At 29.8% G+C, this 62,016-nt stretch overlaps 4 protein-coding genes across 5 annotated transcripts; 2 read left to right on the plus strand and 2 right to left on the minus strand.

Moving 5' to 3' along the window:
- The first annotated feature begins 2,599 nt into the window (after positions 1-2,599).
- Positions 2,600-27,250, plus strand: LOC113555919. The gene is made up of 3 exons (XM_026960543.1): positions 2,600-2,905; positions 23,961-24,417; positions 26,287-27,250. Exons 2-3 carry the CDS (start codon positions 23,964-23,966, stop codon positions 26,487-26,489), a joined length of 657 nt encoding a protein of 218 aa, XP_026816344.1. The 5' UTR covers positions 2,600-2,905; positions 23,961-23,963; the 3' UTR covers positions 26,490-27,250.
- A 158-nt stretch (positions 27,251-27,408) lies between these two features.
- On the minus strand, positions 27,409-35,663 carry LOC113555918 (ATP-binding cassette sub-family D member 3-like). 2 transcript variants are annotated; one of them, XM_026960542.2, is made up of 13 exons: positions 35,511-35,663; positions 34,905-35,062; positions 34,775-34,814; positions 31,842-32,108; positions 31,731-31,757; positions 31,594-31,664; positions 31,357-31,537; positions 31,081-31,293; positions 30,085-30,154; positions 29,917-30,011; positions 29,155-29,663; positions 28,714-29,029; positions 27,409-27,699 (listed from the first exon to the last, which is right to left on the minus strand). In XM_026960542.2, the coding sequence occupies exons 2-13, from the start codon at positions 35,030-35,032 to the stop codon at positions 27,622-27,624; spliced, it is 1,995 nt and encodes a 664-aa protein (XP_026816343.1). In that variant the 5' UTR covers positions 35,033-35,062; positions 35,511-35,663; the 3' UTR covers positions 27,409-27,621. The 2 variants fall into 2 exon arrangements, with proteins under 2 accessions (XP_026816343.1, XP_026816342.1); XM_026960541.2 differs by lacking the exon at positions 35,511-35,663 and adding an exon at positions 35,213-35,445.
- Positions 35,664-39,181: 3,518 nt separating this feature from the next.
- On the plus strand, positions 39,182-41,020 carry LOC113558199. The gene is made up of 2 exons (XM_028188690.1): positions 39,182-39,891; positions 40,225-41,020. Exons 1-2 carry the CDS (start codon positions 39,182-39,184, stop codon positions 41,018-41,020), a joined length of 1,506 nt encoding a protein of 501 aa, XP_028044491.1.
- Positions 41,021-50,461: 9,441 nt separating this feature from the next.
- Positions 50,462-57,492, minus strand: LOC113558587 (GTP-binding protein Di-Ras1-like). Its single transcript, XM_026964083.1, has 5 exons — positions 57,264-57,492; position 55,958; positions 52,483-52,658; positions 52,210-52,404; positions 50,462-50,865 (listed from the first exon to the last, which is right to left on the minus strand). Exons 1-5 carry the CDS (start codon positions 57,489-57,491, stop codon positions 50,740-50,742), a joined length of 726 nt encoding a protein of 241 aa, XP_026819884.1. The 5' UTR covers position 57,492; the 3' UTR covers positions 50,462-50,739.
- Positions 57,493-62,016: the final 4,524 nt, after the last annotated feature.

The following is a 62,016-nucleotide window of genomic DNA, read 5'->3' on the forward strand; positions in this document are numbered from 1 at the left end:
ATAAATATTGATAAGCTGACGAAAAATGAACATACTTCTTGATTCCAAATTAATTTACTAAATATCTCAAAATCAACATGTACTTTATAAGACTAATGAGAAAAAACGAAAAAAAATTTAAAATTCATATAAATAACATAACAGTTTTAAGTAATTTTAAAATTTCATTATTATGTATATAAAATAGATTAGATTAAGTGGAAAATTTCACCTGATTTTAAGTTTCTACGATTAATATTTTATACTATAACAAATATCATTATTAGAATATCCCAATATCGTCAAAATTTTAACTTCGATCATTCATAAAAAATAAGTGTGATTTTTTGGGTTTGTTCTATTTCTAGAACAAAATTGTATGAGAAATCCTGTTTTAAATTGTTGAGCCTCAAGTATTAAAATTTAAAGTGTTATGCAATTTAATTACAAAATAATTCATATGTTTTCATTTTTTTTTTTTGACAAATTTCGTAAAAATTTGAACTTTTAACAACTATAAACATTTATAGTTAACTATGTGCTGTTGATATTTTAATATTGTGTTAAAAAAAAACCTAAGTTATAACTTATAAAGAATCTTATTAAAATTACATGCTTTTTTTACTCGTAAACATAAGGGTAAAGGTCATACCTATTATCGTTTTAAATACCTAAAATATTATAAATTACAGTAAAAAAATAATAAAATTTATTTTTGTATTCGACCCACGAGCATTTAACAGGATACAACGTAATTATAAGTGCAGTTCGGTACCTAGCCCTGACCTGTTTTCCTGTTTATTCATTTCAAATCTTTTAATATTGAAAATTAACAAAATTACTTATATTAATTGTACATATCATAAAAACTAATTGATTTTGAGTAGTTAGTAAAATTATAATTATTATAATAATAAGCATTTTAGATTATAATCTTATTTCATGCACACTCATTTATATAATTATCAAACCAATTCATAGGTTAAGACGTATATTTTTATAAATACATTTCATAATTGTGCAGTAATAATTAGTATCGATGTATTATTAATATATTCGTAATTCATACAAAATACATTAATACGTTTAAAAAAAGGAGAACTCACTTCACTGTAAAGTAAATTTCGGATGTACCTTGTCATTGAGTAGTAATTAACATGATAATAAACGTGTTTAATTAGTACATTAATTTGAACTCAATGATGATTATTGAAGAACATAAGAAAACAATTCATATATAAAAAACCATCATAGTTTTTGTATTAGTTTAGTATTAAACAACTATCAACTATAAGTAATAAACATAATTTGATTTACCTATAATTAATATAGTACTCGTTTATGAAAATATAGATAATACAGGATTTTTATTTATATATGACATTGAGTAAAGCAATTTTTTTTTTTTTGGTTGACTTTAATTTTTTTTTTAATAATATATACATATTGGCATATTGCAAATATAATTAATTAATTATTATACTGAAATAAATATATAATTAAGTTAGATAATATTATTTAATCCTTTTATAAATGACTAGTAACACGTTGTTATTAGGTATATAAATAAATAAAACATTGAACAGATTATGAAAAAAATGAATATTATGGTAATTTTTTAATGAACAGTATACAGTTCGCATACATAATTGAGATAAAAATAAATACTAACTTTTCAGGTATAATATTTAAAACAGGAGTCTTCGATCATCCAATACATTTTAAACATACATTTTTTTTAAATACATTTTTAAAAATTTAATAAATGTTTTTATTATCGGCCAGTGGGATTTAAAAAAAAATAATAATTTGTCGCCAACCGTCCAAAAAAGTTGGAAAACCCTAATCTAAAATATTTAATGAAATATTTAAATTAAAATGAACACATCAATATTAGGAATAATATTAATAAACCTCAATATACTTATATAAGTTAAATCATTAGTGGTAACTGATTATGCTTAAACAAGTCGCACAACATTTAACAAAAACTTCTTTGTACCTATAATATATCCAAAACATACCCACTACCCAGACCACTTTTTCAATAGTCCTACTCGAGACTTGTCTTGCATTAAAATATGGTTGTATCAAAGTACCAACTACTCGTACGATTTCTGATTTTAATAAAATATTATATGCTGAATAATTTAAAGTTAATAATAATTAATAAACGGCTATTTCTATTTGAAAAAAATAACTTGTATCGCTAGACGCTAGAGGATATTTCTTCAATAGCTAAATGGTGTAAAAAATCACAAATATCTCAGGTATTTAAAAATATGGCCTAACCTAACCTTTACATAAATATTTAAAAATTCAAAAATCTGATTTTTGAATAACTACATTACTATAAAGAAAAAACGGGGGTGTGAGCACGTTTGATGAATCATCGTGTATACGATAACCACTCATTTAATAGTCCGTGTTATTTTTTCATTAAAAAGATAACAAAGATGAAATGAGAAGAACTTTTTAACGCCTCGAGAGCAAGATGACGCTATTGTGCATCAAACCACACGAATAGACCCGCTACAGCGGCCAATTATTCCCACTCCGGCTTTCTCCTACCAGTTGCTGCAGTTCAAACCCATTCACTCGTAGTACCTACCTACCCATAGTCCCATACACACTCGGTTTATTCAGTCTACTCACCAACAGTATACCTTTCATTAGTCCTCGCGGAGGACCGTGTCGCTGCCGTATATTTATTGGTTACCAATATCATTTTATTTATGCATTTAGCTTTTTGCACGTAAAACCCGGTATTGATGCATGATACTCGACTCGCAAAATGTACCGGAATATTAACAATCAACTAACGAATCTCACGTGATAACTGATCAAATTGTGTACCTGTACGACAGTAATCTATACATACATATAGAGGGAGAGAAAAAGACAAGAAAAGACTTACAAATCAGTGGTGAGTACCTACGTATTATACTACGAATAAAAATATACACGACGAAATGTTAGTTTATAACATTATGCTTTTTTCCGTGATCGGACAAGAACAAAACGGGGGGGTGGTGTATGAATGTATATGAACTTTGACGGTTTCTAGTACCTCCGCGGCGCAGAGGTACTCACGGTAACACACATATAATACGAGTAATAGGTATATATATATATATTAAATGGTTAATCTATGATACGCGCGTTAACTGTTAACCGTACGTTTGTCTAGTAATAATAATACTTAATAAATAATAATAATAATAAAAATAATGGATGAAAAAAAACCAGTCGCTTGTCTCTGGGAACCGGTTGTGTCGTGATTCAGCCGCGACCCCCTCGAGCTCTGCTCCTATATCCAACCTCTGTGTAAGCGCGCGCGTATACGTCTAACTACTCTAACAAAGACATGGATGAAAACTATATACACGGGGGAGATAGTTTGGCAATAATAATAATAATAATAGACCTAAATCCCATTCGCTGTCAATGATTGTGACATTGAATGTATCTAATATATTCATGTAAAATACATAATACCGAACAGCTATACACCGGTAGACCGGTAGACTTTAACGATACGCCAGGCAGAATACGAATCTATATTTTTCTGTATAGGAAAAATGTTTGGACAGGAATCGTACAGCGTTAGAGTTAATTCGTGTACGTATTTACCATATTATTAAATTAAATGACTAATGAATAATGAGTAATTTTATAAAAATAAATTGTTATACTGCATATATATTATAATATCGAACTATTCAAACCATTTGAAAGTTATTGAAGAATGACGATATATAGGTACTATCGAAACATAAAGTCTATTGGTTAAAGCACAATTAACATTTTGATATAAGTAACCTTTTTGTATTTATATTATACCTATTGTTGTTTAATTGATTACAATTTTTGGTACAATACACTACTACAACCAGTACAACTATTGCAAAAACCAATATCTAATACGTCCATATAATAAATGGTAAAATAATGCATGAGACAGAGTTACATAAAATGGTTGACATTGCGTGATTTGTGTGTGCATATGTCTGTATAGATACGGCACTACGGCAGTATTAGTGGTATTAAACATAATACCATTTACTTTACACATACCCACCTATTTACTCGTCGTAAGTCGTAGCATTTCATTTATTGACCTGTTTAAATTTCCTTTAGTCAGATCAAATTATTAGTTATATTTGTTGGATAATATTGAATCGATACAATTAATATTTAATGAGATAGATGATCTTCATAATCCTGTGTTTTATCGACTATTTACATCATGCTACTTATAATTTAAAATGGATCGAGCAATTATAATTAACAGCAGATATCGACCATTTGATACACTCTTGTTTGCATTGTCTTCACAATTGATTGGATCAATTTGTACCTGCATTGATTCGTGTTTATCGATGAATGATAATTAATAGACTATTAGGATTAATATATACAATGATTATCGTATATATTATATTGGTTTTTGGTAAAACTAATGATCGTATTACTTTTGCATATATTTTATTTAATTTTTATTTTTTAGGTATAGTTTTTAAATTATTATTATAAACAACAAAAATCTTATTTTACTTAATTATTTTTCATTAATTAATAAAGATTATAAACATGTTAATATATCTATATATCTATTCGTCTAAATATTATTATTTATGTAACGAAAACTCAACTTAAGATAATCACGACCTTTGATTATAGAAAAGACTATTAGAACGTTGAATCTCAATAATAGATTAATTATTAAGTATAAAATATGATTATATACCTATTAGATTTAACTATTTGAACATGTTAATACATATTATTTTCAATATTTACATAAGTAAGGACGTGAGATGCCTACCATTTGGTGATTACTAGTTATTATCAAAAAAACATATAATATAATATTTTCAAAATACCCCAAGTCACTAACGTGAGGCACTCAGACTAAGTGATTTTACGCAAGGGTCGTTACGAGCATAACAAGAACTAATAAATTAGAATACTGTAAAATCAAGAATTAAAATACAAATCTAATTACCTATGAATGAAAGATAAGGTAAGTAAGCTACTCTAGCGGGTAGCGATGAAAATGTACAAATGGTGTGTACATATGCAGTCATGCAGATACGTAAGTGCACGCAATAATCGTGATTCGCTTTCACCACTTACCACTTATGAAGATTATTTATGATTTTCCCGATATTGGTAAACGCCGAAATCATTATATTGTTGGGTAACATACATTGAACTACATCCGCCGTAATGTCGAATAAATTAGCCGTGAAACCAAATTTGTTTTATTTTTGCTACAACATACATCATAGTCTAAAAATTTGGCAATGTAGATTGCGTACCCATGGGGTGTAATAACAATATAATGATAATATCATAATAGTGTAGGTGATATAGGTACTATGCATAGTCCCGATGATGCACTTTGCACACATTATGTTTACATACGGGTATATATATATATATATTTAATGTTTATAAAGTTATACGTTTTATGATTGACGATTTTATTCTCTATGAATAGTACCTATAAATAAATTATAGTAATAATGCAGATAATAATAATAACAATGTTTGGCAAACATACATGGCGTTATTATTATAATGCGAGCAAAAAGTACAATAATGTTAAAGAATTTTCAAAACAAAAAAATAAAAGATAAACAAACCTTCGATCGCAGACAGTTATTCTTTTAACATAATTTTCTATGACAATACATCAACAATGGTCAACGAATAAAGAAATTACTATACTGTAGATACAAAGACTGAGATAATACGAGCTAAGGAGTAAGGACATTACCCTCGATGTGTTAGTTTTATATATTAATACAATTTTAAAGAAAAGTTTGGTGAGATTGTTTTTACTTTTTGTAATATATTATGTATAGTTATTACGGTAGGGTTGGATATGACCAAGGTAATAAAAATTATTTAATAATCTTAGCTTAATTGGAAATGTCTACGGTTCAAAATTAGACCCCTGACGATCATTTCACCCCCAAATTACCAATTCACTAAATACTTTTTGTTTTAATTTAAAATTGTTATTTGAAAGTTATGTAAAACATATCATCCATAATGTTATTAAGATTTTTATTTAGATACATAAAACATTATTCTAAAATGTTGTACCAATATTAATTATGAATATAAATATTTAAGTAAGTCATATAATATATATATTTATATACTAGCATTGACACTAATAGGTAACATTTTAAGTGGGAAGGGGTGGCAAAATGAATAAATTTTCAAATCTGAAATATTAATCATTTTACATAGTAAGTACCTACACGCATCATTAATACAATAACAATAATTTCAATCGTGTTTACCTATCTTTTTATATATTGTATATTTTTATACTTATTTCGTATCCTAATGTAGTTAAAAAATGATTTTACGATTTCTAAGTCATTAAATAATAATACCATGATAATATTTATTTAATTATTTTTCCAGAGGGTGTGAACTGTGAAGTGCCCGGTCTAGTCCTCTCTTAATAGGCGCCCGTCTATGCTAGAAACTAGGAAGTATGAAACCTTATTATCCTGAGCTCACTTCGTTCAATAAACCATACTTCAGTTTTTAACTATCATTTATTTCAGACTAATTTATTTTCATTTGTACCATAGAAATAGTATATTCATAAAACATCAAAACTGAAATATAAATATTTTAATACTTTTCATATACTAGAGAGATAAATATGTTTAAATACTATATATATATATTTATTACACTAATATCTAATATAACTAGGGTTTAAGTGTGGGAATCAATCACCATTTTTTAATTTGGATTCTGAATTCTTCAAGAAACGTCCTCTTTAAAACATTTAAATGTTCTTCTAAAGATATAATATTCTTAAATATTATATGCTCAAGCCTAAAATTTGAATCAAAAAATATCCTCCGTTAATAATTACTAATAATTTGATAAAATTATTGTATTAAATATTGTTTAATTTGATAACAAAATTATTTTACAGCACTAGGTATATTATACAATATATGTATAAGCAAGTGGATATCCACCTTGGGTATAAGTATATCGTAGGCACTTATTATATAGTTTAATTTATTTTATCAATACACTATTCCGTGTCTTTGACTATTATACTAGTGTTTTATTCTATGTTTTGGTATATAATACGTTTATAATATACTATACATAATACATTACATATATTTTCTTTTGTTTCAATTAATTTATGCAAGTGTTATGAAAACTAATTAAGTAGGTACCTATGCAGTTTAAATCTGAAAGAAAAATGATACCAATAAATGTTTCTATACTAGATACAATTTTATTTTAAATCATACTATATTTCTTAAAATAAAATACTTTTTTTGTACTTAAACGACTAAAAAATTTTACAATTTAAGCCCCAATGCAGTAGAGTTATTAAATAGGAATCAATAAACAAAATGAGTCATTTACAAGTAAATATTGTAATTGTAAATTAAATTAATGAATGATATAGGGATGCAGAACTTATTTAAATATTGGAAAGAGGTACTAATGAACACAATAAGATCTTCCCACCCATAATTGATTGCAACATATGGTAATGAAACCAAACATTTTAGTTTTTTAGTAATAAGAATTATTTACGTTTATGCTCAAAGTAGAATAGGTATCATATAGAATGTACCACTTTGCAATTTTGAGCCACTTTAAGCTCTAAACATAACCTAATACGATCGTTTGACGGTGGATATTTCACGCTATTCATATTATGCCACGCGGAGTAACAAAAAATGTATAAGGCTGAGAACGATAACAATAATACTATTTGAGGAATAACAGTGACAGTATGTATTGAGTACTATTATAACACCTCAACTCATTTCCGTCGATAAGAAGCAGCTCACACCGTCATACAGTATACACACACGTCGCTGATACTCGTGCGTTAATTTAATATAATATTATACTGGGTACCTACCTATATGGATTATATGCACTATATGCAGTTAATGCTATTGTATATATTTATATGGACAGAAGACATAGCGCATTTTCAGTGCGGCTAACGAGGATAACTGAGGCCTACGATGTATACTCGTACTTATGTAACTGTACGGTTGTAAAGAAGGAGATAAAGGTAATAAATAATAACAGTCGAGTTACTGCTGTCACGTTCATTGTAAATGCTTATAGCGAGCAGCTCATTAAACGTACGTCGTATACCTACCAGAACAAAATGAGTGAAAAATTATTTTGGTCGATTCTTTTTATTTTTCATATTGTTATAAAGGTTATATACACGATGACTCATGACGATGGTTCCTTTTATGCTCTTTACTCTTTATTAGTATACGGTCCATATACACGTAACATGGGAGACGGGTGTACGTATATTATTATACATATACATCACATATACCTGTATAATAATGTATAGTATATATAATATATACTAGATTATATTATGTTTATATGTTCGTTGTATAATGGAAGCCTTCGATCACCTTGGGCAGTTCGTTCAAATAGTTTTTCATTTTATAAATATCGTTTGAGCGCTTTATAGAATTTGTATATATGTATAAAAGCCAAAACCCCTCAAGGGCAATACCCATCTATTCAAAAAATATACAACAGAATATAACGGATGTTTAATAATAATTATGAATTATAATATACCACTTGCTATTGCATGTAGGGAATACCTATAAGGTAATCTATATCTATATTATTATTTAGCCACCCAAACTTACGGCGAATGGATTAAACACATTATTATATATTTTAATAACTAAGTAAATATGGTAAATAACTAAAAATGTGTAATGCTCAGATGAACTTTTAATCATTATTAAGCTGCTCCGGAATCAGTGAATCAAACAGTTTTCTCTTGAGAACGGTTCTCTCAGTAATAATAATAATAATAAACAACTTGAAACAGGCGCAAATATTAAATACTAAATTGTATAAAATAATTTAAAAATCTATAAAATATATGTTTCTTTAGTATCAACTATTTGTTTTTTTTTGTGGTTTAGGTATTACTGCTATAAATAAATTATTGTATCTTTATAACATAATAAATTCGTTCACTACCACCGTCGCAACGATGACTTCATAGCTGATGTACTATAAATTGTAGTGGGGGACAAAAGACGATTCTAGAAAAAATATGTATGGTCACTCGTCCCCGTCACCATTATGAAAGATCATAGGTGCCCCCCTCCATCACTCGTAATGACAAGTGGGGGCGGACTACGAGGTACCCGCAAGTCACAACCGACGATCGTGGCATGTCCGCCGTGGCTTTGTTATTGTACATTATTATGGTCTAACATATGAAAACTGAAGGGACTCAAAAAACAAAACTACTAATTTAATAATTTTTTTTAACTTTTTGAATTCTTTCAAATTTCTTTCTTCATGTATTTTTTTTTTTTTTTTTTGAAATAATCATGGAAATGGAATCAGTGGAAATCCATAGATAGAAACGTGAATAGAAATGAATAATAATTGGTACATTTCTAATTTCTATCTCAAAAGTCAAAGTTCATAAATATTGAGAAATGTTCCCATCGATCAGAGACACAAATCTGATGTTTTAAAATACAATAAAGCAGTGACGTGCATAAACCTTTTTCTATGTGGGATAAAGTTGATTATCTTATACTACCCACTCTTATCTTTCAAATGATAAAGGTACATATTTATCAAGGGGCACAAAACTTATAAAAAAAAAAGAATTGTAATTCTGATTCTACTTAAAAAATTAGTAGCTATTAATTAATATAAAATATTAATAATAATTAGGTTAACTTCTAATTCAAGTTGTATATATAATATATGTATATTAATCTTTATTATATAAAACATATAGCTATATTAAATATTTGGTTAATTATTAAAATTAATTGAAATAATTTAATAACTTTATAGAATAACAAATTTTCCATTTTATTTATTTAAACATCAGAGTATTTTTGAAAACTATAGATGGTAATCCAAACGTTATAACAACTTCATTATGATTAATTTTTATCTTTCTCACAACTAAGTAACATAATTAAACTTATCATATTTTTTTGTATCAATAATGTAATATCTTAACTTCATTTTAAAATAATAAATAAACACAAGTTAATTAGTAAATATAAAGAATTTTTTTTTAAAAACCAAGTAATATATTTCAAAAAATGTATGATCTAATGAAGTTGTAATGGTAGGTATAGTTCCAAGCGCTCTATAAGCTAAATATAAGTTTAAGAGAGCTGGCATCAAATTATAATAAATTAGATAGTGCATGCAGAATTGTATTAACTGTAATTTCGGCTTCCTGATTTACTATACCTATTTAGTCCTCGTTGTCTGTATTAGTATGCCATTTGAAGCCGTATCATATTATTTTTTTATCACCTGGCCTGTGTACAAATAACAATAACGGTAGGTATCTCAAATCCAGAATCAAACTCTCAAACTATAACTAAACCGTAAGTATTCACGTTTCAATTGATTTTCGTTAATATTCTTTATCCGATTTGATCGATTATGAAAACTGTCTTCAGGAATAGGCTTATTATCCTTTTTCATACTCATCAATCACTCAGGAGATAAAAGAAACAAATCTTTACCTAAACATTTAACGGGCCCCTTTAAATCCAGAATTGTATTAAATTAAGTAATATATAATTAGTTTTTCTATACAGCTATAGAATTGTAGAATATGTTTAGTAAAATAGTGTCTATAGTAAACTGTGTACCTGAATAATAGAGGTGATAATAATTGAAAACAAAATATATTGTGAAATTATGGTTTTTTTTTTTTAAATATTAAACTATTATATAATGTAATATAACTCAAAAACTGTAATTTATTAAAGTAGTACTTACTCTGGTTGTATTCAAATTATAAATATGGATGATAAATCATACTTGTAACATCTTGCAGGTAGGTTGATTAATTATTCATTGCACCTTTCTGATTTCTGTAAGACATAATTATATTACTGTCAAATAAGTAATAACTATTAACCATCCTATACATTTTTTGTCATTATAGAAGATGAACGAGTGGTGTTTCTCGTCAACTGAGACATGTGTCCTAGACCCTAATAGTTTCGATTCATCATGATATAAATTAAAAATATATAAGATAAATCTTAAGACAAAAGTATCTATTATTTGTACACCATACGTACGGTACACATTCACATATATCAAAATGGTAAAACCATGAAATAATATGGTATAATGATAAAATAATAATAGCAATAAGCAATTACAGTAATAATTGATGATGAGGCGAAGTTAGAATAAATAATAAGTATTAAAAATTAACTGCTAAACCCAAAAACTAATTATTGATGAGGTTTAAGGTAATCATATTTTAGTAAAATTACTTAATTATTTTATATTTTCTAAAGTAAAATGAAAAATCGTTTGCGAGTTACTTATCATCGATATTGGACCTATATTAGATATATCAGATCATGAAATGGAGTGTTTTCTTACGTATGTGAGTAAAAATAACAATCATACTCGTAATATTTAGTCGTCACTTGTTATAAATATTAAACAAGTGTCTGAGCTGATCATAATATTATTATTATTAATGTATAATAATGTTGCATTTTATTATAATAATATGTTTATCATACTTAATAATGTCTTATAATATGTCTGTACAAATTATTATCTGATGGCATTGTAGAAATGGATCATTTTTCTCGACGCTCTATGTCTGTATATTATATAAAAACACTTTTAAATACATCCTTTTAGTAGTGACATTAATGTATCATCTGTACAACGCTGTAGGTTGCATACCTACTATTATAATTGGTAAAAAAATAATATTATAACAATATGTAAAATATATAATATTATGTACTTATGATGTACCTATGTATAATCTATGTATATAATATATATAATAAGAGAATAACAATATGCGAGAGAAACACGCGAGACGCACAAGAACGAAGTGTCAATTAGGTTAAACGGGTACGAACTTAATCGTCACTTCATCGACCTAGAAACAATACCGTTTCATATCCGTGTAGTACATTTATAATATATATATATAGGTATATTGTATGTATACTTGCTTCATCCATCTAACCCCCGGCCGCGATCAAAGCGGTACTTATGGGCAAATGCGTTTTTCGTAGAAATTTATAGAGTAGTATTGTATATTACATATTAATAGTATATATATAGGTAATAGAACTATGCGTGTATGCCTACAGAGTTCTTTACCGGTAAACATATAGGTACACAGGTACAGTGTCTAGTAATAGTGTATATAATATAGTACGCACACATACATATTTATAACGACTGTCTTGGTGCGACACACACATACACACACACACACAGTCGATATAAATTGTAGAAATTGTAGGTCGGACTGTCGAGAGCTAATACGCGCGGTGTACACTATATAATATCTATGTATTATTAACTGCAGCAGCAGCAGCACTCAGCTACTACAACAGCGGTGCGTGCGACGTGAGCCCATAATAATACGATCGTTATTATTATTGAGGTGACTAATATATTATATTATGTGCTATACTCGGCGTCTCGGGGAGCAGGTGAAATGAAACCGACGAATAAATAAATAAAATAAATTATTATCCTCAATCCTCGTCAATCGCATAGTCCTGCGATGCAACAAAGACGGCTGTCCCGATCGAAACTGTAGCAGTTACTGGTGAACAATTCCACGCGCGTTTATTTTTCCTTTTTTTTCGGTTTTGGAAAACATGTCGGAAAGTCTGCAGATAAACAGACGATGATCGGGTTACTCTGCTGTGTTTGTGGGTGTGTAAATTCATATACTCACAATGAATGAATTATTATAAACGGTATATACGCGGATACTATATTTTACTATACGCGTTATGCACAAAAACACTGTGGTCTGTGGTGGTGTATTATATATATATATATATATACACGTATACTATATATATACTTAATATGTACACTATAAATAGTTTTTATGTGGAGTGAAAGCACGCGACGGGAGGGATGGGAGGTAATAAGGAAAAAAATGATTAAAAAGTATATTTTTATTACTTACGATCATTCATCGGTATGTGTTCCATAGCTGGTATACGAAATATATGTAAAGCGTGCGCGCTCGGTGGGCAACAACCTGTACCTATATCTCCTGGACTATAAAATTTAAAAAATATACCGTCTGGGACCTGATTGCCCGACGCCTGCTTAAGTTTAATGTATAATATTATATATTATATATATATATATATATATAGGTACTTATTCTTCGAGCCCACGTCCTCATTATTGTTATCCATAAATGATCTATTAATGTAATACGTATTATAGGTATTCCATTATGAGATGCAGACAACGATCACTGAATCCGTTAACACAGTTTTGTATCATTTTTAAAAATACGAATACGAAATACTTATAATAATATAGTCATAACTCATAATATATAATAATATATTATGCAATTCGATAGAAAATATCGTAAAATAAATTATTTTATGACATTTTTTAGTCTCTGTAATATTTTATAATAGCTATGAGCACCTACCTATTATTAAACCTAGTTGAATGTTTCATATTTTTGAAATCGAAATCTACGGACTGATGAAATTCAAAATTGTATTCATATTTGAATAAACAATATTATTTGTTATATTTAAATAGGTATTTATATAAATTCATTCGATGTAATGTTTAATAATAATTATTATCTATTGTTTTACACTGCTCGCAAAAGAACTCAAGCAACACAATAGTATTTACTATTTATATTATTTACAATTGTATAAAAGTGAAATTTCTTTCATTTATTTTTTAATAGATTTATTCTTCATCAAACAATTAATTTATTCACAAACAACTAATTCAAAGCATACCGATTTTATGTAGCTCTGAAGCGGTTAGGCTAGGTTTTTTAATGCTTCTGAGAATTGAGACGTGAAACATATATTTTATTGGAACTGGGGGACTATATAATATTATGTCAAGTTCTATATTTTACGTGTGGATACTCAATAAAAACCTCAAAATACATTAAGAAAAAAAAATATTATTTTTATAGGTCGTAAAAGAGGAAGAAGAAAAGTTTGCTGTTTAAATTTATAGAAATGTTATTTTTTCACTTATCAAACACGATCGTAAAAAATGGTGCTATTAATGTTTGTGGTTTTTCAAGACAAAAGTATTTTGTGTTTTGTTAACTAGTTCAGATGCTCATCGATTTAGTGAAAAATAATTTCTAATGGCCTAATTTGAATTCAAAAATTAAATAAATAATTCATAGAAATCGTGAAACAAATAGTCTTAGAACAAATAATAGTTCCCACTATAATCATTTATTATCAATGGACATAATATAATACAAATAAGAATCATTACTTTCTCGGAAACGAAATGTTCAAGTATGAATTGTTGTTGTTACAAGTGTTTAATAAGATTTCATTATTAATGCTTATTCCATCTATATATTTTATAATAAAGACACGTCAACACTGCTGATTTGATTTTAATAGTTGTCCACGGATAGTTGGTTACTGTTGAGAGTTTCTGACTAACGGTCGTATACTCGTGTTGTACTTACCTACCTATCTACTATCTAGTCTTAAACTATTGTGTATTACCTATAGTGTAAAAAACATCTTCATATTATAATTATTTTTTTAACGTCAAAACTTGTTTTAATTTATTTACCTTGGTGTATATAATATTGTTTAAATTATCTCGGTGATGATGCAAATATTTTAATTTTATTTAAAATAATTCAAATGTACGTACAATCGTGTGTATACCTCTTTTTGTGACAAAAATTACCCATGCACCTACGTTGTATTATATTGGTATAGTTCCAGTTCCGTCGCCAGTTATATTGAGAATATATAAAACATTTATAAATTATAATATATTATATAACAATTTCTAAGAATGTGTGTACATTTTAAACTCGCTACTTTTCCCTTGCTGACCTATTCGATATAATTTATAACAAGACACGTATAACAGTAAATAATTATTAACCTTTCACCTATATTTTATTTTTTTTAACGCAAACCTTAGTAATAATTATTTTTTTATTTACACAAATATGGAATAACTCAACAAAGATATCAATGCTGATTGTGTTAGGTTAGTGCACATATGTGTTGTAATTATTATACGCATAAAGACTATATATATATATCATCTTCGCAATACTCATAACATATATTTAACATAATTCTTTATAGTAGTTTCTATCTGATATCATTTAGACAACTATAAGTGAATCTTTATTTTTTTCGTTGGAATAATGATAAACATATTTTATATAGACAGGTAGCTATATTATAGTAGGTGGAATCTCTAAACATCACCGCAGAACTAATTCGTGTACGGTTGAATACGATTTGCTGATTATTTTTTTTTTTAAATACCTGAAAATACATGAAAACCAAATCATAAATATTGATTTAAATCGAGAAGAACTTTTTTTTTACATGTACAAATTCGAAATTAAATACATTTTGTCCTCGCGTGAAGCCTTGTAGAAAACTATATTATGTTAAGTTTGTAATTAGTACTGAAGATATTATATTTGTTTCTGGAATACATACCACAGTCCATAACCAGATATTTTTTGTCGAAGTTTTACACTTTGAACGTTAAGATTTGTATTTTATTCCAAGGTTTTCTTTTTATATTTTTAACGATTTATAAACTCTTTTATTGTATGATTCAAGGTTGTTTAAAATGAGGCCATAATGTTTTCATGCACTTTTTCTTAACAATATAGTTCAGACATCAAATTACTATCGGAGACCCACAAAATTAAAATAAAACTAAATAAATACTTAAAAGTCAAAATTAACTTAAACTTTTATACGCAAATACTTGGGTGGAGTCACTTTCAGATCAATTGCATAATATTATGTTTGCATGTGATATGTGCTTTTCTATTATCCAACAATAGTAACAATGGTTTCTTAATTGAATACATTAATTCAAATAATTAAATACCGCGTAAATAATACTATACATGTATATTATAGTGTACATCATAAAATAATTACAGTATTTAGTAAAGGGTTGTACGTTTTTAGGTTCTTATGTCTGTATGATAATAATATAATAAAATGTTATTAATACAATAATATCATAAATATAATAACGTATATTTAATATTTTACCTTTCACCAGGCATACGTATTACAATATGTTGGATTTTAATCTATGTTGGTGGATAATGGAGGACGAGACATATTTTTAAAAATATCAAATAGACACCTAATAAGTGAGATCTAAGTGACATTAATAACTGTCCAAATGAATTATTATTGGTAGGTACTGCATTACACAAGAAATATACAACTGTTCCACATTGTGCTGTTTTTAAAATGTAATAACACGACAATATTTTAACAGCAAACATCACTGTCTATATTATTATCATAGATATTAATTATATAGTATTAAATATTAATATTAGTAAGTGTACTAAATTTAACGTTTTTCTTAAATTTATTACTAAGAAAAATACTAATATACATAAGCATTTTTACTATTTCATTTATATTTATATAAATATATCATCATGATTTATATATTATATTAATTATTTTTGTCTATATTTTAAATTACTATCATCGATATAATCTAATTTAAAAGTTGATATAAGTACTACATATACCATTAAAGATAAAATACTTACTATTTTTTTTAGTTGAAAATTAATAATACATATAATATATGGTATATTTTCACAATTTTTTTCCTAGTTTCTTTACATAACCAATGTGTTTTTAATATAAACTACCCACAGAATACCTACAGACCATAGTGAAGATCCCACCTGGCTTAACTTGTGAGCAATCCTAAGTAAAAAATAAATATCATTATTTATGAGGTTCACAAGTAAATAATAAGTAAATACAATAATAAAAATGTTTACTCAACTATTTTATATTCTACATACAAACCAGATAGTACTACATTACATTATGTATATATATATTGATATAATCTGTAGACTGTAGTCAGTGCATAGTAAATTTATTTAGTAAGTACATTATATAATTTGAATAATATAATAACATGATTGAGGAAGTTACCCATTATATAGTAACACCTCCGTATTTTTTAAACATTAAAGAAACAATATTTTTATTCAACGATTGATATACCTTATCGGACTCAATTAATTTAATGTGTCAATATTTTTGGTAAATGGTGATTTCCGCAAAATAAATTATGTGAATTATGAAAAACATACTCTTCGTGTATTAGATTTCCAAATTTTTTTCATGTTATAGAAAAATAATACCATACAAACATAAGAACCTTAAAATGTATAACCCATAACTGTATAGTAAATACTGTAATCCCTTGATGATGGACACGTATGAATACACCTGTATAGTATAATTTATGCAGGATGTAATTATTTGAATTAATGTATTCAATTAAGAAACCATTGTAACTATTGTTAGATAATATAGAAAAGTATCCGGTAAATATATGTAGTAAACTATTAATCTAAATGAAGCATTGTAAAAAGTACTAAGAAATATGTAAGTACTTATATTATAGTAATAGCTGGTATATAAGTTTTAACTAATCGTTATTAATATATTGATAACCACTATATACTATAAGTTTATAAACCATAAGGTACTATAGTTTTACCAAATAGAAACTTTATACTCAAACATTAACACTTTATCACGGGTTGAAAAATATTTTAAATGTATTCAGAAAACAAGAAATAATTCATCAGGGAGAGGTAAGGTATTATTTAAACGGGTGTATTACTCAATAAAATTGTATTAGTTAGTTCATTATAGTTTTATTGATTTCCCCATTTTATTTGTATTTTTTCATAGAGATTGTAATTACAATATATCTAAATATAGGTATTTTATATATGACTATAAATTATGATATAGTAAAGCATAAGTAAATTAATTATAATGTGAGAATATGTTTTTATATACATAAATAATGTAGTTCAAATTTATCGAATTTCACTCGACATTTTTGTGATTGATAACAATTAAAACTTTTCATACAAACTCAATTACTGCTTTGTACATTTTGTTCACATTGTAAATTCAACTTAACGTTTATAATTGATAATTTGCATTGAAATTCATATTTTTTTTCTTCCCACTGAACTGTATAGGTAGTAGTTATAAGACGCCTCTTCGTTTTTTCGTTATTCACCGTATCAAAAACATAATACCCTGTGTGGGCAAACTCACAATTAACTAGATTGTAATGTACCTACACATTTGCAAATTTGCGCATTTGACGAATTTGAATATATTATTATGTTGTACAGCACTGCAGTCTATCGAGTAACATAACCTTTCCAATAACAGCTAAAGATGTGCTATATTATTTGTCAAACACTTTTTTTTTAATTTTTTAAATAGGTTAAATTACTCGGTTGACAAAAAAAATGTTATTGTATTATAATTACTATACGAGACGAGTAATCTATGGTTTATACTTTTTTTTTTTAATGTTCATACAAATTGTATACGTTTATTTTAGTAATAAGAAGTATTTCATCTATACATATTGTATCATGTGTAATAAGAATATTTTATCAATGAACGCACAGGCGTGAATGACTTGATTAAAGAACCCATCCATTGTTGGCATTTCGGTGATGTTTATTTTTAAATGAGAAATAATTTGATTATTCCGTGTCAAAATACAAAAATTGAGTTTAGCTAAAAAAAAAACTAACAAGAAATCAAAATAATAACAACAATGATTATATATAATAATATAATAGGAATGTTGGTTTCCCAATTTATTTTATAGGCAGGTACGCCCCTCAACTTCCGTGTGATCCGTCATATAACTATTTCATTATGTACGCACACAGCACGCACATATTCTACATTATTATCAAAACAGCGTATTACGACATCGAGATTTTCCGCAACAGTTGTTCGTCCGACTTATAACTATACTTACATTATTATAATATATAATATGTACTATGTATAATGTTATATGTTATTTGTATATGGTTACAACCTATATACCTACCGAGTACCAGGCACCAGCTCTGTATAGTATGTGCTCACACCGGATGACGTGTAGCGCGGTTACAGAACTATATTATAATATTATTATATACAGATGAAGCCATTGTTTCATAATGTTTTCCTTCTGAAAATTTCTCACCCGCGAATTCCACTGCGATTCATTAACGAAATTATTATCTATTGAGCCCCGTGTAACACGGTATATTAAATTCTCGATATCCCCCACAGAGTTCTCATCTATGATATATTTTATGTGCGCCGAGAGGTTGTGGCTTCCTAAATTAAAAATTATCGATCGCGTATTTTTATTTTTTTCATCTGCAGTAGCTATTCTCTAACCGCGCGCGCGTACCAATATTTGTTGTGTAAAAATATTTTTTTCTTTTAAATTTCATATATCATATACATATTGAAAACAAAAATTAAAATCAACACGATATTACAAATTCGACTGTACGTCGATGAGTGCCGAGTCTTTAGATTCGTCCTCTATAGCTTACATCGCGGCATCGCTGTATTGTAATATTATTACCTACACTATATATATATTGTAATGACTTCGTTGTCTCTATCACAACTGCCGAGCTGCAGGCACCGAATGAAAAACATCAAGAATTTACGCACGCAACCGTATCGTGTACTATACATAATATTATATATATATATATATATATTTACCATTGCGTATGCAACATTTATTATGGCGAATCGTTGTGCTTTGGTCCGTAAAAAAACGTATGACACTTTTTATGTTTCCGACCGTGATCATTACCGTTGTTTTATGTTTTTGTCTGTGTAACTCACGAAAAATCGACGCGCAATATATTCTTACGTTTTTTCATTCCTTTTTCATACCAATAACTATAACTGTACAATGTACATCCATGTAATCGATAGTCGATATATATTATGCGCTAAACGAATATTATGACGTTGTTCGATTTTATCGAATCAATGTCAACGTATACGTTTCCAACAACTGTTGACATCGTTTTTAATTTTTTTTTTTTTTTTTGGAACAATCATATTTTAAACAATAATGTATAAGTATTAACTATATTAAATTTATACAGATTATTTCATGGCAAAACAGTAGTTTTCTCAGTGAACGCGTGTTTTTTAATACATTTATTTTTTACATATTAGATATAGATACCTTGGTAATTGATTTTAATCACAATACTCATTAATATGATATCGTACTCCAATATTAAACCTAACAACATACAATTAGTTATGCTGAACGAAAAATATGTGCTACGCCATAGCTGTACGTTTGTAACCAATCCTAACCTAACACACGCGAGTGATATAAAATCACCTTTAAACAGTGGTGTATTGGAGAGTATACGCGGGTATACGTCGTATACCCGGATCCCTATTTTTGGATTTATGCGTATACCTTTAAAAAAATTTGTCTTTTATGGGTATACGCACACTTCCAATTTATCATCAGTCATATCACCACCAAACAAAAGTTGAAAATAATAATAATGTACAAATTAATACAATAATATTTGATTATGACATTATAAACTGTATATTATCTAAAGTTGTTTATTATTTTATTAATATAGTCCATTATTTTACTGTACAATTTTTTTTAAGTTAAATAATAAAAATTTGTATTCTTAATGATATTTATGAATTGAATTAATTAAAAAAATAAAAATATATTTGATACTGAAATACTTGGCACGTATAAACAGTGGCGTATATAGGAATTAATTTGGAGGTGGAGCCAAGGGGATGAACCCCCCCTATATACGCCACTGCATATACATATACACATAAAGGGTAAGTGTTTGTAATAAAGTAATAAAGTAATAAACATTATTACTAAGTAATACTAATACTAAGTGTAATGATTTTTCGAGCGAAGCGATAAATTTTTTTAAGGTAGGTATAATTAGGTATATTCAACTACTTTTAGGTGCTTATACCCTTAAATTTATTTACCAATACACCACTGCTTTTAAAACACATTGTAAAGATAGATTTTTTTCAAAAACACATTTACCGAGAAAATTGATGTTTTGCGAAAAAAACTATACACACCTATACATAAAATAATATTTCCTATTGGTGGGAACCAATCGATTTATATTTAATACAGATATTCATTAGATGTAGTAGGTAGTTTTAAAGCTTAAAGTTGATAGTAAAAATTAACTATAACCTGTGTATTATATTATAATATTATCTAATGCAATAATTAAAATAATTAATAACAATGCCCTTTGTTTTCAAATAATTTGTGTTAACTATACATGTACACGTTATAGTAACGTTAAAGTACAGTGGTTAGTATTTAGTCAAATTTTTAATGTATTCAAAAAAAAGTTGTTGGCACGCATTGCTGCAGTCAATTCTTATAGTTATTATGTAATAGGGTCTTTATACGGTTCGCGTCATTTCAACGATCGAACTGGAAACGATGATTTACAGTTATCAAACTGTTGATTCTTCTCGATTACATAATACTTTTTTCAAAACACACGAGTATAATAGTTGTAGGTTTATATGTTGATAAAACAACACACATATACCGAATTAATCGGCTTTAAGGGATAACAAGTGTTTTTAAAAAAAAAACCATTTATTATCCAGACCTCCTTTCATAAAAGTAGACGTTTATTAAATTAAAAAATGTTGCCTGCAATTCAACAAGTCATTGAAATTATAAAAACGCCAATGTGTTCGTGTGCGCATCGAAAGACCAATAATGTACCTATACATTATCCGAATAATAATATGAACACTTTACCCATATACCTATTGGATAAAGTAAAAATATTATATTTTATAATACGTTTATTTCGTGAATTACATGGGTAATTTATACATTATTTACGGAAAAGTACACCATTCGATAAAATAACGGTTGTAGATAATTGTTTCTGATGAAACGAACCAATTATTTTATAAGTTTTAACCATACAAAATATCTCTGCGTAAAATGCACTATCTTCTTCCGATGGTCAAGGTTTTGAAAATTGTCTATATTATGTAAGAGTATAAATGCTTATCAAATAAATATAAAATCGGCAAATACTCTGAAATTGAATACATGACCCCAAAACCAAGTTTTTCTTATGAATAATGGTTGATAGTTGGTTGGTATTTCCGTTTTAATTAAAGTTTAGTAAAATTTTATAGAAATATAATTAGTAGTAATTCAATAAACAATTTTTATTTCGGATTAGTTTAATAATTTTGTTTTTACCATCACTAGAATAAATTATCCTCTGTATAATTTAAACGTTTAAAGTATATTTTTGCGTCATTATCAGTTTGCAATAAATTATAAAGTAATACGAATACTTACCTATTTTATCGTCAGCATACCAGCGAATCGGCGAATGTATACATTTTTTGATTTGGTCCTATATTATTCCTTCTTACTACCATATTACTATAGCTTTAGGGGTTTAAGGCGTTTAATTACGTGTTTCCCTTATACATTTTTATCAACTAAAACTGTTTAAATAATAAGCAATTATTATTAACAAGGAATATGTTTTTGTTTATTAGTATTTAAAACCATTATACACATACATTGGTGCCTGGAGGATGACAGGGAGGACAGGGAATTTCCTTCCTCCCTCCTAGATTTCAAGTATAATTTAGAAAAAATTTTAAAACCTTTTATTAAGGTTATAATTTTTATTATTGTTTAAATAAAATCATTTCATTGATAATTGGACTTAAGTATAATTTTTTTTGCCTAATGGGTTTTTTGCCTTTATTTTGTACTTAGTAAAAAATAAACTTTTTATAATGCACTTTTTGGTTTGATTTTATTATACCTATATATATATATATATATATATATATTTGATTGATTAACTATTTATTGAAATATATTGTGTTGTATTTATATATAATATTGCACTATTTACCTCGAAAATTAAATCATCTACATTTTTATAACAATAATTTATTTCAATTTTTTAATTATGATTATGAAATAATGTTGGTCATAATAATAAAGCGAAAAATGTAACATATAATGTAACACGTAGCTTATATTCGGTACATGTTATTATTATAAATATGTATATAATTAAACATAATAGGTATCGTATTTAGCATTATGTTCAAAACTAGCATGTTATATCTATAATATCATATATTGTTAAGATTTCCTCGCCCATTTTATGGTCATATTAAGTACCGAATTTAAATGAAGTTAATATTAATCTTAAAATTCCCGTTACATATATAATTATACAGACGGTATCTAAATTAATTACTATTTTAAACCGTTGTAACAGATACCTATTGCAGTCGTCTATAGAATGGATTTAATAATTTAATATATTAATTTTTTTGATATTAAGTACTTATATAGTACAACTTTCTACAAAAACATAGATAGTAAAAACTACCTACAACAACTACTTATATAACATAAGAAAATTAATAAATTATGATAAAGTTATAAATTCGTTACTATTCTGGAGAAGGCGAGATTATAATAATAACTTTATTACAACAATAATAGATTGTACATTTTATTATAAATAATTCATTTAAATTTTAAATATTGTAGCGCCCCCAATCAGCTATACTTGTGTAGGAGGTGTGATACATATCAATTTATTTAATACTAAAATATTAGTGTACTAATTTAAAATAGATTTAAAAGATAATGGATTAGGTCAATAATTTGCACAATGTTACCTTATCACCTGCCTTAAAAATAATATAATTACAATACGTTTTTTTAGGCTGTTAAATCTTTGTCAACGATATTTCATATGATTTATAACACACATCATACCCATAAATATAATATATATATAAATTGATGTAGCCATGTAGGTACGAGTATACGTCATATAATGTTGTATTTGAAAATAATATTAAAATACGAAATACGGCAAATATACACCTAATTATTCATAGGTATTGGCTATATTGATGTGTGTGTTATATTATCTTTATCAATATTTATTTTGTTCGCAGTAAATGACTAGCGAGCGGAACATACCACACTTGAGGGACATATTCGGCGGCGTCGATGACACCGATGGTCTGCCGAACGAGTTGCGACGCTTGGACGTGAAGGGCGACGACCGAAACTCGTTGGGTGGCGTTAGCGCGGGTGGCACCGATAGCGCCATATCGGTAGGTTCGGCTAGCGAGGAGGACTTGTTGCCGGTCAAGGGGTCCAAGAAAAAACGGCACAAGGGCGGCGGCAGTCGACAGACCAAGTGCGCGGCTACGTTCGAGGACGACGTGAAGCACCTGGAACGGCACCTGTCGATGAAGAAAACCATTAGGAAGAAAATCATGCGAGACTTGCAACAGGCGTTTGTCGAGGACCCGGACGAGTTCAAGGTGGAAGACATACCGCCGGAGCAGCTGAAGGCAGAGCTGAACTCCAGAAGTCTAAGTTTCGGCATGCCCGGCAAGAAAAAAGGTACACATCGACATTCTACATACATAAATATATATAGGTATATCATCACGGGGATGTTTTTAATATGCAGTTATGACAGTGGTAGGAGTGACGACGATCACAGCCTCGGGATTTAAATCGACTCAAAACTAATTTTTAGGATTTGTTTGCACGATGTGGGGCGGCTGATGTCCTGCAGTGTATTATAATATATCATGAGGTAGTACTCTCCCAAAAAATACTGCTCTCGGCCAGATCTGCTAAATATTATTCTAAATACGTCTAATAACATACGGCATGCCTATATCTATGCAATAGCCCTCGAGCACCGGTTGAATTAGCTGCTGCTGCCTATTATAGACTATATAGTTTGTATGACGTTTTACCCGTGTCGGGGGATTAGTAGGTGTATAAATATACCCATCGAGTCAAAATCGCAGTATACTTGTATAATGCGCAAACGAATTTTGTTTTCTATATAATATTCTATTCTATATTTTTATGATGTTAGACACTAGGAACTCGCGAAAAATAATTAAAAATGTGTTCTCAATAATTATCAAATTTAAGTATCTATTTATTGCGTTTTTATATAATACTACATATATGCATGTAGGATACGCAATAACTATAATATGGACACATGGACATGGTATATAATTATGTTTTATATATTAATAAGTAAGTAAGCGATATGTAGCACTTAAAAGTTAAAAATCTAATAGGAAGTACCTAGTAAATTATATCTATCATCTATGTGACCAAGGGTGTTGCGAAGGGGCAGTACCTATATATCCCCATATGGTCCTATATATCGTAGCTTTTTAGTAAAGATCTTATTTTTTAATAGGTATAGCCGTATAGGTACCTAACCTAGTTAATTTTTTTGTTACTAAAGGCAAGGGCACCCGCAGCCGCAGGTAAAAATTCAGGGGGGCAGCCTTAATTTTTATTAATGTATAATGTATTATGTACATTTTTTAAATCATTTAGAGGTAATAAATAATATTATATTAAATTTTACACTCGAAGTAATTAATTGAACGAAATTTGCAATTTATTTTACTTATCCCAAATTCATCAACAATAAATATAATTATTTTAACTAGCAGGAATGTTTGTTCCCTTTCCTTTGTCTGTTACTGAACTGTTTCCGATTACGCATTAATATTGTTATAATTTGTATGTTAATTATCAATGTCTGCATTAATTAATTAAGTACGCAGGTACTCAAATGATTACGTTTTAATAAATGTATATTATAATATCTTGTTGGTATAGTTAAAATTCTCTATTACCCTGTTAAGGACGTCGCACCTACATGGGCCACATGTAATTATATAGATACCTACTAAATATATATTTGCAAAATTATTACAATTATTTACATGTTAGGTATTACCTGCTATATTTCAGAGCTTGCACTAAAAAAATATTAAAGCTGCACACCCTGTTTGCTTTTCAAAAGTGAAAAAAACAGTTAATATTAATCTTATTTTTAAATGTTTTTTATGATAACTGACAATATTTTCTAATTGGAAATAGTTATTAATTTGAGCACAATCACAATATTTGGTGGCATAACGCAATGGTCGTGACCACGGTTTATCTTAAAGACCGTAGTAGGTTTAATCTCTTGATATTCATGGATAAATTATCAATGTTTCAATCATAATTTCTAATTAATTTGAAAAACAAAATAATGTCCAATGATATCTATGTTATAAGCTCATATACATATAGAACTAATTATTAAAAATTCAAAACATATTATTTTTTATGAACTGCACAACATTTAAATAAGAACTGCACATTTTATACACAACTGCACATTAGCGCAAGTCTGCTTTATTTTTTTTTAAATCAATAATTTATAATTTATACGTTCAGGTAAAATGAAATCTGAATCGAATTTCCTGGACTTTTTACGTGGCGGCAACGACTCGACGATGACTGGCCGTCGTTACAATGCGGACGAAAGCGATTCTGGACACGGGTCACCGACCAGAGAATTGGACGATGACGAACCGTCGATACGGAAGCCAAGCTTTTGGAGACGTTTTACCACGAAGGGCGCGAGGAACAAGCGGTAGGCGCGAATACCGTTCGAGCGCATAAGTAACACTGTGATCCTTAAAAGTTAAAACCTATTATTATTAATATTATTATTTTATAATTTTATCACGTAAAATTTATTGTATGTGCGTATGCGGCCTATTTTCGTCTTGTCATCCTGACTCTATTATCTTCAATAATCCGATGTACAGTCGCTGATGTGACTTATCCTGAATCCAAAACAAGTGTCTATTACACTAATGATAACGAACCCTCTATGATTTTTCTTTTGATTATTACAAGTACAGATTTACCATTTGAATTTTTTATTATAATGATATCCTATGTGATGTATTTTGATATAAAATATTTTATGCAATGTGCAATGTATGTGTGTATCATACTATCGTGTATTTATGTATCTTTCATTATAGGTACTAAATAAAAATGTCATATTTAATAAAAAAATTGTACATTTTTTTTTATACATACATATTAAGTAACTACTAATTAGTGTATCACCATTCTAGCCCATCGCTAATGTTATATTTAAGAAGATATATTTATTAGTTCTTGGTGAAATATTGTCGAAAATATTAGGTCAGTTAGTGTAAAATATTCAATTATTTGATATACTTAAGCAATGAAGAAACTTTCAAAAAGACACTTAATACATACAAGCTTATAAATAATTTAGTTTACCATTTATATTAGTAGAATAACGAAATAGTGTGCAATTTTTTGTAAAGCTAAGACAATCACTGTGGTCAAAGATCACTCACGTTGTAGATTTAGTTATAACTATTTTTTTCTTCTAAAACTTATGGAAAAATATTTGTCAGTTATAAACTGAAGAATATGAATAGTATATAATAAAATAAAATATTTAGTTATAACATAAATACAAAAATTATATATTTTGTACAATAATACAATAAATAAATCTAAAACCAATCTACTGGTAAAAAAAAATCAGCATTACAAAAACTTTAGAGATTACCTTGACAATAATATTTTAATTATTAAACATATAAATAAAAATTTGATCTATTAACACCATAAACAAATAGGCACAAGTTTAAAAATTAGGCAAGATTGAATCATATTATTACATATATGAATGTACATTGTACATAATTATTTTTAAAACTAAAATTATCACCCACAAATTCATGAACCAAATTCCTCTGTGTCTGAATCAATCTTGTTGAATTGGAATAATCCTCTTCCATCCATTTGTAAATAATACTGAAACACAATAACAATGATTTAAATATGCTATATAGATTAAAAAAAGATATCATTGGATTTCTCAGTTTTATGGTATTAAGTACATAAATAATATATGTTATACAATACATAGTATTATATTACATGGAACAGAGATATAAATAGTTGAATACATTAATACATATTGAGTTTATTATTTAAATTGTAATGTACATTTTATTATTAAATCTAGCAAATAGCAATGTACTAAATAAATTGGTGGCATATTTTATAAACCTAGAAAACAGTATCATTTATATTATTGTCTGGATATTATGAACTTCAGTAAATAATTAATTTTATTAAATACACAGTACACACCCATGAAAAGTGCAGAAGAAAAAACACCCAAAAAGCAAATTATATAATAAGTTAATTATATAAGCTAATTATATATGTAAGTTATTATAATAACTCACAATAGTGAGTTTTTTGAAAGAAAATTAGTTATTATAGTTAAGTCTCAATAACTTAATGTTTTGTCCCAGACAATTTACATAATATATACACTCAACACAATATATGTCATAATATATAACTCAAAAATTAAATCTATTTTTATTCCCAATACAATTTGGGCTATCGAGACTACTGTAATTTATTATCATAGCGCATGTCAACAATTATCAATAGGTAGAAAGTACAATTTATTCAGATGAATTATTATTATTTACTATCATGCAAGTATTAAAATTAATAAACAAAAGTGAAAAATCATACAAGATATATTTAAACAGTAATACACATTAGTAAAGCCAAAATAACATGAATGTATTTTTTTTATTATATGAGCTCTGTGTTACTGATTAATTTACACCACTATTTTTACTACTCAAATATCTGTTGTATTAAGTATTTTTTAGTTGTGCTTATCACTATAGTACCAATACAGTTTGGGTGATGCCGATTGGTGCACAAATTAATACTAAATCAACTGAATAATCTAAAGTATGTAATACACGGTATTACAAAAATGTTAATATTAATACTTACATCGTGATGTTTCCACAAAGATTTCCGATGGCTGACTGTGAAAAGTGAAATACCAACATCACGACAATATTGATACATGGAACCTTCAACATCAACACTAACTGCACTTGTACATTCATCTAATATTGCAAATTGCGGTTGATGATAGAACAATCTAGCCATAGCAATACGTTGTTTTTCTCCGCCAGACAATACATCCATCCAATCAGCAACAGTATCCCAACCTTGATCTCTTTGCAATAAATATGATAATTGTACACGTTCTAAATGATTAGCAATGTCTGCATCAGTTTTTCTACGACGTTGCATTTCCTCCCTAAATGAACATAATATAAGATTTGTTATTAAAATTACAAATTAAAAATTATGATTGATGCTGACCTATCTATAACAATATAATGATTCTAAAGTAACATACAAGAGCATTTAATTAACACGTACTTTGTATGAGGATAGGTAACTTGATCCCTTAATGTACCTAATGTCATATATGGTTTTTGTGGAATATAAAAAAGTTTGCCCTTTGGAGGTTTTGTTAAGGTGCCACCGAAAAGAGGCCATAATTCACCAAGTATTCTGAATAAAGATGATTTTCCACAACCATTTGGTCCACATACTAGCACATTCATGCCTGATGTAACTTCAAATGATAACTCCTCAACTAGTATATCACCATTGGGTGTTACAAGAGGCACCTTATCAAACTTAATGACATTATCTTTAGTTATAATACGACCAGAGTTTGGCACAAGTTTCTTTTCTTTCAATAAATTATTATCAGTCAGCATAGTCCGAACATAATGTCCTTTATTAAGATCACTTAAAACAGTCATGATCTCAGTAACTCTAGCAGTAAATCCAGCTAAACGTGTCATATCACGGCCAGCCAACACTAAGCGACCAATAGCTTCAGCTAATTTTACCAACATACGACCCATTGTATAATAATTCTGTAATTCAAATATTGGATATTAATATAAAATAGAGATTAGACTTCCTACTTCTTAGTCAAAAATAATTTTTAAATAATATATATGATTATTAACCTTTAGAAAATATAAAATGTAATTTTTTAGAATAGCATACTCAATGCTTAAATTAGTTAATCATTTTTTTAATAAATTTAACTGTTTTAAAAATTAATTGTACTTTTTAATTGTCATGTATCAATTTTCTATTTAAAAATGTTGATGTTGTACTTACACGAAAACGTTCATTTTGTGAAAGGTTGGCTAAAGATGAATTACGATTCATAAAAGGTATACTAACAGCATAAAATCCTACAACCGTAGCAATATCTAAAAAATATAAAATATTTTGAAATGTAATTTTCATTTTGTAATTATTATATCATAAATAACTTGCACTTACATTTTGCGATAATATTATCTACGAAACCCATGTACACTCTGAATTCAAGGAATTTTCTTAAGTGATTTGTCTAAAAATGTTATTAAAAAATTAATTAAAATTTTTTTACATTTAAATGGTTAAAAAATACAGGTATTTTTTTATTCTTAAGACTTCTTAATTAACTATACATTTATTTGATAATAATATTGAAAATTATGTTTAGCCATTATAGGATTTCATTTTAGTAAATAATAGGTACAATCAAAATCAAATATTTAATACAATATTCACTTAGGATTTAATCTTGTAATAGTAGTATGAACAGTGGATACATTAAAATGTATAAGCCCAACACTCTTACACATTAGGAAATGTGAGAATTTCTTAACAAAAATTATTTTAAAAACAACTAATATTACAACAGTTTTGAATACTAAGAGAACACTACATCTGCTTGTGTTGTCCTGATTTTACAAATTTTAAGCATAGCAACAACTGTTTTGTGCAAGATAGAACCACTCAGACTGTAGTGATAGTTGACTCTAAATTTATACGCAATATAGTTGAGAACATTATCTATGAAATATTTTTTTAATTTGTTGATACCACTTGTATGAAAAAAGTTTTTATGGTTTCAAAATCCATTATTTTTGACCTTGAATAACTTTATTTGTAGTTTCGATATCGAAAAAATAAATTTTGAAATTTCACTGCCAAAGTTCTCCATTTAGTGAAATTTAAAAATTTTAAATTTAGTTTCTTAGTTATGACTGAAGTCTTCTCAATTTGTTCCTGAGCAAAACAGTTTTTGCTATCTTACATTTGTAAAATGGAGACAACACGTACGGGTATAGCATCCTTTTAAATAATATATATTTAAATAGGAATTATGTTAAAAGTATGCAATTATAATGATTACAAGAATTAAATACATAAAAAGTAAACAGTTGGGATAAAAAAATAGTATAACTAGTTTATAAATTTAATCAATTACAAACCAAGCCTAGTACTTACTAATTTATTAAACGAAGCTAACATAGTAAGCTTTTCCCTGTTGTTACCATTGTAAAAGGCTATTTCTTCAGAATTAGTGATTAATCTGGAGTTAATATATCGGTATTCACCTTCTAATTTTTGTTCTATTACAGTCATTTTACCAGTTGGTCTACGGAGATAAGTTAGAATAAATCCAGATACCATCAAATAACCCAGCATTACAGAAGGAGTCTGAAAAAAATTTTTATTCCATACATTTTCAAATTAAACTTGGGACATATTTCTAGCATTTACTTGAAATCCTAATGTAGATGTTAATTTGTACACATATATTATAATATCTAAAAATGGTTTACAGATATTGGAATATAAATCAGTGAACATATCACAGAACTTATCGACGTCAGCTGTTAATAATTGATCAGGATTTGATATACGGTTGTCCAAATTATTTATCTTGTAGTAAGTATATCCTCTAAAAATGATAATCATAACTTTTTGCCTGTTTATACAATGTTCTAAAAAAACTACCTTAAATAGTCATCATATAAGTGACGTGACAACCTAGTTCTAAGTCTAAGCTTCAATTCTCCAATACTCCACTGTAAATTATAAAATTATGAATTAATACAATATTAGACCACCTCAGTCGGTTAATGTATGCTCACCTTTAACACATTATTGACCAAAGAAATCTGAAAAATGATTAATATTCATTAATACCTAATTACTTTTAAATAAATTTACTAGAAAAATTTTAGAAAAATAAGTCTACTTACAATAGGCATTCCAGCAAAAAAGTATAATAGTTGAGTTTTAAACAATGTTGTATTCATACTTATAATTGCTGTTTCAACAACCGTTCCAGTTTGTATCATCCATATGTCACTATAAGATCTGGCTACTAGTGATGCAGCTACAAGTAAGAGAAACCCAAACTCTGGAGATGTAAAGCCAGGAATAATGATTTTTAAAATATGAAAGAGTTGTTTAATAAAGCGGGCATTGACATGTGCTCGATTTGTGTTCTTTGTTTCTGCCGATTTCTGTACAAATAATAATAATCAGATTAGTCTGTGCAGGGAAAAATAATTTCCTGTTCAGCTCAGTATTATTTTATACAGTTGTAAACATTAATAATACATATTTTACAAAGTATTACATGTCAATTTTCATTTAAATTCTCTAATCATTTTAAATACTTGTTTCAAATATTCTGCTTAAGATAATCAAATAATTATTAAAATTAATGTTGGTAGGTAGTGCATTTCACTAAATAACAAGGGGGCGACGAGCGAGACTGGAGAGGATTAAACTTTAAAGGTATGATAAACTATTAGAATTGCAACTGTTCACTATTATAAGAATTATACTTACTATTCATAATAGTATGATTCATGACAAATTTAAATCCAGGACTTTTCAAAATTTCATAAAACTTTAATAGAAATTATCTTTATACTTTAAAGTATATATATATACAAACATACATACATAGTATATACATACATTATAAGGATAATGCATTATGTAAGTTTAGTGCAACAACATTATTTACAAACATTCTTTTTATTTGTTGCAATAATGTAACATATCATATAAATTTTGTGAATTAATATTTATTTTTATTTTTATTTTCAAACAAGATTTTTGTAGGATAGAACCATTTTACTTCATGTTTAAAAAAAATTAAATATCTACCTGATTAGGTAATGAATTAGATTGTACTATATAAAATTATACATTATAACACAGATATCTATGTTTAGTGTCAAACAAATAAACAATTAAAGCAAATTTTAATTATTTATTCTATACACTTAGTTCACTAGTTCAAATACAAATTAAAAATGTGTTTTTTTTATGAATACCTAAAATGATCCAAGGTTAGTGGTTACAAATTTCAGCATAATAATATTATTGTTATATAATATTCTTATATTATGATAATATAGGTAAGATAAAAAAGTATAAAATGTATATCAGTACATTTTATGATATTTTGGATATTATTAAATCCATTTAAGAACAGGTTAAGCCTGTTACAGAATTGTTAAAACACATTTATTTAACAGATATAATTATATCAAAATATAAGGTATATTCTTTATGATTTATGATTGTAATTAATAAATATTATATTTATATACAAAAACAGAATTTCAAAAGTATAAAGTAAAATAGCCAAGTAAACATTGATAAAGTAAATGTTTTTACTAAACTTAGTTTGTTTACTACAAACTATTTCAAATTCTTTAATTTTTATTGGGAATCAGAATACTCAAAAATAATTCAATTAGATGAAAGGATAAGCATTATATTTATGAAAAAATAAGTTGATATTGTAAAAATATTAGTTCAGTCTGTCTAACATCCTACACTCATGAAAACTGTGATAAACAGCAAGAACACATTTAATGAAGCTAGGTATTCATTGAGAAAGAGCAATTTAATAATAATTTAACAAATTGACTAAATGTTAATTGTATCCTTAATTTTAATTTAACGATGTGTGAATGTTATATAATTAGTTTATGTACATATTGTTTATGAGTATATTATATCTTTTTATTGAATATTAACTACCAATAAAATTGATACTTTAACTGCATTAAGTTTTTGATTTTTTAAAAGCAAATCATTTATAATATTATCCAAAGCAGAATGGCTTTTTTACAAAAGATGTATGAATATTGAATTTGAATAAATAATTCCTTGTTAATAATTGTAATTTTAAATGTATAATAAGAGGAACATAGTGACAAGGGTTATCAATGTGAAACACTGCTCCATCTAAGCCTCTAAACTTAAAATGTTATACAATGACCTCAATGTTTTCTTTCTAATGAATTCAATATATTAGTCAATTCGATGAAACGTGAATAAATTAACATTTGAAACACTACTTTAACAAATATTTTAAACTTGTTATTACTACTGTTATATTTCTAGGATAGGTTATGTTAATTACATAAAATTTATATGTATGAGTTAAAAAACGTATAGGAAAATAATTTAGTTATTTTACTTATTTATTTAGTTAGGTATTTTAAAAATTAAAAATTTTATCATTTTATAAATTACACATAATATTATAAATGTATGTAAGAACTAATATAGTTTGTAGACAAATAAAAAATTGTTATTAAAATTAAACTGTTTAATGAAGTTTAAGAATAATCTAAATAGCCCTAGCCATAAACAGTGGCATCGGAGAAGGGGGCAATTGACCCCTCAGATATAATCCAAAGGGGTAAAAGTATACTATTACCCCCCATACTACATTAAAATTAAAGGGTAAACAATCGTAAAACGTTTAATTTATACGTTTACTTATTCAAAATTAGTCTCATTTTCCTGAATGTGCGTTATAATATTATTATTTCTTTTATATTTATTTATATATTTATATTTATATTATACTATAATTATATTAATACATTCATATAATTGAATAATTTTTATATTATTATATACTACCTATATCAACATTAAAAGAATAAAATATCAAGAAAGGGATTTCTATTATTAATAAAAAATATATATATATATATATATATATATATGTATTATAATTGTTATTAGGTTTTTATGTTTTGCCCCCCCTCATGAAAAGTAATTCCTGCCCCACTGGCCGTAAATAACTTTGATCTTCAAACTATTGAAATTTATACTATACCTAATTATTATAATAAATAATATTCGAACTTACATCAACTATGAGGTATTTTATGTCATTCTCTGGAGCTCTCCTATTAAAAAATAGGTATATCAAAAAATATATAAAACACATTTAGGTATATTGATGTTACACAAATTATTATACTAATTAATATAATTACCTTTTAACCGTTTTCTTGTTTTGGAAAGCATATTTCTTTAACACATAAAGTAACAAAGGCACTCCAGCAACGGCACTTCCGATGATTGCATTTTTTTGAGTCACGTATTTACTTAAAACAGGAGCCATGTTTCATACAAAAAGAGAAATCAGGATATTCTTGAATACAACGCCATGAAAAAAAATAATTAAAAACTAATGATATTTGGTAACCAAATATGACTAATAAGTTTTGAAAAATGTCAACTAAAATTTAAACTATGAATCTATGACTAGTCTATGAGAAAACCACCAGCGGTTGGTACTCACTGTACTGAACAGACATACAGACGTACGTAATTCGTATAACGATAATTACAGACGAGGGAGATTGGAGATGGTTGTGTGGCTGGCTAATACATTAGACTACAGTGGTGGTGGTGGTGGTGGTGACCCATAACTCCAACAGACTAACGAGTAACGAGTCAAGAGACTAGTGGTCTACATTATTTCAGCTGTTGCGTTTTGTCCAATCGTGAAAACTGAAAACTGATTAACTGAATGCATACGAGTTTGTCAGGTTCCACCACCACTACCAAAAATGTTATAACGCGAAAAAACAACTAACCTTCAGAGGAAACTATACATTGATAAAAACTCGTACTGTGGCACCACTCTATTATGGGCAGATACTCGAAACAGTTGGAACGGCAAAACTGCAGACAACAAAGCAGAGAAAATTAATAATAATTGACCGTTCAAATGCTGCTTATCTCCTCCACTCGACATGATAAAAAATCTGTAAAATACCAAGCCGTTGAGTATGTTATAATAATATTATTACAACAAATATGGATATGATTTCATTTGACTGACTGATAACGTACGACCGGCGTCCGGCATGGAATAGAAAGGGGCATACTTGGCATAGCAATCCAACTTTCGGTCGTCCACAGGTGGCCTTACCGCTTTTTTGGTGACTAAAATGCAACAAAAATCTATATTACTTTCTATAAAACATCAGAATATTATATTTTATTGACCCTCCTCGAAATATTTTCTACAAACGACCTTGACCTTAATCATAAACATAACGTAAATACTTCAGACTTGATATTTAGTATATACTCCATCAAAAGTTACACATTTTTAACCCTCTCTATAATCACTATTCTAAACATTTTTAATCTTGTATTGTTAATGCCCTTTATACGTAAAAAAAGGTGATTCACCTAACATACTCGCCTCGATTTTTTCGTTGAATGCATTTGTTAAAATTCTGATTTTTGGGATTTTTATGTAGGTACACTCGTACACTTACAAGCAAGACTGTATTTTCAACTACCTACTTATATTTTTTACCCCATTTAAGGGGAATGGCCTAAAGAGATACAAATTTTTTTTTCAAACGAGAAGCAACATTTACTATGAAATATTAAGTAGATTTTTGTTGAAATCGAAAATGTTAACGAGTAATTGTCACGGACTCGATGTTCGTCGTAATAGTTTGTCGGGTGGACTGGTGTAGAGGATGGAATAAGACGACACGCGTTTTTCCCTTTGAATGATTAATGGTTACTGACTTACTGTATACAATTCGCGGTGGCCTTCAATCGTGGCACAAGCTTAAAATAAAAATAACGGGAAGAAAAGGTCGATGACGTTCGTAATACGGTGGAACAAACGAGAGAAAGTGGCCTTTGCGTTTGCATCCCTCGTCCCGCCTTTAGTCATTTACGGACACTGCAGGAGAGTATTCGAATCATTCGTTACTCGTTTTGTTGTGTCCCGTAGTGGTGATTGGAGGTCGGTAGATGGATTGCTATAGCGCTTGTACAGTGTACATATTACTTGCAATTGCAAAGTTTCAACTATTGTGGATGGCGTTATGGTTACTGAGTTAATGTATATAATATATATGTATTAAAGATAATAGACTAAAAATGAGTTTGCAAAAATATAAAATAGATCTTGTATTGAATCCAGTATTTATTTATACTCGTACATTTTTACAAAATATAAAATGTTTCATTTTTAAATAATCATTGACCTCAAGCCAATTATCCTAAGTAGATAGTAACAATCATAAATACTAACATAACGTTAAAAACTCAAAAACTAATTGTTCAAATTTCGATTTGGATACATCAATAAGGAAAATATTCTCATTTGAAAAAATTAATATTTGGTATCACCATAGAAAATTCCTAATATTGGTATAAATCATATGAAATTTTTTAAATCAGAGTTTATTATTACTATAACCTTCAAGGGTGTTGTTGTCTTAAATAAATAAAGAAAGAAAAAAAATGGGGGTGAACATGTTTGGTGAATCAAAAAAGAGTACTTGTAGTAGTGTAGTATATAGCTTATATAATATAGGTTTAGTTTTATGTATTTTAGTATAAAAATCCATATTTATAACTTGATAAAAATACGATTTAATAATATTTATTAATAAAACAATAATAATAACAACAACAATATACAAATTAATATATATATAAATCTTATAACCTAAAATCTAAATTCACTTCATGGATGAACATTTTATTTTTTTATCTAATACTGTAAAAAATAGTATAGAAAATTAGTCCAAAGAATTAATCAAAGATTGATCAATGAGTAGGTACTTAAAAAAACTGCGCCTGCTTATACTATGCTAGGTGACCTAATGTTCCTATGATGGGGACTGCGAGTAGGCAATCTAATTTGCAACATAAGGACAAGGAATGAATAAGATTCGTAGCGAGTTATGAGTCTTAAATCTACACAGTTTGTTGTATTATATTGTTTATAATGTGTTTTTATACTTAAGTCAAATTGAGTAGTATGATTTTGTATCTCTTTAAAATTTAATGATGTATAGACTGTTTATAGGTATTTATTTTGATAAAAGGTTTAGTTGTAGTGCTTCGATTTACTAATCTAACTGATGTCGTCAGTGGTGTAGACAGGAATTTTCATTGAAGGGAGGAATATATATATACCATCAAAAATTAGTTAATTTTCGTAAAAAAAAAAATGTCATTTTTGTCAATGAATTAATTGTATGTTGTGAGTGTGTGACTTGTTCGATTATTCCAAGATGATTTATACTATAGTTTTGTCTTTAATTTCTATACCTGAGTTTTATTAATGTTTAATAATTTATGATATATATGTATTATAGATGCAATGAAAATAATAGTCAATAATTTATTAAATTCTATTTAATTAATATAAAGATATATTATGTAAATATTATATATACACAAGGTGTCCTGTGAAGATTTACCCATTACGATATCTCCTGAAATAATGAAAATATCATAATTCTGGTTTTTAATAAAATTCACAGAAAGATTTCACATTAATAATATTTTTTCTAGCCTCAATAAAAACTGCGAATTATTTAATATGATATTGGTATTGTATCAAATACGTGGCCCGTGTGTTCGTACGGCTGGCGAATGCTTTCATTGTGAAACTAGAAAAATATTAAAAATCAGGAGATTAATGAAATTAAAATGTTGAAACATCAATATTTTCAGAAAAATTATTTCTACAAAATGGTTAGGCAAGTTTTTTGAAAATAATTAAATAAAATATATATTTTATCAAAACATTAAAATAAATTAAAATATGATATATTTTTTGTTCTTGTCCCTGTGAGTCTTATTAAAAAAATAGAATTATGATATATCATATATCCATTATTTCAGGAGATATCCAATGGATAAATCCTCAAGAGACACCCTTTCTAATCTAAAATCTATATGTTAAAGCTAACGAAATGTACGAATTGGGTGTATAAAATATTTATGGCCAGGTACGAACTGTACGGGTGTTTGAGGGACAAATTTTGAAGAAAAAAAAAATAAGCGTAATAAGGGATAGTTGTCAGCTTCGCTGACATACCTGCTGGTATTAGTAACCGCTGGAAAGGAATAAGCAGAGATAAGATAAAATGGATGGAAATGTAACATAGTAGGTATATTACTATGTTACAGTACTATAGTTGATATATAGTCCCCCCCGACGGGACCCACCTTGACGTGGTGGGGGGGCTCACCGCCAATCACTTGGTTGGTGCTAAGAGGTCTCCACTCTCGCGCCGGTCCTGACCTTAATTGGTTGGTATCGGCAGGTCTTGTCCCCCTGCTAACAACAGCAAACGGACACGGAAGGAACCGTAAACCACCATCGGGGGATTGATCGACCCCCGGTGCCCTGGTAGATCTGGACCATGGACTGATAACCGGACAGACGGCGCGAGGCTGGTGTCGTCAGTGGAGGCCTAGCCAACCACCAAACAAAATGGACAGTTCATGCACCAAGAAAACGGTTACTGCTTCAGGGGTATCGGAGACCCCAGAGCCGGCGGTTGGGGGACGGTGCTCGCCCCAGGTGTCGTCATCACCCGTTAGCACCAAAAGTGTAGAAGTGCTGAGGCAGGCTTCTACCGCCAGCAACGGAGCTAGTAGAGTTACTGCCGGAGGGAGTGCGAAACAGGCTCTCTCCAGTGGCCGGAAAGCCACTGAAGATACTGTAGGATCAACTGGAGCTGGATCGATGAGCATCCCCGACGGTTGGAAAAACCTTAGGGGCTGTTTGAAGGCGCAGGACGGAGACCTTAAACTCCTGACAGCCAAAGCGAGGGACCTCGAGCTGTGGTCTGTTAAAGTGAGAAGCATCGAAGCCAAGGCGGCTATAGAAGGGGTGCTTCTTGCTGTAGCAGCAATAGGTTCAGTCCGTGAAGCGGTAGCAAAGGCTGCCAACGCCATGACAAAGGCGGTCAACGATGGCGGTCAGTCCCGGAGTGGTGGTGCGGCAGCAGGCATGACGGGCGTATGTGCCTCTACGCAGACCATTGCGATTGGGACCAACCCGGTCAAAAGGGTCTGTGCGGGGACGCAGACGACAGACCAGGCGCAGCAGAAGCCACAACAGCGTCAGCGCCAGCGGCAACAGCAGCAGCAACAACCACAGCAGAAGCCGCTGCAGCAGCAGCGGCAGCAACAGCAGCAGCAACAGAAGCAGCAGCAGCAGCAGCAGCAGCAGCAACAGAAGCAGCAGCAGCAGCAGCAGCAGCAGCAACAACAGCAGCGGCAGCGGCAGCAGCAGCAGCAGCAGCAGCAGCAGCAGCAGCCGCAGCAGCAACAGCAGCAGCAGCAGCAGCAGCAGCAGCAGCAGCAGCAACAGCAGCAGCGGAAGCGGAGGCGAAGAGGTCCTCAGGGATCCGAGCAGCCCACATGGAGCCAGGTGGTCCAAAGGGGAAAGAGGAAATCCCCGTCCCGGCCCAAAGCCCAGCCTTCTCCGGCAACGGAGAAGATCTCATTGCTTCGCCAGAGAGCCCCTAGGACCGCAGCCGTCACCATTGACCGCCCGGCCGAGGGGGGTTCGCTGGCGGCAGTCATGAAAAGGGTGTCTGGTTCCGTGAGCTTGGCAAGTCTCGGGGTCAAAGTGGTGACTACGAGGCGCACCAAAGCCGGCGGAATCCTCCTCGAAGTGGAAGGCGAGGAAAAAGCCAGAATCCTGGAGAGGAGGATCCGAGAGGTGGTAGGAGAGGCCGCCAGAGTAAGAAGGCCCGAGCGGAAGACTCCCGTCCTCCTTCTGGATGTCCCTGAATGGGTAGAAGTGGAGGACGTGGTCGGAGGGCTCGGCGCGGCCGGAGTAGTCGTCGCGGCTCCTGACGCTGACCGAATTTCCATCAGGAAAAACGGTGGCAGCCGCGGCGACCGCGTCGCGAGGGTAGATTTACCTTTCCGCGACGCCATCGCTCTGGCCGAGGCAAAGGTGGTGGTGGTCGGCTGGACCCGTTGCAGGGTAAAGCTTCTTGAAAAGAAGCAAACCACCTGCTTCCGGTGCCAGCAAAAGGGCCACCTCGCCGCCGAGTGCCGCAACGCGGCAAAGCCTCGGGCCTGCTACAGGTGTGGAGCCACCAGCCACCTCTCGCGGGGCTGCTCGGAAGGCAGAAGAGGAAGCGGCGGCCCATCTTCGGTCGTTGGAGGAAGTTTTAGCGGTGGTACAACAGTAGCGGTGGAGGAGGGGCCTGCCGAGATGCAGCCAGTGGCGGAGGAGTCGTCGCAACAGTTGGCCGGGCGGCCGGCGGGCCGTTCCGCCTCCGCGTCGTCGTCGTCGGGGCCGCAGCCGTGATGGAGCTAAGGTACGTGCAGACGAACCTAAACCACTGCCGGGCAGCCCAGGACCTGCTCGGGGAGTTCGTGAGGGCGGAAGACATCGCGGTGGCGCTGGTCAGTGAGCCGCAAGGTGGCGGTCGAACTGGCTGGCACTTCGACTCCACGGGTCGAGCCGCCTTGGCTGTCTTCCGCCCCGGACTTACACTCAGCGACGTAGAGTCGGGCGACGGGTTCGTAGCGGCTACCGTGGGGGGCGCGGTTCGCGCCTTCAGCTGCTATGCTTCCCCCGCCATGTCCGTCGCTGAGTTCGGGCAGTTCCTGGGTCGTCTCGAGGCTTCTGTGAGGAGGGATCGCGGTGTTGGAATCGACCTCATTGTTGGGGGAGATTTTAACGCCCGGTCGGCGTCCTGGGGGGACCGCCTCACGGAAGTCCGCGGTGACGATCTCGCCGCGTTCGCCGATTCCTTGGGGCTGGTCGTCATCAACTCGGGTCGGGAACCGACGTTCTTCGGGAGGGGGAGGGGTTCGTGCGTCGACGTGACCTTTGCCTCCGAATCCGCCGCGAGGAGGATTCGGGGGTGGACCGTGCGTACGGACGTGGAGAACATGAGTGACCACCATCACTTGTGTTTTTCATATCGCACCGGACGCACGCTCCCGGACACCTCCGGTGATCCCCCGGCGGCGGCGGCGGCTGTTCGGCGGCATCCGGGTTGGCGTACTTCCCGGATGGACGCGGACCTGCTCGCCGCGGCCGTTCTCACCGTAGAGTGGACGGGAGCGACTCTGCCCTCGGTAGCTCCAGCCGGTTCCGGAGGCGCCGAAGCCATGGCCGAGAGGCTGGTCGGCTGCGTGACCGCGGCTTGTGACATGGCTCTCCCCCGGAGGAACCCACATCCTCGGGGAAGACCACCAGTTTACTGGTGGAACGGCAATGTCGCGGCCGCGCGCGCCGAATGCGTGCGAAGGAAACGGCTGTGGATCAGGCGTCGCGGACGCGCCCACGGCGGTGACGTGTCCGCGGCGGACGTCGAGCGAGACTACCGGGAGGCTCGAAAGGAGCTGAAGCACCGCATTCGCGAGGCGAAGGCGAAGTGCTGGGCAGAGTTGGTGAAGACCGTCGACGACGACCCCTGGGGGAAACCCTATAAGGTCGTCTTGAAGAAGCTCCGTGGGCCCCCGGCGACGGCGTCGATGGAACCGCAGACGGTCTGCGACATCGCCGCCGTCCTCTTCCCCCGAGGGGATAGAGACGGGGAGCCTGCCGATGTCGTGGGAGTGCGGCCCGAGGACGTTGCGGAGTTCTCTCTGGAGGAGGTTACCGCGGCGGTCGGTCGCTTCGGGAGCCGCTGCAGGGCGCCCGGTCCAGATGGCATTCCAAGCCGGGTCTGGGGCGTCGTGCACGCGGTGAGTCCTGGGTGGCTGGTCGACGTGTTCAACCTCTGCCTGAGGGAAGGCATCTTCCCCGGCCGGTGGAAGCGCGCTCGGCTCGCGCTTCTCGCCAAACCGGGAAAGCCGGAGGGGATGCCGTCTTCGTACCGTCCGCTGTGCCTCCTGGACGACGTCGGCAAGATCTTCGAGTTCCTGTTGGCGGTCCGGATGAACAGCCACATGTCCGCCTCGGGCGTCGAGTTGTCCGAAAGGCAGTTCGGCTTCCGGAGCGGACGGTGCACGGACGACGCGTTGCGGTTGCTTCGCGGGCGGCTCCGGACCGCCGTGAACGCACGCCGTTACGCCGTTGCCGTGAGTCTGGACATCCGGAACGCGTTCAACACCGTCGGGTGGGGAGTGGTGCGCGCGGCGTTGGTGCGGATGGGTTTCCCGCCATACGTACGACGGGTTCTCGACTCGTACCTCAGCGACCGAGTCCTGCACGTGTGCGACGACAGCGGGGGCGTTCCAGTGACCGTGGGAGTCACGTGCGGAGTCCCTCAGGGCTCCGTGCTCGGACCGCTCCTGTGGAACGTCGCGTTCGATACCGTGTTCCGCTTGCCGCTGCCCGCTGGTGTAACCATCATCGGGTACGCGGACGACACGCTCATTGTGTCGGAGGGGAACACGTTGTCGGCGCTGCAGGACCGCGCGAACGCCGCCCTGGCTACGGTCGCCGGCCACATCGGGGACTTGGGGCTGCAGCTCGCCGTCGACAAGACGGAGGCTGTGGTCTTCAAGGCTCAGTATGGGTCGCCCGACCTGAGGCTGCGGATCGGGGATCAGGCCGTCCAGTTGTGCGAGACCCTCAACTATTTGGGGATCTTGCACGAGGGCAAGGGGACGTGGTACAACGCGCACTTTCGCGCCGCGGCCGACAAGGCCAGGCGAGTCATGGCGGCGCTGCGCGGACTGATGCCTAACATCGGCGGTCCTCGCGAGAGCAGGAGGCGCCTGCTGGTGAGCGTCGTGCATTCAGTGATGTTGTACGGCGCTCCTACGTGGGGGCCTGACCTGGCTGTCAGCAGGACCGGCCCGAAGGTGTTGGCATCGGTTCAGCGCATCGCCGCCATTGGCAGCGTGAGTGCGTACCGGACCGTGTCCTACGACGCCGTGACGGTCGTCGCGCGCACCATCCCCATCGTCCTGATGGCCAAGGAACGATTCGTGTCGTTCGGGGCCAGAAGGGCGACGCGGCCGACGGGAACGGACGAAGGGGGGCCCCTCCCGCCGGGCGATCCAGCAGAGGCAGCGCCGGCACACGACCCTCAGTCTCTGAGGGCTCGGGTGTTGGCACAGTGGGCTCGGGAGATGGGGCGCGAGGTTCCGCCCGCGGACAGCGGACGCGAGTGGACCCGCACCTTGATCCCCCCGGACCTGCTCTGCCGGTGGGTGTCCAGGACGCACGGGGAGATGTCCTTTCACCTCACCCAGCTGATGACGGGGCATGGTTGTTTCAACCGGTTTCTCCGGAGGATCAACCGTGCACCGTCTGCCGGGTGTTCCCACTGCGGACCACCCGACGGCTACGGTGAGGAAGTCGACGACGCTCACCACACCCTCGTTCGCTGCGAAGCGTTCAGGGGTGAACGTGAGCGTCTCGTCGACGTGATCGGACCCTTCGACCCTGGCGGGCTGGTCCCCAAGATGTTGGAGAACCCGGCCAACTGGGGGGCGGTTGCCGACTACGCGAGGGCAGTGATGACCGCCAGGGAGGAGGCCGAGCGCGGGAGGCAGTTTCGGCAGGGGGTGGCTCCGTCTAGGCGGCGGAGATGACGGCGACGCGTTCGGCGGGGCGACCTCGGCGGCTAGCTGGGTCGTCGGCTGGGGCGGCCTTCTTTTAGCCTCGGGCTGAGGGCAGGCCTCTCAATACGTTTAGGGTACCATTGTAAGGGGTTGTGGAAGGGGGACTGTCCCTTCCTCACCCCATATGAATATCGTTTATTTTGTGTTTACAATTCATTTATATTGTTGTATATATATTTTGTTGTTTTTTACCCAATAAACGATGGCGACTCACCAACCGAAGTATTGCCTCACGGCGTTTCCGGGTGGTGAGTGTATTGCCGGTTCAAAAAAAAAAAAAAAAAAAAAAGTTGATATATAGTACCTATAAATATAGTACCTAAATTACCATTCGTTCGGAAAAACGATCGTTTCGGTGTTTTATCGGTATTTCAGCGTAAACCCATTTCGACGTAAATTCCATTTTCATTTATTTTGCATATAGATATAATGACTTTAAAAGCATTATATATTGTAATTTAATTTAAAACGCATTTAGATGTCATAATATTTACTATCTGATTTAAAATGGACAATTTTCATAAAATACAAAATGTCATAATCGGTTAGGTAGATTTATTTTTTTTTTAAATAAACTTAACACGTTTAAAGAGTACTATATAATATAATATTATATTTTTACTGTTTAAATTAGTTTTATCAATCTATCTATATATCTCCCAAATATTTTAGGTGGTTTAAATGCACACCGTCTTAAGTGCGTTGCCTTGTTTAAATAATTCCAAAATAAAAATATTATTATAATAATAAAAGTTGTTAAATAACAACACGAAACGTTGTCGATACCTATTTAAATTTCATTGTGTTTACGATGAATGTTTTTTTATTGTATTTTAAAATTAAAAAATAGTTATATAATACATGATGGCAAGTATCTATATTAGTATACCCACTTAATAATGTCAACAAAAACTTAAACATAATATCATACTATTATTATTGTAATTTGTATTAGATTGCGACGTGACATATAAGCATGAAAAATATATAATTTAAGCAAATTACATATAGGTGCATTTGACCGATAAATTTGTATAGTCAGACCGTGGAACCCCCTCCCCCTATTTAGGCATTAATAAAAAAAATGTTTGTGGTTCTCGGTAAAAGTTGTGATTGAAACGTTTTGACGGTTAAATCGTTCGGTATATACGTGACGTACTAGCGGTTCTCAAACTCTTTTGGTTCAACTATCCCTAAAAATAAAAATAATTAATCGCTCTTCCTTTGGATAAATTAAATAATATTTTAGTTATAGTATTATATTAGTACCAATAGTGTATGGGTACAAATATAAATTGTACATCAAGCCTCCTCTGAGTATTTGAGCGTTGAGCCTCATAGTTTAGGAATCGTTGCTGATAACTATCCATCTGCCATTATATATACAAAAGGTTATTTTCGTATAATAATTTGGCTTTAGTAAGTACACATTTAAATTCAAATTTTAGTTCTGTTCATTAAATGAGAAAATACATTAATACATTTTTTTCGTGTTTGATTTTATGAGAATGTTTGTTAATAATATATTATCTTAACTAGACTACCTATGTGATGTATAATACCATCGACGTTGTTGGATTTTAAAGTCCTTAAATACTTTTACTATTACTATAATATGTTTAATGACTTTACGTAATAGAAGTAATTGATTTTTATTTTAAACTGATGTTAGAATTAATTATTTTTCATATTTTAAAACAGTTGAAACATATTTGAAAATTTCTGTATATTGCTTAGCTTATATATCCAGCAAAATATATAATGAGACAATTTTATAATGATCTTTTAAATTGAATAAATAAACTGGACTGTGTTCTATTATAAAGAGATAATTTAATTCAGATACAGTATATTAATATTGATATTTTTGTCATTTATTTTAATCGTATCATCTTCGTTTAAAGTCGTTTCTATTTGAATATCTTTCGAAAAATGCTCACTCAAAAATTTATTATAATCATACACTATATTATGTATAATCAATGACACGTTATTTATGGCCATTAGTTCTTGAAGTGGATGCACTAGACGTCACCCAGTGGCGTTTTGTAACCGCCACTACCGGACAAAAAGTCTTGCGAAATATTTTTATTGCTGATTGTATATTTTCAAAATATTATATTTTAAATCATAATATTTTCAAATATTATATCACATTAATATATTATAATATAATATAGATCTATTATACCTACATATACTCGTAATTATGCGTATCCGATATTCACGTTTCGCATACTTTACACTGGGTAAAAAAAAAAATAAATTATTATTAATTCCACGAAATGTATTATAATTTTGCATAATATGTATTGTTATATTATATAATTTATAAAGTAGTTATACTATTATTTAGTATACAAATCGTTCACATTGTTTACAATATTTTGGTAACAATAATATTATTTTATGTTGGTAAACTAAAACTAATTTTTATTTAAGTTTAAGTATAATATACTAGATATAGGTTGGTTATAGATGGTAAATTAATATCATAAAAATCATAGTTTTTTAAAAAATTTTGAAAACAAAATATTTTATCGTAACAAAAATTAGTATTTAACATCGTAGATTTATAAAATATCATCAATTTACAAGACATTACAATTAAATATAATAATAATATAATAATATTATATAGACATAATTTTGTTAGTTCCTAATACTATATAATATGATAATTTTGTTAGTAAAAACTAAAAAGCAAAAGGGAAAATTTTACTATTTTTTAAATTTTATGGTATAAATTTTAAAACTTTCATCAGTAACTAAAATATATCGCTATAGTCTTGAAAATGAAAATATTTCATTATAAAATGGTCAGAAGAACGCTAATATTGTGGTTTCAAAAGCTTAACCAGTTAATATGTTGGTCATTTTGGTCAAGTTAGTCAACCCATACACCATGTCAAAACCCTTTTTCCTTTTACCAGTAAAATTTTCCCTATATAACATTTTTAATTATAACAAAATTTATGATTATGAATTACGATTAATATAATATTTGTTATTATTGATTTGTAAAATGGTTTTTGTATTTATTAGTTTAAATAACATGTAAAAAGTTTGCATGACTACTGATTATAGTCATTGTAACTATTCGGAGTTCATATTATTTTCTTTAACATAAAATAAAATATTTTATTTTAAATTTAGTCTTAATTCAATCGTAAAAAAATTAATTAAATCGCAATAATACATCGTGCGACGCAATTGTTGTAGTCAACATTTAAAAGTTCAAACAATTTACGCATGATATCAAAATATTCTTATTTCTTAATATATCTATATTTTCTTAAAATATAATAATATTACTCTTATCTCAAATAGTATAATATATAGGTAACTATTTAACAATTTATATAATATGGTCATATAGGAATGTATATAAAACTTATGGGGATTTTATCAGTTAGAACAAATGTTCCAAATTATTCGTATAAAATATTGTCTGGCGGAGACACATAATAGTTAAATTGGAAAATGTATAAATATATTTAAAAAATGTTACTCTAAAAGGAATACATTTTATTAATATAAATTGAATAATAATTATAACAGGTATCAAACAAATTAATATATTATTATAATGAGACTTACACGTATTATACTTAATTTTTGTACCTAAAATATCATTATTACTTATTATTTTTCATACTTAAAATTTTTAATCTACACTCATTGCCCTTTGTTATGTATATAATATAAATATATATTTATGTATATACAAATATTCAATCTATTTAATCTAAAAAGTATATACATTTATAAACTTATTATATATTAAATAAAAAAATGTATTTCGGATTTTCAATAGAGCTTTAAAATAATAATTTTGGTCGAATGTGTATTTAAATATTAGTTTAGAATGTTTAACTAATTTAACCGTATAATAGTGTCAACATCAAACAAAGAGTATGTAAAATGGTTATTATTGATAGATGGTACATAGGGCGATGACCTAAATAAAAAATTAAGTAATTGAGTATTTAAGTACTAATAGTAACTACTCAATTTTATTAAAATGTGCTAAAATAAGCAAGACAAATATGTAACAAAGTTACATTTATTACCAATTATATCCAAAATAGCATTAATTAATGCTTATATCACTTAAGTGATAGTAAATCATCTTTTAATTTTGTACTACCTAGATGAATTTTTTTAACTTTTTATACTTTTTATCGAAACTAAATAGTTTTGTTTGACAATCACATATAAACCTGCAGAATTTTAATAGATTTTAAATTTTTTTGTCAAAGACTGAATCACTGATATTATAGCTTTGAAATTACTAGCGTACCTAATATTACAAGGCATCTAGCTACTGCTTTACTTTTTGTTTAAGTATACTCGTACATTTTTTTTTCATTATACTTATAGCTTGCTATGTGATAATAACATGCATTTAGATATTTAGCATCATACTAAGAAAATAATATGAAAAATAAAAATATAACATTTATATTAAAATAAGGATGATTCGAGATCATTACTAATGGTGGAGAATGAATATTTTTCAAAACTTGTCTAGATGAAAAGTCATAGAATAATATACATACATAAATATGTATCGTAACTCTAAAAAGCTATAGTTAAAATTGAATTTCATATATTTTTGCATATTTTGTCATTATTTCATATGAAAGCATACCTGAGTAAGTTGTTTATTAAAACAATTAAAATAATATTTTTCAATTTCGAAATAGTTAGGAGTGTTTGGACAAATAAAAACACATACAGAAAATCTTCAGTATAAAGATTAAAGATAATTATTGTACAATAATTATATTGTATAATAATTATTGTACTATTGCGTGTCGTATCCGATTCGAAATGATAAAACTACTGTTAACACCATGTCTGTGCTACATAGGTATATTATACGCGACGTATGTAGGAAATAAACTTTAATTACTTGTCATATTTAATCAGGACTAAGGAGATTACACATCGAGTAAAATACCCGCAAAGTATGTTTTTCAAGTGTGTATATTATGACGTATATGACTAAGGAATAAATAAATTAAGTCCTTTTTTATAAACTTTATTAAAAAATAATTTTTTCTTTTATTGTTTCTTTCACTTAAATAATATAAATTATCAATTGTTTTGATTATTTTATTTCAAATGATTGTGTTAAATATATATTTTTTTGTAGCTTGAAAACGCATAAGAACATATTATATTGAGTTTTTTAATTACCATAAGTTATCGGGTCTAGTCATTTCTGACCAAATGTATTAATATATTTAAAAAAAATTACCAATGCACATAAACTCCTAGTCCTACTGATAAATAAAAATGGTTGACAATCGACTAGGAGTCTGGTTATATATAGGTAACTAAGTAAGTTTAAAAATGTTATCATTAATAACAATATAAACTAATGTAACATCGAAATTAAATAAAATCTATTTTATAACCATTTAATTTATTTTGTTATAATATTATGTAAATATTTATTAGGTCTTTGTTTCAATATGAAAATTAATATCAAATTATTTACACAATATAGCTATCATAGTCAGATTAAAAAATAAATAGGATTTAGTGAAAAACTGAACATAAAATAAATCCATAAGATACGATTAAAAACTAAACAAAAAAATGAATTTTTAAGTAGGTACTCATATTACAATTGGTTAAACATTGCAAATATATAGCGATATTTGATAGTAATAAATAATAATAATAATCCACGAATAATCGTCCGACAACACGGATTTTAAATATTAAAATAATTAGATCCATTATTTAGTTTTTGAATATTTATACATAGTACTATGTCTTACGATATTATTAGTGTTAATATTATGTGTAGTATATTGGTTAATACTTAATACAGTTTCCTTTATACTATATAATTGTTCATTCCGTTTTACGTTATTTATTTGAGATTGTGTATACATGTATTGTAAAAACTTTCAGGATTTAAACACGGTCTCATACGGATATATAATTTCCAAATTTTTCCTCAATGAAATGCATTGTTTTTATGCGTTTAATAATACTGTTTCTTGGAATAGACTAGCATTGTACTGACTTGTTTCATAATATTATAAACTTCGTTTTATTTCAATAGTTATATTAATATTATTTTAATAATAAATCTTATAAATTGTTAACGGTTAGTATTGTTCATTTTAAGCAAAAATAAAAATAAAATATTATTTTTAAGTTGTTTGAATATAACAAATCGCAATTTATTATAATGTTGTTTTTTAAAATAGCATTAAACTATTATAACCAATCATATAACCATTATATGAAAATCATTTATATTGTAAAGCTAGAATTTCTTAAAGCTGATTCTACGCAACATTATATCACGCCTCAAAACATTTTTGGACCTTGAGTGTTCATTTGATATCATGCAAATCGTTTATAAGAACAAAATAAATTATTTTACTTATGTCTTGTTCACACCAGCGCTTAAATAATCAAAATAAGATTATTATTATTATTTTTATTTGTATATTATCTAGGTCTTCTGCATTAGGCCACTGTACAGGAATTTCTTTTGAGCATGTAACGTCCTTTGGTCGATCCTGAACGGTTGTCCACGTAATTTGGAAGGGACATACGTCTGCGTCTTACAGCCGGACTCAAATTATATTGAACCTAAAAACATCAAAGGTTTAATTTTGATTAACTACAACGTGAAAAATTTATCCAATTTTACCATATGTGTGTTATTTTGTTCTAATTTGTGTTTTTTATTATTTGGTTCTATGACTACACGAATAAAGTTTAATAAATATTTTTCTTAAGTTGTTGATTATTATTATAGTGTTAAAAAAATAGAGATTAAAATATTTAATTTTCTTATTTTAAATAATAGTATGGTGTTTATTGATCAAATGATTTGTAACTAGCCTAACCTAACCTAACCTTATGAAAGTAAAAAAATATACATAATTATAATTGAACGATGTTAACAAACAGTATATCGCACTAAAACGCAACATTTATATGAGACTTTTAGCTTATGTAGTTACATAATATGAGGTTTTCATGTTATTATAAAACAGATGGTTATATACTCGTAAAATATGGAAATTATTCAGCTTAAAATAATTATTTAATTTGGTGTATGTTATCAGTAATATGAACAGTCCAGACATTGTTATGTAATCTAAATGAATAATATGTTAATGTTATGTGATTTTAGGATATGCCAGGATATATTTTAAGGTATTCATAACTGCATAAGTAATTAAAATTAATTATGAAAAAGTATTTTATAGATAGTTACACAATACTAGGTATAGTATACAAAATACATAAATTTAATCAAAATTTAATTTATGACCATCTATTATTTACTAATATAATTCCTATACAATGAAGAGTATAATGAACATTTTAATTACATTTTCATATTACCCTATTTTCTGATAGATGTATTTTAAAAATTTTACTCTATACCTTTTTATTGTTGATTTTATTTTAAAATTGAAAAAAAAATTAAATTTTTCAAAATGTTCACTGTTTAAGTGTATTGTGTAGTATTTTATTATTATAGTAATCTTAATTAGGTAGGTACTCAATTTCGACGAGCATGAGAAATACTATAATTTGTTTTGATTGTCCGAATTTTTTTTTTTATTTAAATCTGTTATTTGAATTGCTGTCCTAACTTTTAACGCGCGAAAGACATAAAGGAGATAAGGGTGTAATTAAAATGATGAATTTTCTTTTTCAAATACTATTATGTGACATGAATAATATAAGTTTTATCATACTACTATAGAACTTTTAAAGTCAACCGTTTATAATCATTAGGTCTACATTTAAATGATACCAACTTCTAAACTGTCAAGTACATACCGTAAAAGTGATGAAGGGTCATAAAGCATCCTAACTTAAAATAATAAAAAGGGCAATTAAAATTTGTATTCAAAACGAAATTAGTTTTCAACATTTACAATGAAATCGTAAATCTTAACTTATCTTTTTATTTACCTTTGCCTGAGCTAGGAGCTCCTTAAACACCTGTACTATGTTTCTATTTTCTTTGGCTGAGCATTCCATATAGCCACATTCCCAATCGTATTTAGATATTGCTTCGGTAATTTCCATTGGTAAAAACCGTTCAGACAATTCACACTTATTGCCTACAATGACTATTGGAATTTTTGGTCCTCTTCTTTCAATTATCTAATGAAAACAATTTATAAAATTGATTAAATCCTACCAAATTATAGTATGATTTAAAATATCTGTTTTCAAATTTACTTGTTCTTTAAAGTGTTTAATTTGATCCCAGGTGTCTTCTCTGTCCACACAGAAGACTAAAAGAAATGCATCAGCAGTTGATATAGATAACTCTCGCATAGCTGGAAACTGATAAGCTCCCGATGTGTCCAAAATATCTAATGTCAATCGTGCTCCATCGGGTAATTCATAGTCTCCTAATAAAGATTTTAATAACATTTATAATTATCATGCAAAGTACTGAGCATAAAAAGAAAGTCAACAATAATTATAATTCGTATTATTATTTACACTTTCCGAGTTCCTAAGGTTGGTCATATTAAACTGAAATCCAGAATAATCGATGACTTTATAGTACCACCCAAACTACGTTTTTAATTATCTTATACGACAAAGCTCGCATGTCACTGATAAATAACATAATTTATACTACGGCTATTTCGTAGGATTACAATCAAAAGGGATTATCTCAAAATATCAAATACTTCTAGAGATCAAATTTAAATTTCAAACTGCAATATATTCTTGCACGATGAATGATATTTAATAAATAATGATTGTTAAATATAAAAATTGTCAAAGTTATTCTCCATTAAGTCTTTAAATTAATTTAATTTTAAGCAAACTATATCAAATTTAACGTAACAAAATGTAAGTACAAAAAAATTAAAAAGTTATACAGTAAGAACGTTATGTGGTGTTATATAGTATAATTTTTTCATACTGAATTGTTCTAAAATGTATGTTTTTCTGGAAATAAATTTAACCTAGCTAAACAAAAGAAAACGTGTCGTAATGTTAAAATCAAAATAGTATAATGCTGCTATTGCTTATAGAATCATTAATTTTGCTGAATATTTTGTAATTAGGTAAAATAATAATTGATAATATTGTATACTATCTTTTGATTAGTGTATGGTTAAATGTTAATACAATAAATATGAAAAGGTGGTACTAGTTTTTCACCAATTAATTTTAAAATCTTTATAAAATCTTTCTATTTTAACACAATATAGTTTAAAATGAAAAATGTGATATTTACATTGTCAAAATATAAATTTGGTAAATTGAGTCAATTTGGTTTAAAATCTTTTAATTATTTATAGCTTTTTAAATACTACATTTAAATGGTTGTTTTAGAGCTTAAATTATAGAGACAACAGAAAAAAAATATATTTAGACATTTTTAGTTTTAAGACATGATTTGACTATTAACTATACCAATGACTAAAATTACAATCGGGTATAATTTAATATTTATTTAAAAAACAGGGACAGACGAACAATTTAAATGGTGTTGGGATGAAAAGTAATAAGTACGGATAAAGCGAACGTGATTTATATTTGTATCAGTACTAATCTGAAATTTATAATTTTCAACCATTATATGGTTTTAAACTTTTAGAAGAATTATTGAGTTATGACCTATTAATTATTATACAACATAGATAGTATAATCCACCAGCTACACAATGCTATACACATGTTATACTATACTGTAGTATACTATGTATAGTGTAGCACCAGTTTTCTTAAGTATAAGAATGTAATACATGAGTTTCATTAATCATTTTAAATTATTAAAATGTACATTATTAATTAATAATTATTAAAGACTAAGTCAGTTTGGCATGGCTTGAATCCATAGCTTTAATATATGCAAGTTTAGTAAATTGAGCCATGTGCCCCAATATACTTACATAATTGTCGGTAAACCGACTCGCAGCACAAAATTAAGTGTTACTAAGAAGATAATGTCATACACTTATACGTAGAAAATGTTAAGTCGGATGGTTATCAAAAGTTAAATTATAGTACTCAGGTAATATAGTCACATAATTAGAGCTTTGTATTTAGATTAGGTATAACCTATATTAGACGTTAGTTTTATAATATTCTATATGTATTACTATAATAATAAACCAGAGTTACCATGAGTTGATATGAATTGAAATTACAAAGTAAAGCATTTTAAAATAGGTAAGTATTGATAGTTTTAAAAACGTAGAGACTTAAAATTATGATGACTAAAACTATGACTTAGTTTTTCACAATTTGAACACACCATTATTTTTTTTTTGACGAAGAATAGATTAATTATAGGAATAATATTGTTAAACATAATATTAGAAACATTAATGAATATTCAACTTTGGAAAAATAGGTAAAAACTCATAATAAATAAATTAGGTGAATAAAATAAGCTCACTAAACAGTTTCGAATGTTTCATATGTATCAATCTTTGTGAAAATGAAATCTATAAATGATATTTAAACAAAAATGGATTTTTTATTTAATTGTTTTATAAAGACATTGATAATCAAGTTAATAGTTTACCAAAATATTTATGTTACACCTCAGTTGTAAATTTGTTCAATACATGAGGCAATTTTTGCTTAATTCGTAAAATGGACTGTTAATACGATCATTTCGTAAGCTGGACATATTTTTATTTGAACAATTCATAAAATGGACATACTGAAAACTTACCCAGTTCATAAATTGGACAACAAATATGTATAATAAACTGTTAATATGCTGATGATAATCGTATAGATAGGCTTATCGCATTTATTATGATAAATTATTACAATTAATTTTATTTGTAAAAATAGTATTTACCTATTGATAATTTATCAAATAAGCTTTATTATAATATTATACTGTAATCAGAAAAGAACATCAGTTACTTTTTAATAGTTGTTCGATATTGTATATTTTTAGTTTCAGGTTGTGTATAAACTTTTCCTTCTCGTTTAAAGTTATTTGATCAAGAGTTTTGATGAAAAAATTGAACTTTGTACAACATTATAGACTAAGGATTACGAAACATAAGTTATTGAAGCTTTAAAATATGACCGGAAAGGTGTAAAAAGACCAAGAAGTTATTACAATATACAAGAAAAATACCAGATTACTGGTATTGCTGGAGTTACTAAGGTTAGTAATAACTAATAAGCAAAATAAAATATTTGCAACTGACGATAATAAAAAAAAAATATTATTTACGATATTCATGCTGGAACTGACCACAAAGGAGAAAAAAAGATGTAATAAATAAACATTTCATAATTATTTCAAAATGGCTGCGATTTATAAAAAAAAATTGTATAAACGCTGCACTGAACAATTAAAAAAGACAAAGGAATTGGCCCTTGTGTTATCATAAAATTTACTTCAGTCAAAAATGAAACGATAGAAGTCAATAGATTTGATAGAGTTTCAAAGATGATTATTACAAATATATTTTACACTATAAGGAACACTTTACAACATTTAGTATATTTAGGCCATTGTTGGGGAAAACTATCATAAATATTATTAGATATAGTTTCTTAGCTTGGCACACCACATGTTTTACAATCGGATAACGGTAGAGAATCTACTTTAGGCATTATAAAAGTTCATTGTGGCTAAATCTTATATTGGTAAATGATCGGCCACGCAAATCACAAAGTCAAGGTTCAGTGGATAGAACGATAGAAGTAATGCTACCCTTAAAGATTCATTGATTATGTGAATACAAGGAAATATTACAACAAACTGGAGTAATGGATTAGGTTTTATACAATGATAAAAAATATATCTTTTCGTATGGCAATAAAAACGGAACCGTATAACACTCTATTTAGAACACAACCAAGAATAGAATTAGGAACATATCTTCCATCAGAATTTCTTACTAAAATAAAAAATGGAATTAAAAAACAATTTGATGGCTGTTGGTAATTTAGACAATAATAGAGGTGGCATAAATCTTATAAAGATATTAAAAAAAAAATTGTACTCAAATTTATGTTTTGAAAAGTACATACATATTCTACTCGTAGTTTTGTAAGACGTCGTATTTTTTTTTTTTTCAAAGTACTTAAACATTATTACATTAGAATTTATAATCATGTTTGGTTTATGAATTGTGCAAAAAAGAATAGAAAATGTCCAGTTAACAAAATGACCACATTGATAGTACACTTCACGAACTGAACAAAAAATAGCCTATTTTATGTTTGAAAAATTTTATAAATAAGGTGGAATATAACTATATAATTAACACCATAATATCTACAATCGACACAGTTTCCTATTTAAAAACTTATATTTAATGTACAATGTAATTTTTCTGGTATAGGTATACATTTTAACTAAAGTTCCAAGAAACATTCTGTTGATATTTATTTAATTTTCTAGAAAAATAGTATTTGACTGCATTCGCTTAAATTATCTTAGCAATCCAGGGATATAGATAGTATTACACGGTAAATGGATCATTTTGTATGTGTGACTAATGTATATATAATTTTGTTCTTAGAATTAATAAAAAACCATACATTTAATGAGATAGTTATGAATAGAGTTTAAAATATGGATAGAATATAGTGAACGGATATTATGGCTTATTATTCTCATATCTCATTAAGCTAAGAGTATGACGCAATACACTATTATAGTATTATGTAGTATTTTTTTTTTATAACTATAAATTTAAAACGTGACATTAATATAAAAAACTATTTCAAGGTGGTGCTTTTACAGCAGTTTACCAGCAATTTTTTTTCACATTTATAATAGATTTATTTAATGTAAAACATATTATGATTTTAATAATAATTATATTTATTTTTTATATTTATAAATTTAAATTTATATAATTAAAATATTTATATTTTCATAATTATAAAATAATAATAATTGATTTAATATAATATCAACACAATAAATGTCACTTTAAATCACTTTAAAATTTGAAATATTGTTAAATAAAATAAATCGCGAGCTTTGATAAAATAAATAATTCTCTCACCTCTGTTAATTCCTCGATAGTCTCCTTGTATCGGTCAGGGAACTGATCGTACAGGAACTGCTTAATGATGGACGTTTTGCCAACCCTAGCCGCGCCCATCATTACCACTCGTCTCCGAATCTTCATTGTCGTACTGCCGCTGCCGCTGCCTCCGCTACTGCTGTTGCTGCAAGTCGATTCCCCGCCCATCGAAGACAGCCTGATGCGTTCTTGTTGTTGGCCCGGCATTATTTTCCTTTCACTGAAAAACCGTACGCTGGTCAAAATAAAATAAAACATATTTTGCTATAAACCTAATGGACATTTGTCCATTTGTATTAGATTTCTGATTTCATTTTTCACGTCTCAATAAAACATACTAAGACTAAGTAATTTTTATACACGATGGCTTTTTATATTATATTCTTCGCACACAATCCGCAGACATTTTTTGCATCGGCACCAATTGATTTCTTTGATTAGTTCGAAATGAATACCATGGCTCATGCAGTTATTGCTTTTTAAATTGCTTTACTTGGAATATTATCTTTGAGTATACTCTATGATCTTGGGATTTAATTTGAAATTGTTTATAAAGTTCTCTAGATTCGTAGAAAAGTTTCACAATTATTATGTCTTTACTCTATCGACTTTGGGCATTGACAGCTGCAGTAAAAAAGTCTTAATTATAATGAATAAACGATAAACTTTTATACAAAATTATTTAGGGACATCCTCTTCCCTTCTTTAGACATTTTCTATTAAATCATTTGAAACAGTGGAACATATTATTTATTCATCTCGGAGAATCACACTTTAATGTGCATTGCAAGGCCTATGTTTTTAAAAAGCTGTATTTATGCCGATAATATAATATGATTTTGTTATGAACTGAACTATTATTTTATTAATTTTGGTTTTTAAACTAAAAAGAATTAAAAACCCGAATACTACATTTTTAGTTATTTTGTTCTTGATGAGTATATTAAATTGTATCATTTATTTATTTCTAAATGTAAATATTTAAATAGTTGTGGGTATAGATACTATATAAATATATTATATCTTTATAAAGTAGACGAATATAGATTGTTTATTAATTATTAGTTTTAAAAGTATATTTTCTTTGCTTATATGTATAAATAACATAGTATAATAAGGTTAATAAATTTTAACATTATTCCAACCAAATTTACTCCCAGAATTAAAATATTATCGATTTTGATTTAAGTATTAACTTGTTATTTAGATTAAAAAAAATACGTATAACAAATAGATAACTTAATAAAACTATAAATAATAGATTGTAATACAATAATTATTGGTTATTTTTTTGAAAATTTTACAAGAAATTTATGAATAAGTAGTAGAAAAATACAATAATTGTATGCATGTATGTATGTGTTTATGGTATGTATATATATAATACATATGATATTTAACAAAATAAATATAAATTAAATGATATAACTATAAAAAACAATATGAAACACAAATACACAATACCTACTTAAAATTAATTATTTTTGAAAAATCTATAGTGATTTTATGCCACATTGAATTTAGTTTGGCTTTATTAATATTATTTTCGATAGCCATAGTAATATTTTCAACGTTGTTGTTATAATTTGATTGTGTTGGGAAAAGCAAGCTAAATTTATAATAATAAATTATTAACGATAAATACGAAATGTATATTGACATAATGTTATGAAATAACCAAGAAATGAGGGGAGGACATTTTGAATTCTTCCGTATTGCCAATTAGTTTACTCAATATTATACTTCAAATTAAAATTTACTGAGTGTACCTAAATACATTGTTTTATTCGAATCACCCCGAGATTTTCAAGGGATTATACATTTACTTTGAATAAATTACTAATATTTTCGAACTTTCGACGATTTTAATTGTTGAAAATCCACTGTATTCTTAATGTATCTTACAGTTTTTAATAAATCTAACAGCTGATACAGTGATACCCTTGACTTTGCCCGTGAATGAAATAAGTGGTATAGGTACCATATCAAAATAAAATCTGGAAATATTAAAGTAGGTAGATGCGATTTTTAAGAATCTATATGTTTTACTTAGAATAATAACGTTAGAATAATGTTAATCAAATAACTAACTATATAATAATAAAATCATCCTAATCCTATATCTATATAAACCTATTATATTAATTAGGTACATAAACTTTAATAATATTCAGAAACTATTCAAATTTTAATTAATATACATAAAAATAAAAATAATTTTATCATGGGTCAATGCAGATATCATCTCTTTACCCATAGTTATAAAATGAAGGCGATTTTCATTTTTACATAAGAATAGCTATAGATAATAATAATTAAATTCATATATTATTTGCGAATATTTTATAATTTTATGAATCTCAAAATTTGAACTTTAAACAGTTCAAACGATTATAAATAAAATTCGTGCCAATGTATTTTTAATGTTTACATATTTCTAAAATAATAACTTATGTGCTGGAAATTGTATTAAATTTTCGAGTTTCTTGATCGAGCCAAAAATGTATTATGAGTACTTTTATGTGAAAAAAAAAACATAAGTTGTGTGATGAGAAATGATTTAATGTGGTTTTATGCGTGAATATTCAAGATTATCAAAATTTAATTTCAGACATTCATTAAAAATATTTACTTAATACCTAACTTTATTTATATAATTTTAGTAAGCAAAATATGTTTTATACATGGATATTCGAACCCTAGGCATAAATATTAACTATAAATAATTTGCATATTTTCGAGATTATGACAAATTTCGGGTGTTGTATTACATTTTCAAGCTTTGTGTTTGAGCCTTTTATTTTTATTAACACTTAAATAAAATTAATAAAATATCTGTTAATAGCTCAAAAGAGTCGAAATTGTAAAATGTTACCATAAATATTTTGTCAAAAACTAGTTTTTGCATAAGAACTTTCGATTTTATATTGTTTATTTTTTATTTAAAATTAATTATTTATAATATTTTCAGAATTACAATAAAATAAGTAAAATCATTATTTTTCATTTAAATATTTTCATTAATAGTTAAATTTTACACGATTATAAAAAATAATGTGCATTTATATTTTTGAAATTTTAAGTTTTGTAAGAAATCTTGTATTTAATTTTCAAACAAAATTTAATTTAAGATTTATAAGCGTAATTAAAAATAGTAAAAAATATATTATCGTAAATAAGTTGAAATAAAAACTAAAAATGTCGATATATCTACAGTTACCTTAGCCTAACCTATATGTTTTTTAACTATGAAAAAAACAAAATCAAGTTTTTTAATATATAGTGTTACGCACCTAATTATTTTCGTTTTCCTTATCTGTTTTTAGTTTTTTTCCGATTATTACGATACTATTACAGACACGAAAAAATACATATTATTGTAAATCCTATACACATTCATCGTTTCGCTTAGAATCCAAAACTAATGATGTCGTGATGATGTGTCTCGTTTGAACTAAATAAAATAAGATATATTTCTGTTTTATTGACGATAAATAAAATTGTAGCTATAAAACGGAAATAAGTGAAATAAAGTACTTTAAAAAAAAATACATATAAGAATATATTACTTATTAGAAGCACTGTAATTTCTCAGATTTCCCAATTATTGACCTCCTTGTTATACATGTGAAAAAAAATAGAGATAAAATTATTTATACTGAAGAACTGAAAGTTATATTCTTTTCCAAGTTTCATTTTATTTGTTCGTTAAAATTTTAATTTGGATCAAATTCTTGACGTTACATTATACTAAACACACGTACGACAATGTGCGCATAATCCATTGCATGTACATTAAAATTATACAATAGAAATAAAAAAGCGTTATAAATAAAATAAGATGAAATTCCAACTTACAAGTTATTAATAAATTTTTTAGTAGTTCTCCTTTGGAAAGAAATCTAATTTACACAACGAAGGATCAAAGAAAACGTATTCAAGATAATTGTATTTTCGTACGGAGAAATGAAACATGGCTCTAAATCTTAAATAATTGGTATATCGATAGTGTATTATTTATATCTACCATTTATACGTATGTAGATATTTTCAATATCTGTTTTATCCTTCTTTCATTTTGCTAAGCGATATTGTTTGTGTTATTGAACCTTTTAAAAATTTTTATACACAATTATTTTTTGTTTTTCAAATTCCTTATTACTATTTATGATTGAAATAAAGAAGGGATTACAACATATTTTATGTCTTATATCTAGAATCTAATTATATAATTGATTATGACATTCATTCTCCTTTGTTTTATTTCAACGAAATTACCAAAATATTTATTAAAAATGAAAATAAAACTACGTTTTTCAAATTTTATGGTCTGAACCTATGAAAAATTATGGCAGTATGAAAAATGGTTTGTTAATATTTTAACGAATAATGAAAAAAAAAACAGAATCAGGTGTCTCATGGAAAATACAAATTATCTATTAATTTATACTGTAATAGTAATACATAGTTTAAGTTTTATTTGTTGTACACTCTCTGTAGTAAGAACAAAACTGTGTAGTACTGTATTATATTGTATTGTATATAATGTTACATTATATAAAGTAAGTTAAACATCATAAAGTACTTCCAATGTTTCAAACCGTTTATTGTGCAAAAATTCTTATACCAAACGTGTTGATTATTTTATATGAAAAATCGTTCGATTTGATACTATTATGATTTTAAAAATGTATAAAGTGAATGTATCAAATCTAAATATAAACATAAAATA

Source organism: Rhopalosiphum maidis, chromosome 4, assembly GCF_003676215.2.
Source record: "Rhopalosiphum maidis isolate BTI-1 chromosome 4, ASM367621v3, whole genome shotgun sequence".
Lineage (NCBI taxonomy): Eukaryota > Metazoa > Arthropoda > Insecta > Hemiptera > Aphididae > Rhopalosiphum > Rhopalosiphum maidis.

Excerpts from the sequence above, each read along its gene's own strand:
- LOC113555919 (XM_026960543.1), top strand. The coding sequence starts at position 23,964 with ATGACTAGCGAGCGGAACATACCACACTTGAGGGACATATTCGGCGGC. Across the intron at positions 24,418-26,286 it reads CATGCCCGGCAAGAAAAAAG|GTAAAATGAAATCTGAATCG; the intron begins GTACACATCGAC and ends TTATACGTTCAG.
- LOC113555918 (XM_026960542.2), bottom strand. The coding sequence starts at position 35,032 with ATGGCTCCTGTTTTAAGTAAATACGTGACTCAAAAAAATGCAATCATC. Across the intron at positions 31,538-31,593 it reads TTATATGATGACTATTTAAG|AGGATATACTTACTACAAGA; the intron begins GTAGTTTTTTTA and ends TATCATTTTTAG. Across the intron at positions 30,155-31,080 it reads TAGCTTCGTTTAATAAATTA|ACAAATCACTTAAGAAAATT; the intron begins GTAAGTACTAGG and ends TAACATTTTTAG.
- LOC113558199 (XM_028188690.1), top strand. The coding sequence starts at position 39,182 with ATGGACAGTTCATGCACCAAGAAAACGGTTACTGCTTCAGGGGTATCG. Across the intron at positions 39,892-40,224 it reads CAGCGGCAGCAACAGCAGCA|GACCGCAGCCGTCACCATTG; the intron begins GCAACAGAAGCA and ends GAGAGCCCCTAG.
- LOC113558587 (XM_026964083.1), bottom strand. The coding sequence starts at position 57,491 with ATGCCGGGCCAACAACAAGAACGCATCAGGCTGTCTTCGATGGGCGGG. Across the intron at positions 52,405-52,482 it reads TTAAACACTTTAAAGAACAA|ATAATTGAAAGAAGAGGACC; the intron begins GTAAATTTGAAA and ends TGTTTTCATTAG. Across the intron at positions 50,866-52,209 it reads AGCTCCTAGCTCAGGCAAAG|GTTCAATATAATTTGAGTCC; the intron begins GTAAATAAAAAG and ends TGATGTTTTTAG.